At 48.6% G+C, this 69,384-nt stretch overlaps 3 protein-coding genes and 1 long non-coding RNA gene across 11 annotated transcripts; 3 read left to right on the top strand and 1 right to left on the bottom strand.

Annotated features, from left to right (window-relative positions):
- The first annotated feature begins 5,350 nt into the window (after nucleotides 1-5,350).
- TRIB3 (tribbles pseudokinase 3) lies at nucleotides 5,351-16,774 on the top strand. 2 transcript variants are annotated; one of them, XM_030830985.2, is made up of 4 exons: nucleotides 5,351-5,611; nucleotides 8,993-9,277; nucleotides 12,367-12,659; nucleotides 15,465-16,774. In XM_030830985.2, exons 2-4 carry the CDS (start codon nucleotides 8,993-8,995, stop codon nucleotides 15,952-15,954), a joined length of 1,068 nt encoding a protein of 355 aa, XP_030686845.2. In that variant the 5' UTR covers nucleotides 5,351-5,611; the 3' UTR covers nucleotides 15,955-16,774. The 2 variants fall into 2 exon arrangements, with proteins under 2 accessions (XP_030686845.2, XP_060140636.1); XM_060284653.1 differs by lacking the exon at nucleotides 5,351-5,611 and adding an exon at nucleotides 6,163-7,164.
- A 7,367-nt stretch (nucleotides 16,775-24,141) lies between these two features.
- RBCK1 (RANBP2-type and C3HC4-type zinc finger containing 1) lies at nucleotides 24,142-43,179 on the top strand. 6 transcript variants are annotated; one of them, XM_030830986.3, is made up of 13 exons: nucleotides 24,142-24,188; nucleotides 24,785-24,877; nucleotides 25,947-26,091; nucleotides 32,595-32,688; nucleotides 32,800-32,998; nucleotides 34,191-34,312; nucleotides 34,392-34,565; nucleotides 35,764-36,044; nucleotides 36,995-37,106; nucleotides 39,753-39,932; nucleotides 40,665-40,763; nucleotides 41,108-41,251; nucleotides 42,256-42,983. In XM_030830986.3, exons 2-13 carry the CDS (start codon nucleotides 24,856-24,858, stop codon nucleotides 42,334-42,336), a joined length of 1,653 nt encoding a protein of 550 aa, XP_030686846.1. In that variant the 5' UTR covers nucleotides 24,142-24,188; nucleotides 24,785-24,855; the 3' UTR covers nucleotides 42,337-42,983. The 6 variants fall into 6 exon arrangements, with proteins under 6 accessions (XP_030686846.1, XP_030686848.1, XP_060141018.1 ...); XM_030830988.3 differs by lacking the exon at nucleotides 24,142-24,188 and having other exon boundaries at nucleotides 24,207-24,877; nucleotides 35,764-35,924; nucleotides 42,256-42,979; XM_060285035.2 differs by lacking the exons at nucleotides 24,142-24,188; nucleotides 24,785-24,877; nucleotides 25,947-26,091; nucleotides 32,595-32,688 and having other exon boundaries at nucleotides 32,861-32,998; nucleotides 35,199-36,044; nucleotides 41,147-41,251; nucleotides 42,256-43,179.
- A 4,052-nt stretch (nucleotides 43,180-47,231) lies between these two features.
- Nucleotides 47,232-64,894, bottom strand: TBC1D20 (TBC1 domain family member 20). Of its 2 annotated transcripts, none has more exons than XM_030830989.3 (8): nucleotides 64,691-64,894; nucleotides 58,114-58,299; nucleotides 54,670-54,750; nucleotides 52,174-52,360; nucleotides 51,892-51,993; nucleotides 50,810-50,951; nucleotides 49,793-49,980; nucleotides 47,232-49,530 (listed from the first exon to the last, which is right to left on the bottom strand). In XM_030830989.3, the coding sequence occupies exons 1-8, from the start codon at nucleotides 64,758-64,760 to the stop codon at nucleotides 49,275-49,277; spliced, it is 1,212 nt and encodes a 403-aa protein (XP_030686849.1). In that variant the 5' UTR covers nucleotides 64,761-64,894; the 3' UTR covers nucleotides 47,232-49,274. The 2 variants fall into 2 exon arrangements, with proteins under 2 accessions (XP_030686849.1, XP_060141063.1); XM_060285080.2 differs by lacking the exon at nucleotides 64,691-64,894 and adding an exon at nucleotides 64,500-64,614.
- On the top strand, nucleotides 64,714-66,480 carry LOC115839373 (uncharacterized). The gene is made up of 3 exons (XR_004034040.2): nucleotides 64,714-64,856; nucleotides 65,291-65,401; nucleotides 66,219-66,480. It is a non-coding gene; the product is annotated as an uncharacterized lncRNA (long non-coding RNA).
- The last annotated feature ends 2,904 nt before the right edge of the window (nucleotides 66,481-69,384 follow it).

Here is a 69,384-nt window from a genome sequence, read left to right as displayed (position 1 = left end):
AGAACAAGAAACCAGCTTTTGTCCTGGGTTTCCAGCTCCTCCCACCACAATTGGGGGTTAGGACCCCTCACACTTGAGGAGGGCATGGGACTTCCCCAGGAACTTGCAATCATTCTCGTTGAGACTCCTGAATTAGTGGACCAACGTGGGCTTTGGAGCCATACAGACCTGGGTTCAACACCCCTGTCTTACTGTGTGATCCTGGGCAGGCTACTTCCCCTCTCTGACACCTGGTTTCCTCACTTGTAAAATGGGCATAAATTCACTCTTAGCTCACAGGGTTGTGGCCAGGATTACATGAGAAAGCAGATGGAGGGCACAGCCTAGGCGTGCCACGTGGGGGGTGCTCAGCTCTCAAGGGGTGTGTGCTTGGGGGTGGAGGTAGAAGCCCGGGCCCCATGGAAATAATGTTAATCACTTATCATCAAGTGCTTACCGTGTGCCAGGAACTCTTCTAAGCTCTTTACTTGTAATTAACTCATATAACTCTCCATTTAGTCCAATAATAGTTCCCCATAACACTAAGCAGTTCAGTAACCCTATCAGGAGGAATCTATCCTCAATTCCATTGGTAGATGAGGGCTCTGCGTCTCAGAGTAGCTAAGTGACTTGCTCAGTGTCATGCAGCTAGGACAGGCCAAGGAGGCGGTGTACCCGAAGACCACCCAGGGTTTCAGCCAGACCTGGCGCGAAATCCCACTGCCTACCCGCCTCCTTAGGCAGTGATTTCACCTCTCTGAGCCCCAGTTTCCTCATCTGCCTCCAGGGATGAAAACAGCAACTTGGTAGGGAAGTTTGTGGAGGCATCAGATGATGTAAGGGAGGCACCCACACAGGGCCATGCTGGATCCGTGGGCACAAGAATCACATTCTTCATGAAGAAAACCCAGGCCCACGGGCCAGAGCTGGATCACCCAACACAGCCGTGCCTGCAACAGGACCACCACCGGGCTGGTGCTGTGCCCAAACACTGGCCTTCCTGCCTTTTCTGCGGCCCAGCCTGAACCAGATTCGGATGTTGAGGGACCTCTGCCAAGCCCCTGGAAAACCCCAGAGATGGGGGAGGTGCCCGGTCTCCTAATAAATGCTCCCCAAGAGGAGTACAGGTCCAGAGCTGCAACTCTTGAATCACCCACTGTTTTTCCCAAATTGATTGGCCCAAATCCATTTACCCACCTGTATTATGAGTTCCGTAGTGTTTTTCTTTCAATCAGCTCATTTTTTAAAACTTAGGTAAATTCATCTAAAAGCGAAAAAAATTTAAATCACTGACCACTATCATTTACCATAAAGAGGAAGTAACTGTAAAATTAAATACGAGGAAAACAAAATTCTTTTTTTTTTTACATCTTTATTGGAGTATAATTGCTTTACAATGGTGTGTTAGTTTCTGCTTTATAACAAAGTGAATCAGTTATACATATACATATGTTCCCATATCTCTTCCCTCTGCGTCTCCCTCCCACCCTCCCTATCCCACCCCTCTAGGTGGTCACAAACCACCCAGCTGATCTCCTTGTGCTATTTGGCTGCTTCCCACTAGCTATCTATTTTACGTTTGGTAGTGTATATATGTCCATGCCACTCTCTCACTTAAAACAAAATTCTTAAATCCTGTTTGTAGCTGAGCTCTGCTCTCCCTTCCTTAACATTGAGGTGTTAAGAACACAGACACTGTTAAATGAAACTTTCTCCCCCAGTAATTGCAGGAACTGGAAGAAAATCAAAACGAAATACGTGTATCACAATATGATTCAATGTTATTTAATAGAGTCCTGAGACCCTAAAACCACCTGGCATCCTACTACTGCTGTATGCAACATATTTGGGAAAACCCTGACCTAATCCAACTCTCCTCCTAGTTTACACATACGAAAATTAAGGCTCCCAAAGAGGAGAAGACTTGCCCACAATCTCACAGGGTGAGTGGCTTCAGCCAGATCTGGAATGCAACCAGAACTCTTTTTAAGCCATCGTTTCACTTTTGTGGGGGAAAACCTAAAGATGAAAGTTTTGAGGACACCAGTGGTGGAATTTCCGGCATACAGCAGGCACCAGCAACACCTGGGTGGAGAGGAAGTTAAGCTCAGCAGTCCCCAGACCTCACCTCCTCTCCTCCTTCTGAGTTCCTCCCGGCATTGCTGAGGGTCCTCAGAACTACAGCAAATAGAAATGCAGCCTGCTTGGCTCAGGGACCTGGGCAGAGGGATGTTCTGAGCCTGGAGAGAAGGAAATTCATGAAAGCTGAACTCTCTCTTCAGGGAAGTGCACATTTTTGCATTTAATTTGAGGGGGGAGTGTTGGTCTCCTTTTATTTTCTCACTTTTAAACAAATGCTTATATAGCATTTATTTTATTTGTTTTTTTAAAAGAATAAATGTATTCATTTTTGGCTGCGTTGGGTCTTCGTTGCAGTGCATGTGCTTCTCACTGCGGTGGCTTCTCTTGTTGCGGAGCACGGGCTCTAGGTGCGCGGGCTTCAGTAGTTGTGGCTCGCGGGCTCTAGAGCACAGGTTCAGTAGTTGTGGCGCACGGACTTAGCTGCTCTGCGGCATGTGGGATCTTCCTGGACCAGGGCTTGAACCCGTGTCCCCTGCATTGGCAGGCGTATTCTTAACCACTGCACCATCACGGAAGTCCCATTATATAGCATTTATATTCCAGGCACTTCACAAACATTGTCATTTAATCCTCATGACAAACCAATGAAGTAGATACTATTAAAATCTCCATTTTACAGATGAGGAAACTGAGGCACAGAGAGCTTAAGTAAATTACCCAAAATCTCCCTACTCGGCAGTGGTAAGATTTGAACCCAGGAAATGTGGTTTGACTATGACATAAGGATGTTTCAGTACATTTAATCATTTAATCCTGAAGACTACAATGCAAGGAAGGTATAATTAATCCCATTTTATAGATGCAGAAGCTGAGGCTCAAGGCTATTTGGCAGCTTTGTTGTAGACCCAACAGGCTCTTCACTTCTTTGCTATACTTGCTGGACCCTGTGCCGGAGATTCTTGGTCTAGGGTGGTGCTACTCCGTATGGTAGCCATTTGCCGCAGGTAGCTATTGACCATTTAAAAGTGTGTCTAGGGTGACTGAGGAACTGAATTTTTCATTTTTTTTAATTTTAATTTTAAAACAGGTAAAACATTTTCTCCATTAAACAAACCTTAATTGTTTTGATACTTTAACATTCTTTACCCACTGACAATTTTACTTTAACCACTGACAATTTCGCTTCCATGCTGATTTGTGTCCAAACTAAGCATAAAATATATGCCAGATTTTGAAGATATTAGTATGAAAAAAATTTAGGTTATCTCATTAACAATTTTTTACTATCTGTTGAAATTATAATATGCTATATATATTGGATTAAATAAACTATATTATTAAAATTAATTTCACCTGTTTCCTTTTATGCTTCTTTAATGCATAACTAGAAAATCTGAAACTACATATTTGGTTTTGTTATGTTCTATTGAAAAGTGCTGGTCTAGAGAATTGGGATTTGATACCCCTAACAGTGATAAGGTCCCCAAACCTGGGGTCCATGCCCAAGGTACAGTTCCAGTGACCATACCCACAAGTCTTGGAGGAGGCTTCTGGGTTGCAAAGATTGTGAAATGTCCCTGGACATTGTGGGCACTGGAGTCAGCTGCCCCAGTTTCAAATCTCAAATCTGCTTCATATACTAAGCTGGGTGGTCGTGGGTAAGCCCCTCACCTTGACTCATCTATAGAATAGAAGTGACATTGCCCTTTTCACAGTTCCTTAAGTGTCCCAGGGCCTTTGCACTTACTCTTTCCTCCGTCTTCTCTCACATCTTTGCACTCCTCACCCCTTCTCTTCCTTAAGATCTTAGTTTAAACATCAACTTCCTGATGAGCCTTACTGAAAATAGCCAGCCCTCAGTCATATCTGATAGAGAATAAATTTATGCTATTCAAGAAAATACATGACACATGACCTATTTTAAATGATCTTGGTTTATTGATTTTATTTTCCTGAGAATGGTCTGTCTCCCCACTGATTTATAAGATCCGTGAGGGCAGGGATTAGTCAGTCTTGTTACTGCTGAGTTCCCAGCACTTAGAACAGGGTCTGACACAGCATGAAACAAAGTTAGGAATGTATAAGCAAACGCAGCCACAGTCTGGCTTCAGAGAGGTGCTGGGAAAACAACATCCCAGCCTTTCCTTGTCCCCTACAGCTGTGGGAGGGTCCAGCTGAGTCTAGGTCCTGGTGTAGAAAATGAGTTCATTCATCCCTCCCAGGCATGGGAGTCTCCAGGGTTAAATGAGATCCCAGAACCCCTTGCTGTGCCCTGAAGGCTCTGAGACACAGGTGAGCTGGTCCCTGGAGTTCTGCAACCAAGGAAACAAAGGTGACTCCACCTGCCTCCCATCAACCTCTGCCTGGAGGAGTTATTTTTCGACACTGGTGAATTCAGACATCAAGGCCTTAAAGGGATTGGACCCACGGGGCTGCAGAGGGATGCTTCACCAAACAGTGAGTGGCACCTGGGCTTCCCACACCTGGGGTGCAAGTCCTGTTACGGGTGCCGTCCCTCTCTGAGCCTCCACTGTCTCCACTCTGTTTACTGAGCATCTACCATGTGCCACGCATTCTAAGCATTTAACATTTGTTAACTTATTTAATCCATTTCCTGAGGTAGCACAGTGGGTCTGGGCACAGTGGGTCTGGGCACACTTAGGCAGACCGGTTCCAGGGGACTTGCTCTTAACTACCAGGCTGCACTGCCTCTATTAAATGAGTGCTGTGAAGCCCACCAGAGCCCAGGCCTCCCCAGGGCACCACAGTGGTTCTGTTGAGCCCAGAGTCAGCTCCTAAGTCCGCGGTCTTTGCAAAGCTCCTGGGTTGCTTTCCCATAGCTGGGCCTCAGGCTGCCCCTTAGCAGAATGCGGGAGAATGGAGTTTCCTGCCTGCCCAGGGTTCTCCTAAACGCTTAATAAAGCAATGGTGGGCAAGTGCTTTATTACCGCGGGGGGGGGGGGGCACCCAGAAAACTGTCACGGTTTGCTCTTTTTCTCCTCCGCCCCGTCCTGAGAAAGAAGGATGTTCTTCTATTTCACAGATGGGAAAACTGAGACTCAGAAAAGCAAAATGCTTTTTCCAAGGTGATAGGGAGAGCCAGCCACCGGCATCGCTTTGAATCTTCGAATACGGGGCGGGAGGGGTAGGCAGGAGGCGGGGGTGGAAACAAGACACCCCTAGAGGGCCGGGAGGGGTTCCGGGACCGCAAGCGGACCGCACGGAAGGGGTGGGGCGGGGCGCCCGCGGAGGTGACCCCGGGGGGCGGGGCTCAGGGGATGGTGCAATCCCGGGCCTGAGGGCATCAGGCAGTGGCTGATTAGCTCAGGTTTACATCACCCGCGTCGGAGCTGTAGCCCGGCGCTCGGCGTCCCCGAGATATTCGCAGCGGAAGCGGCGGCGGCTCCGCACGCGTCCGGCTGCTGGGGACCGAAGCCAGAGCCCGACCCGGAGCCGAGCTCAGCCACGACGGAGCAGCGCGGGCCACCCGCGGGTGCCTGGGGACTCTGAGCTTGGCCGGCACCAGGACTTCGTCGCGCGCGAGGGCAGGGTACCCAGCGGGGGCGTGAGGCTGCGGCCGGAGGGGCTGAGGGGCGGCCGGGAGCCTCGGGGCGGCTGGGGTTGTCGCGTGTCACACGTACACACACACACATACACACAACTTTTAAGGAAACCCACGGTCCGGGGAGCGACCTGGGCTGAGTGTTCCCGCCGGGCCCAGGTGACGCGGCCCCACAGGGCGTGGGGTCGCCGAGCGTGGCCGATCAGGCTGGCGGGAGGATGCGTACCCACCGGGCGTGGCAGCGTGTCCCGGGGGCGGAGGGTGTGTAGTGTCCGCATTTGTGTGAGTGTGGGGCGGGCAGGGGAGTTGTGTGGCTGGGTGCGGGGAGGTCTGTGGGGGTCACTGGGGGAGCCTGTCTACCTGTGGAATGTGTCCTTGCGGATCTGCTGGGGTCCGCGTAGGCCAGTGGGGTCCGGGTGGGGCTGTGTCTCCGGGGACCTTGCGAGCTATGCGGAGGGCTGAGTACCGGGCGGCAGGTGCGGGCCGTGCGGGGACGGCGGTGCCCGTGGTGGGCGGGGGGGGGGGGGGCGGCGCAGGGTCAAAGGCAGCCAGGACGTGGCGTGAGGGCATGGACCACGGGTGTGACGGGCCTGACGGCTACCGGTTTGCGAGCTGTAGGATGCGCGCGTATTCTGTTGTTGCCGACTGTGTGTGTTGTACCTGTTGATTCTGGGGTGTGGGGGCGAGGCCTCTTATCTCAGCCCAGGGGCCCAGCCTCCTTGCCTTTGCCCGCCCCTCCCAGGCCCCTCGCCGGCCCTCGGTTTCCGCTGAACCTTCTGCTCCGGGACCCCCGCCCCTCCGCCGCTTCCTCTCCCACGGCTTCCGATCCCGGCTGCCGAGGACGGGGCGAGGCCGCCCACTGCCTTCGCTGTGGGGGCGTGGGGGCGGGGTGGGCGTGGGGTCAGACTGAGCGTGTGGCCTTGTTGGTATCCGTCCTGCAGTCGTGAGTATGATAGTTGGGAGAGCTCTGTGCGTGTGCGTGCAAGCTTGCCGGTGGAGGGCGAGGTGTGTGTCTCTTAATAATGTGGGTGCCCCTCTCTGCCTTGTATGTGTGCCTTGGCTGGCTGGCTTGGACAGAGTGTGTTTTGAGGGGGCGTGTGTACACCCGTCTGCCCTGGGTTGTGTGAGTGTGTGTGTTTGGTATGACCCGCCCTTATTCCCCTGGGAGTGTCAGGGAACAGCAAGAGGTAGAAATTAGGGGCTGCCTCCATCCTACTGCAGAGATTTTAGTCTTGCCCTGTGGCATGCAAATTCCCTTGTTCACCTATAGACTCAGTTACCCCATCTGTCCAATGGAGCTCATCCCAGGCCCTACCAGGCTCTGAGCCCTGGATAGGGCAAAAGCAGCCTGGGGTGCCGATGTGGCCACGGGAAAGCCACTCCAGGGAGTCTCAGGCTTTGCAGGGCACGAAGCATCTACACAGACAGGGATCATCTTGCTCTACTCTCTGAATAGCCAGTGCAGTAAGGAGTGTCATCCTAACCTCATCCCTGCAGAAGTTTCTGAGACTCCCAAGGGTAGCACTTCAGCATCTTCAGCTGTGAGTAATAATGATAATAATAATAACAAACCAACAGTAGTGACCATTTCCTGACACCTACCCTGCAACAGGGCCATGTTAATTTATTTGTATTTTCATTTCATCATTACAAACATCTTATGGGGTTTGCATCCACTTTACAGATGAGGGAATGGAGGCTCAGGAATTTTGAAGAACTTGCCTAGGGCTCGCCAGCCAGGAAGGGTCTGAGCCAGGATGACATCCAGGGAATATCTGATTACGGTCACCCCCTAATGCATTCTTACCAAGATGGGATTATGGTCTTTCATTCGAGATGGGGGCTCCCTCCCTCCCAAGGCAGCCCATGCATTTGGGAGCCCATGCATTTGGCATGATTGGAGAGATGGGCTTCAGTCAGAGAACTGACTGAGTGATGTTTCCCCCTAATCCTGCCTAGGACTGTTGGGAAGGTCTTCACATGGCTGAAGTCTATCTCCCTCTCACACCTCATACCTGGGCCTCCTTGTTCCTCATCTGGAGCCTGGATGGGTGGGCAGACGGGTCCTGGAGAGAACCTTTCCTCCCTGACATGCCTTTGCACTCTCCTCCACCCACCACACACACGGTGACACAGCTGTACCCGGGGTGGGGGTGCGGGGTGCTTCCTCTGAAGTTGAATGAGTGAATCTTGGGGCTTTGAGAGACCTCCCCTCCCTGCCTCATTCTCACCTGATGGTAAAACTGAGCTGGCTGGTGGACTAACTCTGCATGTAAACAAAGTTCACATTTTAAAAAAGAAATACACCTCATCTGTTTTGAAATACTCAAGCACTAAGTGAATGTGGAATCTTTATTTTAAATTATTGAAATTGAAAATTCCCTTGCGTCCCTACCAAATCCCTTCCTCTTCTGGAGTCTCTCAGGAGGCCAGAAGCTACTGAATTTAGTCTGGGTCCTTCCAGACCTTTTCCTGTGCATTTACACACCTATATATACAAATATGCAGATACATCATATTACATGCTGGTGGGTTTTTTTACATAAATGAGATCATCTTGGGTACACTGTTCAGCAGCTAGCTTTGTTCACTTGACAATAAGTATATTCATTCCAGAACATCCATTCATATGTAAATTCAGTATACACTTCATTGATTCATCATCCTTCATCATCCCTACTCCCCCTCCCCCTCCTTGCATCCCTCCCTACCTTTCAGAGGTAATAGCTGCCTATACTACAGCACTCAACAGATACAGTGCAAAGTCTCTCTTCCTCCCTCTCACCAACCATCAAATCTACCTCTCCACTGTGCTTTTTTTTCACTTAACATTTCACTCTGGAGATCTTTCCAATTAGCACACAAAGAATTTCCTCAGTCTTTTATATGGCTACAACTGTTCCACATATAGAGAAATATAATGTATTTAACCAGTCTCCTAATGATGGGCATTTAATTGTTTCTATCACATGGGCTGTAGGGATAACCTTGTACTTGCATCATTGCATCAGTATGTAGAGAGTTCCTGGTCTTTTTCAGAGCTGTATAGTATTCCACTGTGTGGCTGTACCGTGATGTTTTAACCAGTCTTCTACTGCTGGACATCTGGGGGAATTTCCTGCTTTTTGCTGGTAGACGCAAGGCTCTGATTAGCAGCCTTTCACATATTTAATTTTTTGGTAGGCATTTAAATTGGAGGATAAATTCCCAGAAGTGGGACACCCAGCCAAGGGTATATGCATTTGTCCATTTAATGCATACCGCCAAGTCACCCTTCATAAAGCCTGTGCCAGTGTATCCTCCACCAGCAGACGAAAAGAGGGGACACCGAGCAGCCTCATTTTAGTGCTTTTCTCCCCTTCTTTCTAGATGCAAGCCACCTCTCTGGCTGTTCCTGAGGGTGCCCCCTCCAGGAAGAAGCGGTTGGAGTTGGATGATGACCTAGACACTGAGTGTCCCACCCAGAAACATGCTCGATGTGGGCCCGAGCCGCCCTCCTGCCAACTGCCCCTGAGCCCACCCCCTGCTCCAGTTCACACCCCTGCTGTGACCACTGCCTCCAGGCTTGGACCCTATGTTCTCCTGGAGCCTGAGGAGGGCAGCCGGACCTACCGCACCCTGCACTGCCCCACAGGCACGGAGTACATCTGCAAGGTACATGCCCCAGGGACCACTGTCCCCAAGCATCACAGGGGGCTGGGAAAGGATTGCCAGGGCTGAGGGACCCTTATATTAATTTAGTTCTGTTTTTGTTGGGGAAGCAACCAGTGAATCCCCAGCTCTCTGTCAAGCTCCAGGCTGGGCTGAAACCGAGAGGTAAACCAGATGGTCCCAGCCCTGGGGGAGTTCACAGCTTAGGCCCCATAGTATGATAAATGTTGCTGGGGTGGAGCTTAGGGGCCATGAGAGCACAGAGAAGCCTCTAGTGTATTCAAAGGCAGAGTCAGAAAAGGCTGAGTAGGAGTCAGCCAGGGAAAAGTGGGAGAAGGGAGTTCCAGGCAGGGGAAACAGAGGCCTACAGGATTGAGGGCAAGGCACTTCAGAGAATTAAAAGGACTTCATTGTGGCCGGAGTGGAGAGGGGGTGCAGACAGGGCCAGCAGATGAGAGCTTGCAGCCACTGGTTGTGAAAGCATTAGGAAGAAGCCCCCACTAGGCTGTGGGGAGCCATTTAAAGTATTTGCACAGGGTAAGATGAGATATGGTAGACATCAGAACTCCTGGGAACCTGGAGGTCATTGGGCCTACCAGTGGCCATTTTACAGATGGAAAGACTGAGGTCAAGAGGAGAAGGGCCATGCATGAAGCCACATGGCATCAAGCCTGGATCCTAGGGCACAGTCCAGGGTTCCTGACAGAAATCAGAGTTCTTGGCAGAATTCAGGCAACAGGCAGGGCCAAGTGACCCATACAGGACACTGCCAGGTCTCAGCTCACAAGGACAGAGATGAGAAAGCATAATCGTAGGTGTTTACTGTGCACCAGGTACTATGTTGATTGTCTAGTCTGCATCACTCCTCTAATCTTCACATAGTCTATGAGGTAGCTACTATTATTGGGCCCATTCTAGAGATAGAGGACAGGCTCTGAGGTTCAGAAAGCTGTGGTTACCTGCCACCTCACAAAGCCAAGAGGTGTCAGAGCTGAGATTGGGCCCAAGCAGGTTAAGCCCAGAGCCGTGGGCCTCATGCTAGGACAGGTGGTTCAGATACAGGCAGGGCAGGTTTGCTCTGGTGGGCAGGGGTAAGGAGGATAGGGAGACCCAGGTACACAGGGAGGGGTAGAAGGGGGCTGGGTCCCCTTGGGAAGGCACAGAGAGGCAGAGGGACTGAAGCCTCCATCCAACTGGGAGGAGCAGCAACGGTGGCTCCAGCTCCTGTTGATGGGGGTGCAGCGGGCAGGGCCAGATCTGGACATCACACTGGGCTCTGGGCTGCCTGATGCTGGTCCCCAGGGCTACCCCAGGTGCTCTAAGGAACCCCTGAACTCTGGGTCCCCTTCCTGCAGCACCACAGGTTTTTTTCTGTTCCCCTGGGGAGGGAGGTCCATGCTGAGAGGAACGACCATGGCAAGCTGGAGCCAGAAGCACCGTGCTTTCACATGGCCCTGGACATTTAGGAACATGTAAAGAAATCTTCTGGGATGTGCCTGTTCCTATGTCCAGCGTGAGCTGTGGGGGCCGACCTGCCGTTTCCACATTGCCTAGGCTTTTCTGGTCGGTGTGTAGAAAGATCTACATCCTGTCTTCCTAGATTATTGCCTTATTCATTAATTCAGCAAACTCTCAGTGAGCACTTGTACGTGCCGTGCACCATGCACCATGTACCATGCTGTGGCTCAAAAGTAGACCAAGCTCTGCCCCCACAGTTCGCGCTGGGGGTGAATGAGTAAAATATACATCAGGTGATCTTAACTGCTATGGAGAAAAACTAGGAGATGGGAGAGAAGGGAGTGGGGAGGGGAGGGGGTGAAGGTGATCTTAGCTGGGAAGTCCAGAAAGACCTCTTTGAGGAGGTGACTTTGAGCAGTGACTAGTGCACTGGGGGAGCCAGCCCTGTGGGTATCTAGAGGAGAACATTCAGGTGGCAGGAAAAGCAGGTGCAAATGCTCAGAGGCAGGGATGCGCTTGCCCTGACTTTTAAAAACGTCTCCGTTTTTGGATTATTGCCTCCAAGCCACCCCAACTGTTTTGTTTTAACACATCTACTTACATTTTTTCATGGATTAAATATGTATATGCTTTAGTTATTTATTTTTACTTTCTGTGTGTCACAGACAAAATAACAAGCAAAGGGTTTAAAGGCAGATAAACCAAAGTGAGTAGACTGCTCTACCACTGATTAGCTGTGTGGCTTCCAAGTCACCTTCCTCTGAACATCCTTTCAGGAATATGGCAAGGTTTCCATCTAATGTCCATAAAGCCCCTAGCATCTTTCCCCACAACCTCCCCACTCTCACCACGGGCCCCACCCTCCTCCCCCACCCCATTCTAGCCATACTGATCTTTGGCTGGGTTTCTAGAGCAGCTCAGGTTCTTTCCTGCCTCAGGGCCTTTGCACTTCCTGTGCCTCCCACCTAGAAAGCTTATCCCTTGGGCACCTCAGTCATTCAGGTCACTTCCTCAGAGTCCCTTCCAGACTACACTTTCTAAAATAGGTGCCTCCTGCCAGAATGCTCTTTATTCCAGCATTCCTTTGCAATTCTTATCAGAATTTGTAAGCATTTAGTTTTTTTGGCCTGTTTACTGTCTCATGTATTGGACTATGGGCACCAGGAGGGCGGGGACCATGGCTGTCAGTCAAGTTAGCGCCCCAGTGGCTGGTACAGGTAGGCATTCAATGCCTGCTTGTGGAATAAAGGAAAGGGTGGGTGGGCAGTGAATCCTAGAGAATGGTAGCCATATTGATGATGAGGGGAAGGATGAGTTACTTCTGCATGATCTCCTCTTTTGGATGCCCTCTGTTTGCGGGGGTTATTTTTGTTCAGGTTACCTGTTATTTTAAATTATCTGAGGTTTAAGGCCATATGAGCTCGCAGCTAAGAGCCCGGATGATGGAGAACAGGGATTCAGTCTCAGCTCTGTCCCTTGCTGGCCGTGTGGCCCTCCGCTTGGTCAGGATTGAGTGACCTGCTGCTGAAGTGCTGGGGCACAAGGCCCAGCACACAGTAGTTGGCTGTGACTGGCTGCAAGGCCGACCTGGGCCCCACGGGGTCCCCACCCGTGTTCACACCATGCTCCCACAGGTGTACCCGGCCTGTGAGGCCCTGGCGGTGCTGGAGCCATACTTGCGGCTGCCCCACCACTGCCATGTGGCCCGGCCGGTGGAGGTCCTGACAGGCACGCGGCACCTCTACGCCTTCTTCCCACGGCCGCATGGGGACATGCACAGCCTGGTGCGTCGCCGGCGGCGCCTCCTGGAGCCCGAGGCCGCAGCTCTCTTCCGCCAGATGGCCACCATCCTGGCACACTGCCACCAGCACGGGCTGGTCCTGCGCGACCTCAAGCTGCAGCGCTTCATCTTTACTGACCCGGAGAGGTGAGCGTGGCCACGGATAAGGCCTTGACTGATGTTCTGGTCACAGTTAGATTGAGGTTATGCATTTTTGGCAAGAATACCACAGAAGCCATAGGGTCTTCTCAGCCCATCCTATCAGGAGATATGGGCTGCTGATACGGATTGCTGTGATGTTAACCTCAATCTTTGGTTAAGGTGGCTTCTACCAAGTTTCTCCACTGGAAGTTTCCTAATTTACCATTTATAATTAATAAATACCTTGGGGGCTTCCCTGGTGGCGCAGTGGTTGAGAGTCCGCCTGCCAATGCAGGGGACACTGGTTCGTGCCCCAGTCCGGGAAGATCCCACATGCCGCTGAGCGGCTGGGCCCGTGAGCCATGGCCACTGAGCCTGCACGTCCGGAGACTGTGCTCCACAACGGGAGAGGTCACAACAGTGAGAGGCCCGCGTACCGCCAAAAAAAAATTAAAATTAAAAAAAATAATAATAAATACCTTGGGCAATACCTTGTAATTAATCTGTACTATGAGGTTCTTTAGGGCTCTGCATGTAAATATCCTGTTTCTCCTTAAACTTTCACCCACTAATTTCAGCCACCATCCATTCTGCCTGTAGCAGTTATTCCTAGGATGTTTGCCTAAGGGTGGTTTTCTAATTCCTTTTACATTCTATACTAAAATGAACATGCTTTTAGTAAGAAGTAGAATGTAAATTTTATAATGATTTTTAAGCTAATACACAGCTTCAAATAATTTTGAGCTTAGGGTAAGTACAACACCCCCAGACCACCCAGAAGTGAGAAAAGTACTTTCTTCCCTTTTCAAGGCAATAGTTTGAGAAGCACCATCAGAAGAGAGATGGTGGAATCAAAGAAACCTGGGTTCAAATTCTGGTTCTACTTTTTAACTTGCAATTTGTCCTTGAGCAATGGCTTCACCTGACTGAAGCTTGACTTCTTTTTTTTTTTTTTTTTTTTTGCGGTACGCGGGCCTCTCACTGTTGTGGTCTCTCCCGTTGCGGAGCACAGGCTCCAGACGCGCAGGCTCAGCGGCCAGGCTCATGGGCCCAGTTGCTCCGCGGCATGTGGGATCTTCCTGGACCGGGGCACGAACCCGTGTCCCCTGCATCGGCAGGCGGACTCTCAATCACTGCGCCACCAGGGAAGCCCCGAACCTTGACTTCTTTATCTGAAAAATGGGCCAATAGTGCTAACACCTCAGCCCACCCCCTGTGCAGTGATTCACAGGACTAGTCAGCATTTTCAGACAGGCACCCAGGAAGTGGTGTCATGGGAACAAGATTAAAGCAGTGGTAATAGTATGCTTCCTATTAAAGTAGTCTAGAGTGCTCGGTGGGAGTTATTTATTTATTTATAATTAATTAATTTATTTATTTATGGCTGTGTTGGGTCTTCATTGCTGCACACGGGCTTTCTCTAGTTGTGGCTAGCGGGGGCTACTATTTGTTGCGGTGCGCGGGCTCCTCATTGTGGTGGCTTCTCTTGTTGCCAAGCACAGGCTCTAGGCACGTGGGCTTCAGTAGTTGTGGCACGCAGTCTCAGTAGTTATGGCACACGGGCTTAGTTGCTCTTCAGCATGTGGGATCGTCCCAGACCAGGGCTCGAACCCATGTCCCCTGCAGTGGCAGGCAGATTCTTAACCACGGTGCCACCAGGGAAGCGCCGTGGGAGTTATTTAAAGCAGAAGTTGCAAATGGGGGTCTACACACTCTTTTTTTTTGCCCCACATTCCTGTTCGTTTGTGTTTTTAATTAAAATTGGTTGCGGGAATCCGCGGGTGGTCCAGTGGTTGGGACTCTAGGCTTCCACTGCGGGGGCTCCAAGTTTGATCCCTGGTCAGGGAACTGGAATCCCACAGGCCACGCGGCATGGCCAAAAAATTTTAAAAAAAAAGGGACTTTCCTGGTGGTCCAATGGTTATCCACGCTCCCAATGCAGGGGCCCCCCGTTCGATCCCTGGTCAGGGAACTAAGATCCTACATACCTCAACTAAGCCCGCGTGCCGCAACTACTGAGCCTGCACCACAACTAGAGAGCCCGTGCACCACAATAAAGACCCAGTGCAGCCAAAATTAATTAATTAAAAAAATAAATAAAATTGGTTGCTAACTTTTTAAAAGCTGGGATTTTTTTCATTAAACTATGATCTCTGACTTCTCTTGTGGAAAAGGGGACCATGGAGCCACCTGGGAACTACATAAGCAGCTCATAGCGCTGGCTCTGGGCCGGAGAGAGCTTCAGTCCCAGCCCTGCTTCCCGTGGCTGCAAAATGGCCTCTTCCTCATCGGTTGTATGAGGGTGAAATGACATACACCAGGTAGAAGCTCAGCCCAGGGTCAGGTTCGCAGTGGACACTCCAAATACTGACTGTAATGTTGTTAGTGGTGCCCTTTTTAGGCAGGGTTTGTGCTGAGATAGTTGGCACAGTCCCCACTTCCTACTTCTAATTTTGTTACCTGCCTAGACCCTAAGTTTGCATCTAGCTTAATAGAGGCTTAATGCCCTCAGCCACCTCACGCACCTCCCCACACCGGGCCCCCGCCCCACAGACTGTTGGGAAATGTGTTCCTCCTAGAGTCCTAGTTCAAATTTAATTGCTCTGTGACCTTAAGACATGACTTAATCTCTCTGAGCCTAGACTTCCTCATGTGTAATACGGCATTAATCAATCATCCAGCCTCACAGGACTGGCTCATGTCTGGCAAATGCCAGCAGGCACTTGGGAAATGGATGCCATTAAGTGTGACAGTGTGGGGTGGTGGCGTGGGGGTCCCACTATCTGACCCCCTGTCTCTCCCCCTGCACAGGACAAAGCTGGTGCTGGAGAACCTGGAGGACGCCTGTGTGCTGACCGGGCCTGACGACTCCTTGTGGGACAAGCACGCGTGCCCAGCCTATGTGGGCCCCGAGATCCTCAGTTCCCAGCCATCCTACTCCGGCAAGGCGGCAGACGTCTGGAGCCTGGGCGTGGCCCTCTTCACCATGCTGGCTGGCCATTACCCCTTCCAGGACTCAGAGCCTGCTCTGCTCTTCGGCAAGATCCGCCGTGGGGCCTTCGCCCTGCCCGAGGGCCTCTCGGCCCCGGCCCGCTGCCTGGTCCGCTGCCTCCTCCGAAGGGAGCCAGCTGAGCGGCTCACGGCCTCAGGCATCCTGCTGCACCCTTGGCTGCGGGAGAATGTGGTCCCTACACACCCCTCGCGATCCAGCGTCTGCGAGGCTGACCAGGTGGTCCCAGAAGGGCTGGGGCTGGAGGAGGCGGAGGAGGAGGGAGAGAGAGATGTGTGTCTCTACGGCTAACGCGACCCTACTGGACTCTCAGCCCCAGAGCCAGTTGAGGCTGGGGTATCTCTAAGCTCTCTCCTGCCTCTTTGAACTGAGCCGAACCTTAAGTGCCTTCTGGGAGGGAGAGAGGAGGAGGTGTGTGTGGAGCGTGCTGGACGCACACACCTGTGCACATGAGCTCGTGCCTCACCGAGTCCTCGGGAGCTCACTGTGCCAAGTGCCACTCCCAGTGCTGGGAACACAGCAGTGAACGACAGAGACAAAACTCCTGCTCACAGAGTTGACAACACTTTCCAGGCCCACTGGGCAGTGTCTACACTGAGCACCCACAGTGCAGGTATCGGCATCCACTCATGCTGATGCCCAGGTACCTCTGACATGGGACAGTCCCTTACACAAACAACCGAGCTGCCTTTGTATCTTGCACCTTTTCAGAGAAAGGGAAGCATCCCTGTGCCAAAGGCTCCAGGCCCCTCCCCTGTAACTCAGGACTCTAGAGCCCAGACCATGCTGGGAATTGTGCCCCCAGCAGCTCTGTCCTCTTGGTCAAGGGCTTCTCCATCCAGGCCTGAGCCAAGGATTTGGGCTGGAAGATCAAGAGTGCAAATGGTGAGGCTGGTCTTCATCTAACTCAAAGAGTAGTTTGGAGTGAAGGGCCAGGCCTGTCCACCTCAGTGGCCCCTGACCTGAGCACCAGAGTTGGGGGCCGGGATCAGGCAGGTTCTGTCCCCTGACCTCCTGAAAAGTCCCAAGCTCTGTTCTGGGGACACTTGGGGTCCAGGACCCTATGTCAACACTGTGGGATTTGGATGCCATGAGTATATGTTTTTATCTTGTGCCTAATAAAGGAATTATGAAGTACTGTCATTTCTCCTGGTTATTTCATCCATCTTCTCCTCCCCATCTCTTATGAGTTTTGTCTGCCTCCAAACCAGCCCCAGGGTGAAAGGCCAGAGGCCTTGTGTGTCAATCTCAGCTTGAGTGGTTCATGAGAACAGAAGACCCAGTAGGTCTTCCCTCATTCCCTCTGTTCCTTCTGGATGTCTTGGTGTCTCAGGATACTTTTTGGCTGCATGTAACTGAAACCGTGAGTTAAAGTGGCTTTGAAAAGAAGAAAACGTATTTCACACAAAGCAAGAGGTCGACAGGCGGGGAATGGGCTTCACGCTGGTTGATTCGGCTCTCAGAGCTGTTAGCAAGGACCTGGCTCCCTAGGCTCATTCTGTCTCTTTGCTCTGTTGTCCCAGGTAACTGCTCGTACAATGGCTATGGCAGCCCCAGGTGTCACATAAGAGAGACCCATGACCAGAGGAAGAAGGAGGGTGGCGTGGTAGTACTTGAGAACTCAGTACTCTGGAGTCAGGTTACCTGGAATTAAATCCTGGCCCCAACACTCACTAGCTGTTTGACCCTCAGCAAGTTTCTGAATCACTCTATACCTCAGATTCTTAATCTGTAAAATGAGGGATAATAATACCTAACTCAGGAGAATCAAATGGGTTATTTTAGCTAAAACACTTCGAATAAACAGTGGCTGGCATAACAAGTCCTCAGTCAGAGTTAGTTGTTCTCTCTCTAGCTTTTCCATGGGATGGGGAAGTCTTTCCCAGGAGCACTCCTAACAGACGTTTTGGCCAGAACTGGGCCACTGTGACCTCCTGGCCAATCACCAGCAAGGGAAATGCAGTTATGTTAATTAATCATGCCAGTTCTCCAGCTGTAGGTGGGAGCAGCCTCCCTGAGGCTCACGCTATGTGTGGGGGGTTGGGAGGGTGGGGTAGTGATAAATGAACAAAATCAAATTCTGAGAAGGAGGAGGTAGCGGGAGAAAGCACGAGGAAGAGAACTGTGGTAGCTCAGCCAATAGCCTGCTAACCGCAGACAGGTGAAGGAAGCTATCCTAGATCCTCCAGCCACCAGTTGACCCCCCAGCTGACTACAAATGCAGAGTTCAGTCAGGCTGACCCAGACCAGAAGAATTCCCCAACTGACCCACAGGATCATGGGCTAAATAAAATGATCATCGTTTTAAGCCATTAAGTTTTAGGATGTTTTGTTACACAGCAAATGCTAACTAATATAGACAGGGACAAGTCAGCCTCCTCTCTGTGCACCCAGCATCACCCAGAACAGGGCCTAGCTCTGTCTAGGGTCTCATGGAGCAGTCCCCAACTTTCACCCTTCCCCCAAGCCCTCCCATAGATCCTGCCCCAGCTCCCTCACAAGCTGTGTTCTCCCTGGTGCCTGTGGAACAAGGGCAAGGGGGGACAGCTTATAGAAAACGGGGGCTGCCAAGTGGCAGGTCTTTATCTACATTACACGGAGAGACTCATCCAAGCCTCACGACAACTCTATGAGGCAGATGCTCTTGTCATTTCACAGATAAGAAAAATGAGGTTTACTATTTATTTATTTTGGCCACACCACGTGGCTTGCGGGGTCTTAGTTCCCCGACCAGGGATTGAACCCAGGCCCATGGCAGTGAAAGCATGGAGTCCTGACCACTGGACAGCCACTGAAAAATGAGGTTTAGAGAGAGCAAAAGATTCATCCAAAACCACACAACAGAGAGAACAACTCACCTGGTTTTGCCTTGAAGCAGGAACTCTTGCCAAGGCCACGCTGAGGCAGCCACGAGAAAACTGTCACATAAAAATGCAAATCAAAATAAAAAATACACATCCACTCTCACCAAGCAATACAATGCGCATAACCACACCCCCGACTGCAATTAGTGGGGACTTTCATGTTCTCTTTGTATTCACTGAATGATCACTGTATAAGAGTTTTACAATATCAAAGGTAATACATATATATTACTTTATATATTACAGGGAGAGAGGGACTGTTAGAAATTTAACTGGGGATTTTACATGCAATTGGGAGCTCAACACAAAATATCACACTGTGGCCTGCCCGATTATTCATTCACCTAGCAATTCAACAACTATTCCTAATGCCAACCAACGGTAGAGCAGGTCCCGTGCAAGACGGATGCAACGTGGTCCCTGCCCTCATGGACTTCAGTCTAACAGAGGAGACAGATGTTAAACAGATAACCACACAAATGAAGAAATTAATTATACCTGGTATGTTCTTTGTGGCAAAGACAAGCGTCACCAATAAGTCCCATGCTCCCCTACGTGCCCTAGCCTCCCTTACAGTCACAGGACTAGTTCTGACCAATGGTATGTGTGTAGAAGTGACATGGGGTGGTCACTTCTGGGCTAAAGCAACTGAAAGCTGATGGGCCTCAACTCCCTGTCTTTCCCTTCCACAACTACTTGAGGCCATGCGTTCCCTTAGCTACAAGATAGAGGAGGACCACCAGATCCACGCTAGATTTTACTGAGCAAGAAATGAAGCTTCCTATGTTAAGTCTTTGCAATTTGCAGTTTGTCTGTTGGGCAGTTAGTGTTAATTACCATGACTAAGAAAAACTTGCCACAAGAGAAGGAAGGAAAATTCTCTTCCCCAGTAACTAGGCTGTATCAGTCTTTGCTGCATTACAAACCCCCAAACATAGTGGTTCGTGACTGTCTGTGTCAGCAGTTTGGGCTGGGCTCAGCTGGTCACTCATGCGGCTGCAGGCAAAGGGTGGCTCACCAGGACAGCTCAGCTTCACTCACTTGTCTGCCGATTGGCAGGCTCCAGGGAGCCTCGGCTAGGATGGGTCATCTCGGCTCTACGTGGTCTCAGCCTCCAACAGACTCAGCGCTGGCTCCTTCCTGTGGTGGTCTTGGGGTTTCAAAAAGCAACAAGAACAAATCCCAGTGCCCCAGCTGTGCTTCTGTCACATCGGCATGTCCCACAGACAGATCCAGGAGGTGGGGAAATTAATTCTCCCTCTCAGTGGGAGGACCTGAATATAATATGTGGCCTTTTTTTCTTTCTTCGATATACTACACGAGGTATACTTGATCAAGTGAGTTGACTACAGTGCACCTAAAACTGAACCTTGCAGGTACTAGATCCCTGGGCCAACTGCTTGGTGTCTCTGGGCCTCAGACTGTTCCCTTCCTTTTGTGTAGTTAAGCCCTGCCCTTCCCTTGAGGCTGGACCTAGAGACTCTTCAGAGTGGGCATGCCCTCCCCTACATGCTGAAGCCCGAAGAACAGGGTTCTCGGAGGTGGTCAGTCAGTCCCCTAGGGTGCTTGTTTAAAATGCAGATCCCTGGACACTGCGCAGACCTAGTGAGTTAGAACACTCGGGGTTCTGCATCTTAACAACCACCCTGGGTTGGAGAACCTCTGTGTTTGGAGAAATCCTGCCTCCTTGGGGACTCAGAGAGCTCATGTTAGCGCCTCCCTGGTTTGTTTGCAAATGGGTGTAAAGAGGGCATAAATTCTACCTGCCTGTAATGCTAGGATGGGCTCACAGATGTTGGGGGGGCTTTATCAGGTCAAAATCTCAGCCACCACCTAAGTTGTACCAGCATCCTGGGGAGAGACATGTAGCCCTCTTTCCCTCCTTGTTCTCTCTCCCCTCACCTGGCCTTGTGGCTCTGCACAGCACTTAGCACCACCTGGCAGGACATTCTCTATCATTTGTTTGCGGGAGTTTCATAAGTCCAAGGATATGCTCTGTTTACAACTGTCTCCCTGGCTCCAAGAACAGTGCCTGGCACACAGAGCTGCTCAATAAGTGTTTGTAAATTAAAGTGGTTGCTGTGTAGACCCTACATGCCTAGAGCAGAGCCAGGACACTTATTAGGGATGGTTAATGTTTACGGGCACATACTACATGCCAGGCATGCTTCTAAGTGCTTTATATCCACTATCTCATTTGATACATGACAGCCAGATGGCCCTCGATGATCTGCAACACCTGGTATCCATGCCCTTGTATACATTCCCTCCTACCCTGAGCTGGGCTGACAGTGTAACTAATAGGAAACTGTGAAAATAAACGAGTATGACTTTAAGTACAGGCCATAAAATATATTTTGGCTTCTGCCTTATTCTTCTGGATCATCTGTTCTGGGAAAAGCCAGCTGCCATGTTGCTAGGACACTCAAGTACCCTAGGGAGACATACATGTGGTAAGGAACTTACACATTCTGCAAATAACCAGCACCAACCAGGCCTATGAGTGGGCTTTCTTGTACATCAATCCTCCAGCCTCAGTCAGGCCTTCAGATAACTGAAGCTCCAGCCAACATCTTAACTACAACCTCTGAGAGACTTTGAGCCAAAAACTACCTAAGAAACTGTTCCTGAATTCCTAACCCATAGAAACTCTGTGAGATCTACATGTTTATATCGTTTTAAGATGCTAAGTTTTGGGGTAATTTGCTATGTATCAATAACCAATAACTGATACAGATCCTAAAAACAGCCCTATGAGGGAGGGACAATGATGATCACCATTGTACAGAGGGAGAAACTGAGGCCCAGAGAGGGGAAATCTTTTGTCCAGGGCCACACAGATAGTGTAACTATGGGACTGAACCCAGGTTTGAATGACTACAGAGTCTACCCACTGGAATGAAAAATGTCCAAAGTGAATGCCAGCTCTGCGCTTGAAGGACGAAGGCTAAGACCAGAACACTGAAAGAACGTATCTGCCTCCAGTACAAATTTGTGCTGGTGAATTCAGGGCTCAGGTGAACGTGACCATTATAAAACTGCAGGCTCAGAAGAAGAAAACAAGGCAATAGGAGTGAAAACCAGCAGAAACAGACACTCACAGTTCAGACAGCAATACTATCAGATAGACATTATAAAACAGAAACGTTTAATGTGCTTAAATAAATATATAACAAGTTTGAAACTATGGCCAAAGTATAGGAAACTATATCAAGTAACAAAGTGGATTTGAAAACGTAAAAGAACTTCTAAAATGAAAAATACAATAAACAAAATAAAAAATTCAACAGATGGGTTAAACCACAGTTTAGATGTGGCTAAAGAGGGAACTAGTGAGATAGAAAGCTGACATTAATCACAGAGGCAAGAGACTCCATAAATTTTTACACTCAGACACATCATAGTGAAAATGTGAAAAGACAAAGAAAAAAATCTTAAAAGCATTCAGAGGGAAAAAAACCAGAGAGATTACTTTCAAGAGAACAGCAGTACAACATGGATGAACCTCAAAAGCATTATGCTAAATGGAAGAAATCAATCACAAAGAACCACATATTGTAAGACTAAATTTATATAAAGTGTCCAGAATAGGAAAATCTATAGAGACCAAAAGTAGACTAGTGCAGAGGGGGTTAGAGAGTAGGAGATAGTGTCTGCTATGGGTACAGGGTTTCTTTGGGGGGTGGTAAAAATGTTCTAAAATTAGGGACTTCCCTGGTGGTCCCGTGGTTAAGAATCTGCTTTCCAATGCAGGGGAAGTGGGTTCAACCCCTGTTCGGGGAATTAAGATCCCACATGCCGCAGGGCAACTAAGCTCACACGCTCTAGAGCCCGTGCGCCACAACTAGAAAGCCCATGTGCCGAAACTACTAAGCCTGCATGCCAAAACTAGAGAGCCCACGTGCCGCAACGAAAGATCCCGCATGCTGCAACAAAGATCCCGCATGCCGCAACTAAGACTCGACGCAGCCAAATAAATATTTTTTAAAAATGTTCTAAAATTAGATCATGGTGATAGTTGCACAACTCTGTACTAAAAACTATTAAATTGTACACTTTAAATGGGTGGATCTTATAGTATATAAATTATTTCTCAATAAAGCTATTTAAAGAAAGAACAGCAGTTAGATTGACAGGTGAAGATGTTTTAACAGCAACAATGGAAGCCAGAAGACAATGGAATGCTGTCTTTAAGGTGCTGAAATGCCAGCTAGAATTCTATACCCAGCAAGAACGTCTCTCAAGAGTGAGGTCTAAATAAAGATTTTTCAAACAAAAACCAAGAAAGTTTGTCACGAGAAGACTCACCCTTACAGGGACTTCTAATACAACAGTTCTCAAACTTGGCTTCTCATTACACTCACCAAAGAGTTTAAAAACTCCTGATACCTGTACCCACCCCAGATATTCCGAATCAATTGATCTGAGATGTGACCTGGGCATAGGATTTTTAAAAGTTCCCCAGGTGATTCAAACATACAGCTCAGGCTGAGAACCTCTGCCTTATGGGATATATTTCAGGCAAAAAGAAATTGATCCCAGATGAAAGTCTGAGATTCCTTCATTCATTTAACGTAATCCATGGGCAACTATTATGTGTTCGAAACTGTTCTAGACACCAGGAACACAGCAATGAGCAAAACACACAAAAGTCCCCATCCTCTGGAAGAGGGAAACAGCCAAAAGATAACCAAGATAAAGAAGTAAAATATGCTGTTAGATAGTAATACATGCTTTGGGAAAAAATGAAGCCAGGAAGGAGAATATAAAATGCTAGATTTAGGTGCATGTGTGTGAAATTTCAGATAGAGTGGACAGGGAAGACTTTTGGCTAAAGCCCAAAATAAAGGGCAAGAGCAATCCATGAAGATATTTGGGCTATGGCAAGTGCAAAGGCCCTGAGGTGGGAGTGTGTCTGCCTTGTTCCAGGATCTGGAGGCCAATGGGTCTTGAGTGGAGTGAGCCAAGAGGATAGTACTCAGAGAAGGAGCGGCGGCAGTTGCAGGCCTTGGGGGGACCTCAGCTTTTACTTTGAGTGAGATGGGAGCTATTGGGAGTGTTTTGAGGAGTGGCATGGCTTGATTCTAACAGGGCCCTCTGGCAGCTGGGTGGAAAATGGATTGTACTGACCAAAAGGGGAAGCCAGGAGCCCAATGAGGAGGCTGGTGCAGTACGCCGGAGGAGAAAGGATGGAGGTGGATTGGGATGGGGTGTGGAGGAGGTGAGAGGTGACAGATTCTGGAACTGTCGTGCAGGCCGAGCCCATAGGATCTGTTGATCTATGGGATGAGGGGTGGGAGAAAAGTTCAGGGGTGGGAAGACTGGAGGATGCAAAGAGCTTCCAGCCTGTGCCCGGAGAAAATAAACTTCATTAGTGGCCCAATCAAAAGGTGGAGAGTGACCGCCGAGAGGCAGCGTCCGGCTGGCTACGGGTGGGTTCCTGAGGCCGTCCGGCCTGGATTTAAATCCGGCTGCGTGGCCTCGGACAGATCAGAAACAAACAGAGCCTCTATTTTTTCTGCAAAAGGAGCAAGGACCGGCCTGCCCGCCGCAGACCTGGCAGCTGGACCGAGCAGGGGCGGTCTCCACGTCGCTCCCCGCCCCTCCCGGCCCCGCCCACTCCCCCACCCCTCCCGCGGCGCTGCTGGCTAAGCTGCTCCGGTGAGTGAGGGTCTAGGAGTCCGGGTCCGGCCGGGGGAGGGGTGGGAACGCCTCGGACTGCGGGACAGAGGGCCCCGGACCGCGGAGATCCGGGGTACGGACCGCCGCCGGGTCGCCGGAACGGCGGGGAGACCCGGATCCCGCGAGACTCTTCCGCCCCACTTCCGGGGCCGCCACTTTCACTTTCTTTTCCGTGGAGGCTGCTCCCCTCCGTCTCCTGACTGACAGGGGCCGCTGCGCCTTGGAGGGAGTTGGGCTGAAATCCCGCGCCCCGGAGGGCGCTTTTCCCCAGCAGGGAAAAGGGGAGGCCCTCCTCGGGGACTCCCAGCGCCGCGGCTGTGCGTCGTCCCTCCCCGCAGCCAGGCCTGTCCCGTTTCCTCTGTTGCCCTTTGCGGGCTTGCCTTGGTGCCCCCTTTCACCTCCCACGCGGGGTCCCGGCCCGTTCCCTACCCCAGGCCCCATCCCCGGTCCTCGGGTAGTGTGATGCTACCCGACTGCCACCGGGGACACCGGGGACACCGAGGCACAAAGAAGGCTTGGGCCGCACCAGAGGTCACCGGCCTGGACTGAGTTGCTCGTGGTCGCCCGTCCTCTAGCGAGTGACCGGGAGGTGGCATTTCCCCGGAGCTGCAGCCCCTGCCTGGGGGGATGGGCACAACCACGCCAGATGGACGAGAAGATCAAGAAAGGTGGGCACAGCCTGGACTGTGAAACTTCGGGAGGGGGGAGGGGCATTAACCCTGTCGTCCCTCTACCCACCTGCCCCTCAGTTTCCTCCCTTGGGGCCTGGTTCGTTCCAGGGGCCTCTTGTCATTCATTTATTTGATGCCCCTGAGGCCTCAGTGGGCCAGCTCTGCTGGGAAGGGTGTAGGGAGCTCCCAGAGGATACAGGAGACCACCCAGGCTGGTGAGGGAGCAGACCTCAAGGGTCATTGCCTTCCCCCTGGCCCCTTCCACCTAGCGTGGGAGAACTTAAGTTAGGTCATGTCACCAACCTGCTCACATACCCTCCTGTGCTCCTTGTTCTTAGAACAAAGCCCAGAGCAGTTGGGTAGCCCACAGGCCTGCTGGCTTCGCTGACTTCTGCCTTACCCCATTGGGCCCCTTGGTCATTCTGCTTGGAGCCCCACAGGTTTCTGTTCTAATCCAGCCATTTCTTGCCCAAGGCCTTTCCCCTTCCCTTTCTCTGTACCTGGAACACTTTTGCCCAACCAGGTCTTGACATACCCAACTTCTCCTCCTTCACTTCTCAGCTTCAATGTCACCTCCTCCTAGAGGCTTTCCTGATTTCCTTACCCTGTTCATTTCCTTGGCAGCGTGGATCACAATCTGAATCTTTTCCTTTTGTTAAATTTGTTAATTGTCTTCTTACTGGGCTGGGAGGTCCATGAGAAGAGGGACCCTGTTTATCTTATTCACTGTTGAAGACCAGTTTCTGAGACAGTGATTGGCACACAGTAAGAATTCAGTAAATGTTTGTTGTATAAATGAGCGGAAGTATGGGGGGACCTGGGAGTATGAAGGGAAAACAGAACCAAATGAGCAGGGAGGGGGAGTGGGGAGTGGGAATGGGGAGTGACAAAGAAGGCCTCCCAGAGAAAAGGAACTTTTCAGCTGGGTGCTGAAAGATATGTAGGAGTTCACCAGGAAGACAGAGAGGAAGCAGCATGTACAAAGGATCACCTCCTTCCTCACCCCCTTAACCCCAGCTCCTGAAAAATAAACCCTGTGCTAACCTGCTTCCACTGTGGATTTCAGCTGAGGAGGTGGCCCAGAGACTCACCCGAGCAGTGGCTGGCGGGGATGAACAGGTGGCTATGCAGTGTGCCATATGGCTGGCAGAGCAACGGGTGCCCCTGAACGTGCAACTGAAGCCTGAGGTCTCCCTGACACAGGATATCAGGTGAGGAGTACGTAGCTGACCAGGGACTTAGGGCTTCCTGAACCCCAGTGGGCTGTGATATAGCCCGTTAAGTTATTCTTAATGGCAGGTTCTGGTGTCAGGAGACCTAGCTTCAAACCCCAGCTCTTTTACAAATCAACTCTGAGATCTAGGGCAGGTCACTTCACCTCTCAGAGTTTGTTTTTTTCATTTAAAAAATGGGGCAGGGCTTCCCTGGTGGCGCAGTGGTTGAGAGTCCGCCTGCCGATGCAGGGGACACGGGTTCGTGCCCCGGTCCTGGAAGATCCCACATGCCGCGGAGCGGCTGGGCCCGTGAGCCATGGCCGCTGAGCCTGTGCATCTGGAGCCTGTGCTCCACAACGGGAGAGGCCACAAAACAACAGTGAGAGGCCCGCATACCGCAAAAAAATAAATAAATAAATAAAAATAAAAAATGGGGCAATATCAGTAGCTGTTCTTAGAATTGTTAGGAGGTGTATTAGGGTGTTGGGTCTCATATAACAGAAAGAGACATATTAACAGTGGTATCAACAAGTTTGATGGTACACAGTCCAGATGTGGAGGCTCTGCTTCCTGCAGTCCTCAGAGACTCGTGCTTTTGTCTTGTTATGCCATTCATGGCCTCCATTCTGAGGTTCACCTTATGGTCCAAAATGGCTGTTCCAGTTCCAGCCATTGCATCAGCATTCTTGTCAGCAGGAAGGAAGAAGGGAAGAAGGGCACCCCCTCCCACTCTCCTCTTAAGAACAGAGCTCAGAAACTTGTGCACACTTCTTCCACTTAACTCCCAAGGCCAGAACTTATTCTCACAGCCACACGCAGCTTGAAGGGAGGCTGTGAAATACAGCCAGGTGTTGCACTAGAATTCAAGGCAAGGGTTAATGGATACTGTTAGGCTGCCCCAGGAGGCTTAAACTTGATACTGAAATGCTTAGCGCAGTGCCTGGCACATGTTAATCACTCATTAAACATTGTTTTTTTCCTGCTTTTTTCTGCTGTGTAGTAAGACAATAGTTTCACAGTTTCTAATTTTCAATGGTGGATCCCATTTGATTTTGTTTTATTGAGATATAATTGACAGACCATATTCAACAATTTAAACAGTTCACCAATTTAAAGTTTATAGTTCAAGGCTTTTAGTATATTCACAGTTGTGCAACCATCACTGTAACCAATTCTAGAACATTTTTTAAGAAACCCTGTAACCGTACTTTTTTTTTTTTTTTTTTTAATTTTTTTGGCTGCTCTGTGCCCTTTGAACCCATGCCCCTTGCAGTGGAAGCTTGGAGTCTCAACCACTGGCCGCCAGGGAAGTCCCAAAACCCCATACCTGCTAATAGTCACTCCTTATCTCCCTACCTTTTTTTCCCCAATCCCCCCAACCTTAGGCAAACACTAATTTACTTTCTATCTCTAGCAATTTGCCTATTCTGGAAATTTCATATAAGTGGAGTCATACACTATATAACCTTTTGTGTCTGGCTTCTTTCACTTAGCATCATGTTTTCTAGATTCATCCATGTTGTAGCACGTATCAAAACTTCATTCCTCTTTATGACTGAATAATAATCCGTTGTACGGATATACCATATTTTCTTTATTAATCAGTTGATGGACATCTGGGTTGTTTCTACTTTTTCGGCTAACATGTACAACGCTGCTATGAACATTTGTGTCCAAGTTTTTATATGGACATATTTTTTCCCCAGTTTTTTATGGCTGTGTTGGGTCTTCGTTGCTGTACCTGGGCTTCTCATTGCGGTGGCTTCTTGTGTTGCGGAGCATGGGCTCTAGGCGCGCGGACTTCAGTAGTTGTGGCTCGAAGGCTGTAGAGCTCAGGCTCAGTAGTTGTGGCGCACGGGCTTAGTTGCTCTGCGGCATGTGGGATCTTTCCGGACCAGGGCTCGAACCCGTGTCCCTTGCGTTGGCAGGCGGCTTCTTAACCACTGCGTCACCAGGGAAGCCCTCCCCAGTTTTACTGAGATATAATTGACATATATAGTTAGTTTAAGGTATTGTGACTTTTATAATAAGAAATATATATTTGTCTTCTTCCTGTTCTTGGTACAGAACTCCTAAAACACTTGGAATTTCTTAAGTGATGAGAATGATAAAGGTGCCTTTTGTTATGTTAGTGAGGTGACTCTTGGACTGCCCCTAGATCACCTAAGGATGGGGGCTGGTCATCAGAGGAACCAATCCTGTGATTAGAGGATTGAAACCTTCAGTCCCATCACCCTGATCTCGGGGGAGAGGAAAAGGGCTGGAGGTTGAATCGATCATCAGTGGCCAATGGATTAATCAATCATGCCCATGTAATGAAGCCTCCATAAACACTCAAAAAGGGTTTGAAGAGCTTCCAGGTTGGAGATTTGGAGAGAATTGCACCCCTTCTCACATACCTTGCCTATGCGTCTCTTCTATCTGGCTGTTATAGGCTTTTATAATAAACCAGTAATATAGAAAGTAAATATTTCTCTGAGTTCTGTGAGCTGCTCTAGCAAAATAATCAAACCCAAGGAGGAGGTCGTTGGAATCCCTAACCTATAACCAGTCAGTCAGAGAACAGGTGACAACTTGGGCTTTCAATTGGTGTGTGAAGTGGTGGGGCAGTCTTGTAGGACTGAGCCCTCAACCTGTGGAAGCTGACGCTGTCTCTGGGTAGAGAGTGCCAGAATTGAGGCCTGCTGCTGTCTGAAAATTGCTTAGTGGTGTGTGGGAAGCCTTCCCCCTCCTCCCCTTTCCACAGGTTGGAAATTGAGCCTCAGAACCATTTTAGGTGTATGACATAATGATTTAATATATGTATGTATTGTGGAATGATTACCACAGTAAGTTTAGTTAACATCCATTGCCTCACATAGTGATAAATTATTTTTTCTTGTGATGACAACTTTTAAGATTTACTCTCTTAGCAATTTTCAAATGTATGATACAATATTGTTAACTATGGTCACCATGCTGTACATCACTTCCCCAGAACTTATTTATCTTAAAACAGGAAGTTGTACCTTTTGACCACCTTCACCCCCCTCCCTGCCAACCAGTCTATTCTTTTTCTCTGACATCGGTTTTTTTTAAATCCACATATAAGTGAGATCATACAGTATTTGTCTTTCTCTGTCTGACTTATTTCACTTAGCATAATGGCCTCAAGGCCCATGTTGTTGCAAAGGGAAGGATTTCCTTCTTTTTATGGCTGAATAATATTCCATTGTGTATATATACTGTACATGGAAACAACCTAAGTAACCATGAATGAATAAAGAAAATGTGGTGTATATGTATACAATGGACACATATTTTCATTTCCCATTCTGTGGGTTGTCTTTTCACTGTATCGATAGTGTCCTTTGAAGCACAAGTTTTTAATTTTGACGAAGGACTGTTTATCTGTTTTCTTTTGTTGTTTGCGCTTTTGACGTCATCTAAGAAACCACTGCCTCATACATGGTCATAAAGGTGTATCCCTATTTATTTTTTTAAGATGTTTATAGTTATAGCTCTTACATTTAAGTCTTTGATCCCTTTTGAGTTAATTTTAGTATATGGTGTGAGGTCCAACCAACTTCATTTTTTTTTTTTTTTTTTTTTTAAATCATGTTTTTTTTTTTTTTTTTTTTTCCTCTTTTTTTTTTGCGGCACGCGGGCCTCCCACTGCTGTGGCCTCTCCCGCTGCGGAGCACAGGGTCCGGACGCGCAGGCTCAGCGGCCATGGCTCACGGGCCCAGCCACTCCGCGGCATGTGGGATCCCCCCGGACCGGGGCACGAACCCGTGTCCCCTGCATCGGCAGGCGGACTCCCAACCACTGCGCCACCAGGGAAGCCCCAACCAACTTCATTTTTTTGCTTGTGAATATCTAGTTATCACAGCATTATTTTTTTTAATTAATTAATTTATTTATTTATTTTTGGTTGCATTGGGTCTTCGTTGCTGCACACAGGCTTTCTCCAGTTGCGGTGAGCGGGGGCTGCTCTTCGTTGCAGTGCATGGGCTTAATTGCGGTGCGCGGGCTTCTCTTTGTGGTACGCAGGCTTCTCATTGCGGTGGCTTCTCTTGTTGCGGAGCACGGGCTCTAGGCTCTAGGCACTTGGGCTTCAGTAGTTGCGGCTCAGTAGTTGTGGCTTGTGGGCTCTAGAGCACAGGCTTAGTAGCTGTGGCACACGAGCGTGTGCTCCGCAACGGGAGAGGCCACAACAGTGAAAGACGCCCGCGTACCACACACACAAAACAACAATAACAAAAAAAACCCATACCACTACACACAGCTTGTTTCCATCAGTTATACTTGTTACTGCCACAGCATAATTTAATTAGCTGTTACATCAATCAATAAAACATGAGTGCTAAAAGAGAATTGTGTCTATGAAAACTAAGTTGATTGCTTTAGAAAGACAAGATAGAGATGAGGCACCAAAAAAAACTGTTATCATTTTAGGGTGGGACAGTTGTAAAAAAATATGGTAAAAATCCAGAAGAGCTCTGTACTCAGATGCTTTGAGAGTGTAAGTTTTTGCTCCACTTTAAAGAAGCTGATACTGGAAGTCATAGACCATGTATAAGGCGTGTGGTTCATACAAAAAGAAACAATCATGGGGAACTCCAGTAGCAGATTTGTACTCAAGAAAAGCCATTGACCTTTTACCTAGAGATTGGCCATTGAATGTGCATTTGTATCCTGTAAGGTAAAATTGTTAAAGTCTGCAGCTGTTTTTGCAGTTCTCTGCTTTAACGATTTTTCTGACTAACTGATCACCACTGATCCTGATGACATTAGATATAAGGGTTCCAACTGTATTTTTCTGTTATTGGTGTTAAGGTTATAGCTTTTAGATTTTGTTTCCTAAGTAAAATTCAGGCTTCTATGCTTTGCCACTAGGTTGATTCTAAAAATGTAAACCCACTAAAATAGCATTTATAGTATTTTGATTATGGAAATATTACTCAGTATAGAATAAGTAGTGCAGTTGAAACTTTATGCACTTTCATGTTTCAAAACCCCTGTTGCTTGAAGAAGAATGTCTTGAAGGTTAACATCTCGTCCTTCTTTAAATTTCCTTTTACTTTTCTTCCATTCTCCTGCATCAGCCTCAGCTATTCTTTTTTTTTTTTTCTTGTATTTCAAAAACTTTTCACGTGGAGAGGTGGATGGTAAACTTTTGGTGTCTATACATGTCTAAAAATTTCTTATTTCCCTGTTAGTTGGCTGGGTGTTGAAAATCATTATCCTGAGGAATTTTGAGGTATTTTCTGGAGTATTTTTAAAGCAAGTCTCAGATTTTAGTTCATTCATAAGTAATTTGATATGTCTTTAAAAAATGACTTAAAAAAAACCCCTCAATACCATTATTACACCTAAAAAATTAACAATAATTACTTAAAATTCCCTAATACTGTATTTATATTCAACTTCCCTTGATTATCTTGTTAGTGTTTTTTTGGGGTTTTTTTTTGGCCATACCACATGGCTTGCAGGATCTAGTTCCCCAACCAGGGATTAAACCTGGGTCCCCAGAGTCCTGACCACTTGTAACTCCCTCGTTAGTGTTTGTTATAGTTGGTTTGTTCCAGTCAGGAGCCAAACGATATCAAATAGCATTTCTTAATGTTGTCTGAGTCTCTTTTATTCACTTTCTCTATTTTTAGTGCCATTAATTTTTTTGAAGAAACCTGGTCTTTGACCTCCAGAATTCTCCCACATTCTGAGTTTATGAATTGCCTCCTCATGGTGTAATTTAATATCTCTCATTTTCCTTGGGAACTTGTAGTTTGACCTGAAGGTTAGGATAGTAAGGAGTCACTGTTACATTCACAGGAATTCTTCCTCATTTTCTGATTGTTTCTTGCTGTTCTTGCTTTAAGGATGCGGCGTTTTCCCAAATCACTCTGGAGGTTCTAAGTGGGCTTTCCTGTTATTGTTCTGCACCCTAATTTTTCTGTGTCTTGGGATCAGTTCTGTTTTTTTTTTGTCTTAGCCCTCCCTTTTCATGCTTTTGGTCTTCCAAAAAAGTTTGAGCATCTTTGAGAAGGTTGGTGTTTAAAACCGCTTTCTGTGGAATAATACTGTTTGGGTTGAAATCCTGCCTCTAACAGTTATTAATTGTTTACTTGGCAGAGCCACTGTAACCTATCTGTGCCTCCTGTTTTCATCTCTAAAATAGGGGTGACAACAGTACCTGCCTCATGTGTTCACTGAGAGGATTACATGAGTTAATACATGTTAAGTGTTTTGAAGAGTCTTGGCATACAGTTAATAACTGTTGTGGTTTGGCTAAGGAGCCAATAATAGCCAATAATAGAAGAGGTTGGAGAGCTTGGGAGGGGCCAGAGCATGGAGGCCCTTGCCATGCCACAGTGAGTTTGGATTTTATTCTGAGAGCCATGTGGAGCCATTGCAGGGGCCTAAGCAGCGAGTTCTGACACAGGAATCACAGGGGAGTGGGAATCCAGGAGCTGGCTGGCGGCTGAGGTTGGACCTGCGGCCCCTTGCCCTCCCCGCAGGCTGTGGGTGAGCGTGGAGGATGCGCAGTTGCACACGGTCACTATCTGGCTCACGGTGCGGCCTGACATGACGGTGGCCTCCCTCAAGGACATGGTGAGTGAGGGGGCACAAGGAAGACGCGTCAGGGCGGAGGTCCCCCTTTTGTCCTGCCTCTCTCTACTCTGCGCCTCCCTCCCCACACTCCCTCTGCATCCTCCCTGCCAGGTGTTCCTGGACTATGGCTTTCCGCCAACCCTGCAGCAGTGGGTGATTGGGCAGCGCTTGGCCCGGGACCAGGAGACCCTGCACTCCCACGGGGTGCGGCGGAACGGGGCCAGTGCCTACCTCTATCTGCTGTCAGCCTGCAACACCTCACTCAACCCTCAGGAGCTGCAGCGGGAGCGGCAGCTGCGGATGCTGGAGGGTGAGGCTCTGCTCCAGAGCGGCATGCACTCTCCTGAGGTTGTAGGGGAGAGGGAGCAGGGAGCAGAGCCCAGGGGCTTTCGTCAGGAACGTGCCTGGAAGACCTTATCCGTAGTGGGGAAGAGAGGACAAAGGACACCCCAGGAAGGAGCCATTTGGGGAACCATGTAGAGAACAGCTGGTCTAGGGGAGAGGGGCTGAGTTCAGTCCCTGCCCTGGCATTTATCAGCTGTGTGACCTCAGGCAAGTCTCTTCTCATCTCTGCTCTTCAGTTTTCTAAATCTGTAAATTGGATATGATAATAGCTAGTTTTTATTCTAAATTTTTTACTTCTTATTCTGAAATATTTCAGACCTACAGAAAAGTTGCAAAATTGTATAAAGAATTGTATAACGAATTCCCATGTGCTTTTCATGTGGATTCCCCAGATATTAACATTAGACTATATTTGTTTTGCTTTATCATTCTCTCAGTATTTATTTATGCATAAGTAATTTTTTGGAACTGTTATGAGAGTAAGTTGCAGACACGTTGTCCCTTTCCCCCAAATACTTGTGTGTATTTCCTTTAAAAAAAAAAAAAAAGGCTCATTTTCTCACTACATACACCTATCAAACTTAGGAAATTAACATTGATACGGACCATTGATCTAATGGACAGATCTTGCTCAAATTTTACCAGTTGTCTCACTAATGTCGTTTATAGTGAAAGACCTGGCCCTTGGCCTCCGTGTCTCACAGTCTTTTTCAATCTTTGGTCTCCTGTCTTCCCTTGGCTCTCCTGTTGTTTGAAGAGTCCAGGCCAGTTTTGTTTTTTGTTTTTCTGTCCCATGTGCCCTCATGAATGGATTCAGATTCAGTATTTTGGCAGGACTACCTCAGAAGTGGTGTTCGACCCTCTAGGTGCTACACTTAGGAGCACAGGAGATCAGTTTTCAAACAGGGTTTTTAAGCTGGGAGGCCCCAGGAGCAGTCGTGGGTGGAGGAGGGGCTCTGACCCCTGGGAGCCAGGACACTCGGCCAGGTCTGGACCCACCCGGCAGGACCACCGAGCTGGAGACTCCTCCGGAAGGAGGGAGATAGAAGGGGGCGGGGTAGGGGGGTGGTCAGTGCAGAGCCCGGGGTTCCTGGCTGGCCCAGGGTGTGGATGAAATGGGCTGCAGGGATCCGCCACCCCTGAACCCTCCTCCCCAGATCTGGGCTTCAAGGACCTCACGCTGCAGCCACGGGGCCCCCTGGAACCAGTCCCCCTGAAGCCCGGGGGCCCCCAGGAGCCGGGGCGGGGGCAGAATGACGCCGCGCCAGAGCCCCCGCCGGTAAGCTGCCCAGTGCGCGCCCCTGCGCCCCTGACCTGCCCGTCTCGTCTCCCTGCGCTCACCGCCCCTCTGCCCCCAGGTGGGCTGGCAGTGCCCTGGCTGCACTTTCATCAACAAGCCCACGCGGCCCGGCTGCGAGATGTGCTGCCGGGCGCGGCCCGAGGCCTACCAGGTCCCTGCCTCGTACCAGCCGGACGAGGAGGAGCGAGCGCGTCTGGCCGGTGAGGAGGAGGCGCTGCGCCAGTACCAGCAGGTGGGCGCGGACCCCGGACAGACACCTGCAGACTGGACGGGGGAGGCGTAGGCCAGGAAGGGAGGCACCTCCACATTGCCGCTCCTCCCCCTGTTGCTGCCCCCTCCTGATCACACCACTGGTGGTGACCCTGCACTTGACTGTGACCGGCCTCTCCCTGAGCTCATCCTGTCGCTAGGACCCTGCTCCCCGGCTGTGATGCACATCCAAGCTTATCTGACACCCCCCCCCCACAGTGGGCTGTGGCGCTGCCCCTGGCTTTGACTTACACTCTCACTGTGCACACGAGAGTACCGGGCTCTGACCCCAACATCCTAGCTGAGACCCTGACCACTCCCCCATCCGCCGCCCCTTTGTCCGCCTGTGACCTCGCTCTTGCTCCACTCAGCCCTGACCTCATTCTGAATCCTACTATTCCTGACCTCCCCTTCCTCCCTGGCTGTGGCCCACCCAGACTTCCTAGGATCTTGGACCTAGCCCTTCACCGCTCCCTGGGAGGTTGACCCAGCCCTCCGTCCTGCTCCTCCCACAGTCCCACCCCCATCATGTTACGCACGCATTGATTACACAGATACCTAACCCTGAGCATTCGCCCATTCTGATCGGATGCTCCCATCCCCCACTTGGACCCAGTCTGCCCTTGTCCCATCCCGGCCATGACCTCACTGCTGGTCCCATCTACAGCTTTGGCCCGGACCCTGTTCTCTCTCCCACCTTGCTCAGCTCCCTCGCTTTATCACCACCTCCCATACCCCTGACCTATTCTGTGGCCTCGACCCGGCTCTGCCTTCACCCCCCTGGCCCTAGCCCTGCCCTGCTTCTTGGCAGAGATGGGAGCCCTGCTACTCCTGACTCCCTGCTCAGACCCTGGCCCCTTCCTTTCCAAACGCCATCGCTCCCTGGCTTGACACTTGGTTGCAGCCTTAACCTGCCAGTGCCTGGCCCGCCTCCTGCCCCACCCCCACCCCACCCCCCTGTTTCCTCGCCTCCCGCCCCGCCCTGCTCCCGGCCCCTCGCTTCCCAGCATCGCCTGCGCCTAACCTCAGCCTGCCCAGTCCCACCCCCACCGCAGGATTCTGCTTCGCCCCCCCCCCCCTCCCCGCCAGCCGGCAGGTTTGACCCATCCCCTGGTCCTGCGCCCTTCTGGCCCGCCCCTGAGACCCTGACCCGCCCCGCGGCCCCACCCCCGTGTGCCCAGCGGAAGCAGCAGCAGCAGGAGGGGAACTACCTGCAGCACGTGCAACTGGATCAGCGGAGCCTGGTGCTGAACACCGAGCCTACCGAGTGTCCCGTATGCTACTCGGTGCTGGCGCCCGGCGAGGCCGTGGTGCTGCGTGAGTGTCTGCACACCTTCTGCAGGTGCGGCCCTGACCCCACCCCCAGCGATGTAGTTGCTCACGGCTGCGCAGTACCCATGGCTGAAAGGGGGTGGGGCGCAGTGCTCTTACAGCTCCTTGGACGCCCACAGAAACCTGCGAGGTAGGCACTCTCTCCCCTTTTTGCAGAGGAGGAATGTGAGGTACAGAGAGGCCAGCAACTTGCTCAAGGCCACACAGCTCAGGCATTCTGTCGCCAGAGCATGCGACCTTCCACACAACCGCCAGGCCCATGTAAGGCCTGGGTTCTGGCCTGGCAGCCCGTGCCAACCCCGCACTGACCCTCGCTGGTGGACAGTCTGCCCTCTGAGGCTCCACACCTGGCCCTGGGCTGTGGAGAACGTGTCCTTCTTCACAGCACACATTTGATGAGCTTTCCTGGGTGCCAGGGACTGGGCTAGGCCTGGGGATCCAGGAGTGAACAAAAAAGCTCATTTTCCGCCTCCTGAAGCTTACATTCCTGTGGGCAGGCCGATGTTAATCAAATAATCACTGATATAATTGTAAATTGTGCCAAATGCTAAGTACCAGTGGATTATGGTAAAAGTAACAGAGGCCCTGCCCTACAAGAGGTCTGGGAAGCCCCTAGGGAGGCTGCACTTGAGCAGACCAGGGGGTCCAAAGTGGGTATGTGCCTGGCCTGCCTGTGGCAGCAAGGGGTCAGTGTAGCTGGAGCAGAGGGATGGAGGGGGTTAGGGGATGGGGACAGAGAGGTATTAGGGAGGGTGAGTCACCGGGGCTCTCAGGTTTGCTCTGGGTGGGATGGGATGGGAGGCTGCGGGGAGGGACATGGTAGACCCAGGGAGCCCAGTGAGGAGGCTCCTGCAGTCCTGCAGGTGAGGTGATGGGACCTGGGCCGGAGTGATAAGGGTGGCAGTGGGGGGGACAGAAGTGATGGGTTGGTGGAAGGGATCGGAAGGAAGGGAGGTATTGAGAAGAAGCCCGCCTGGGGTCAGGCCTCACCATGTGAGGGCTGGAGTTCTGGGGGCTGGAGTCCTGGGGGATGGGGTTCAGATGACCCCTAACCTCCCCACCCTTTCATACCTCTCCCAGGGAGTGTCTACAGGGCACCATCCGCAACAGCCAGGAGGCTGAGGTTGCCTGCCCCTTCATTGACAACACCTACTCATGCTCGGGCAAGCTGCTGGAGAGGGAGATCCGGGCGGTAAGACCTGGGGGAGGAAGGGGCACACCCCCTGTCCCAGGGAACTGGGCCCTGAGCTGGCAGGTGGGAACTGGTTTGAGAGTCCCAGTCTCAGGCACCAGTCATTTATCAAGAGCTTTTTCCATGTGGGATGCTGGAAGCCCAAGGGATGGGCAGGACAGGAACTAGGGGAAATACCTAGTAAAGAAAACACCCTTATGAAGAAAAGACAGCAGAGCAGTTAGCAGGGGGGAATTCTGGGGCCAGATGGCCTGGTGACCTCAGGTCAGATACGCAGCCTCTCTGTGCCTCGGTTTTCTCATCTTGGTTGGGGTCAGAGACTTAGTTTCTATTTCAAGGGTTGTGAAGATTATAGTGGAAGACACGTGTAAAGAATTTGGAGTAGTGCTTGATACGTGGTATCAGTTAGCCCTTGTATCAGTTAGCTTCTGCTGTGTAACAGATTACTCCAGACTCAAGACAACCGCCATTTATTTAGCTTATGAATCTGCAGGTTAGCAATTTGGGTTGGGCTTAGCTGGACTGGTGTGATGGTCTTTTCTGTGATGGCTGGGATGACAGGGCCTCTTTCCACTTTGGTCTCATCCACCCCAGGCTGGCCAGGGCCTGCTCATGTGCTGGTGTCTCAAGGATCCAAGAGCAGCCAGTGCAGGGGCGCTTTCCAAGGCTGCTCACTTGCTCCTGTCCCTTTGGCCAAAGCAGGTCACATGCTTAAGCCCAGAGTTTGTGTGGGAGGGAACCACCCAAGGGTGTGGAGTTGGGGAAACATGAACAAATAGGGGCCACTCCTCCAGCAACCTTTCACAGGGCTGTATGTGTCTGCATGTGTGTGTTTTCTGTTATTATTAATGTTATTATTATCGAGTTATGCCCCTGACTGCTGGTCATCTTGAACAAGTGCTCTCCCTTCTCTGCGCCTCCATTTACCCATCTGTAAAGTGGACTGTTGGACTTGATCATTGGTTTTTAAACTGCTGGGGAATGGCCTTCCCAGAATTGGGCGTCTTGGAATTCCCAGGCCAACATGGAGGCAGGGCCAAAGGTGGCTGAGGTCCAAATGAGAGACCCCCATCACCGCATATACAAGACCCCGTTTCTCCACATCACTTCTGCCTATTTCCCACGATGCTGCTTCTCCGAACCCCCTAAACTTTACCGAGTATTTCCTGGCACCTAAGGGGTTCTGCCTCAGGGGAAAGAGGGCAGACAGAAGGCGTGGACCTTTGGGAACTCCCAGCCTTTACACTAAGAGAAGCCCCATTTTTAACTGTTGTTTGTGGGGCAGCTGAGAAGGGCAGCTCTGGCTTCCTTACTCTTGCCTGGAGAGGCCCCAAGACATAGATCATTCCATATGTCCTGGCACCCACAGTCGCTGCCCAGAGGCTTTCCCTATAAAACCCACCTCTTCCAAGGGGCATTGTGATGGGGCCAGAGTTCATGCCAAGGAGCTGCAGGGCTCATGCTTCCCTGGAGCCCCTGGACGTTGACCGAAGCCTCGGAGAACAGTCAAGTGTGGCAGAGAAAGAGGAAGGGGCAGGGATCAGCAGAGTAATGCAGTGGAGGTTGTTTTACAAAAAACATGCCTAAACCACAAGAACCAGAACAGAAATCAAAGAGGAAAATCACGCACCGACTCTGCCATCCCAGAGAATCTCTGATGGCATTTTCTCCTGTTTCCTTTGGTGTCTCTGGATAGACATGTTTTTTTTTCTTTTTAAATTAACTATTAAGGTATACCTTGCACACAATAAAATTTGTCCGTTGTAAGGATGCAGTTAGATGAGTTTTGACAAATGTAACTCTTAAGACTATCACTCAGTGAAGATATAGAACATAGGCATGATTTTTACCTCATTGTAACCAGTGTAGGGACAACAGCTTTTGCTATTTTGCTACAAAACCTTCCTAAAGATTATTATAAATCTCTATGGCATACATCCTGTTTAGTTCTCCTCTCTTAATAATTCCAGTTTCTGGAATTATTAATAATTAATATCAATAATTATTAATATTAATTATTATTAATAGTTCCTTCCAGTTTGTAAGGAATGCTTCAGGGAACATTTTGCATGGTGTCTCTTCCTTCTTATGTATTATTTTCTTAGGATAAACTTGTAGAAGTAGAATAAGCCTCAAAGGGTCAGAAAAGTTTGGGATGGTTGAAACATTATTGCCACGTGGCTTTCTCAGAGTGCTGTGTACCAGGATGCTAGTTTAACCACATCTTCCTGGAATTGCTTGTTATTGTCCACTTTTTTCCCTTTTTAAAAGATTGTGGTAAAATATGTATAACATTTACCATTTAACCATTTTTTAAGTGTACAGTTCTGTGGCATTGGGTGTAGCCACATTGCTGTGCAATCATCCATCTCCAGGACTTTTAACCTACTTTTTTTTTTCCTTTTTTTTTTTTTGGCTGAGCCATTCGGCTTGCGGAATCGAACCCATGCCCCATGCAGTGGAAGCACAGAGTCCTAACCACTGGACTGCCAGGGAATTCCCTTAACCCACTTTTTGAATGGAGTTTTTAACACTGCTATGTTGGACTTTATGGGTTGGGGGCTTCCTGAGGGATATTTGGTGGCCAGGAGGGCACATTGTCAGGTGTTCTGAACCCAGAGCACCAAGGTTGTGGTCTGCTGGCAGCTCCTGAGCCCTGAGGATTACCAGCGATTTCTGGACCTGGGCATCTCCATTGCAGAAAACCGCAGTGCCTTCAGCTACCACTGCAAGACCCCGGACTGCAAAGGATGGTGCTTCTTTGAGGATGACGTCAACGAGTTCACCTGCCCTGTGTGTTTCCACATCAACTGCCTGCTTTGCAAGGTGGGGACAGGGACCCACACTGCCCAGTCACTCTGGTCCTGCCAGGAGCTCACTGCCATTCCGAGTTTGTTCTCCTGGGAAGGCAGCTGGGATACTGACCTGGTTGCAATGACTTAGAGCTGTGTGTCAGTGGCCAGGCTTGGCTTGGGCCCTGATCTGAGCCTAAGCCTTAGACTGAGCCCTGAATCTGGACTGAGCCTCTGAATAATCCTGGCCCCAGACTGAGCCCCGATCCTGGCCTCTGATGAACCCCGATCCCTCACAGACCAACCCCAGCCCTAGCCCCAGACCGAGTGTCAACTCCTGTCCTGAACTGAGCCCTGCCTGACCCTCACCTCAGGCCGTCCCTGCCCTCATCCTCTCAGCAGGTGACCACAGTAGAGACTGGTCTTGGGCGAGTAGGCAGGGCTGAGCCTGCTCGCAGCCCTGCAAGCTCACTCTCAGAGCATTAGGCCTACAGCCAGGGCAGAGCACAGCCGGCGACGAGGGGCTGCGGTTTAGGGATTTCTGTGCCTGTCAGGACTTAAAATAAATAGGTATATATGATTATTATCATATGTGCTGACCCTGGCTTCACCTCCCTGGCCTCAGGGTGTGTGTGGTTTACAAAGGAAGGCTCTGTCACTGACACCACGTAGAAGCATTAAGTGCTTATGTGGATGCCTGCTCCGGCCCTCACCTCTCTAACTCCCTGGGGAACTTTCTCACCTCGAGCCCCTCATCCTGCTGCAGGCCATCCACGAGCAGATGAACTGCAAGGAGTACCAAGACGACCTGGCCCTGCGGGCTCAGAACGATGTGGCTGCCTGGCAGACGACGGAGATGCTGAAGGTGAGGCTGGGTCAAGGCTGAGGGCCGGGGATCTGAGTTTTGGGGAGGGATGGGGGACTTCTCTGAAAGGACTGTGGTTCATCCAGCCCTGGAGGCTTGAGCTCCTGCCGGCATCACTCCCATCCAGAGATGGAACTCAGGACAAGTGGCGAGCAGCAGGGAGTGTCCGGGTGGAGAGAGGAGACTGCAGACGCATGGGAGAGGAGGCTGCATGCAGCCGGGCCTGGGTGGAGCAGCATGGGAGAGTGATTCTGCGACTCAGGGGGGTGGCCGGTTTCTCTCTGCAGTGGGGCGGGCGCCAGGGAGCGGGGCTGGGCCTAAGGTCAGCACCTGCTCTGCTGCAGACCATGCTGCAGCAGGGCGAGGCCATGCACTGCCCACAGTGCCAGATCGTGGTGCAGAAGAAGGATGGCTGTGACTGGATCCGCTGCACTGTCTGCCACACCGAGATCTGCTGGGTCACCAAGGGTCCTCGCTGGGGCCCCGGGGTGAGTCCCCAGGGAGCAGAGGTCTCGGGGTGCTGTGGGAGAGTGCCTGAGAGTAGAGATTGGACAGGTCAGCCCATGGGCCAGTTCTAACCCCACTGCCTGCATTTGTGTAGCTCGTGAACTAAGAACGTTTTTTACATCTTTTAAAGTGGTTGAACATATCAAAAGAAGAATATTTCATGACATGTAAAAATTATATGAAAGCCGAATTTTAGTGTCCATAAGTAAAGTTTTGTGGGAGCGCCGCTCATTCGTTTGCATACTGTCTGTGGCTGCTTTGGCACTACAAAGGCAGAGACCGACTGGCCGGCAAAAACTCAGGGAACTGTCTTGCCCTTTACAGAAATGTTGGCCCAGCCCAGCCCTAGAGGACAGCGACCAAGGGTGCGGGTGGGAGTCGGAGGTAGAGGGGTGGGTCCCTGGCTCTGGCACACACTGACCACGTGGTTAGGCTGTTACTCCCTTCTCTGAGTCACAGCTTCTTCGTCTGTGAAGTGGAGATGATAGCTGGGCCTCAGGTTTATTGTCAGAATCAAATGAAAAAATGCAAGAGCAGTGCTTAGCACGGGGCATCTGTCACATGGTGAGCACGCGCATGGTGGCTCATGGTGGCTGTCGTTGGGAGGAGTGTGCCTGGAATTGGGGCTCGGCGTTATCCGTACAGGCAGACAGTGAGACAGGTGGAGGCTGAAGGAACACACACTCATACCGCCAGTGTGCTGACCCACCCCGAATATGCAAAAATCCATCAAGTCCTCTCTGTCTCCAGACCACAGAATTGAGGCTGCTACGGGAGCCCAGAAAGGCCGCCCAGAAAGGCCTTAACGGCTGCCTCCATCCGGTAGCTGGGGCTGAGAGGGTCATCTTAGCAGGGGGGTGTGCCCGACCCAAGGCCCAGGGTGGGAGTCTGTGCTTTGGGGGTGTGATGGAGTGCATGGTGGAGGGGGAGGGGCCCGCTGTCTTCACTGTCCTGACCTTTTCTCCTCTCCCCGCTCATCCTCTAGGGCCCGGGAGACACCAGCGGGGGCTGCCGCTGCCGGGTGAATGGGTCTCCTTGCCACCCCAGCTGTCAGAACTGCCACTGAGCTGAGGATGGCCTGGTCCGCATGCTGACCCAGTCCCACATCTGCAAGCTGCTGTGGGACAGGGCTGGTGCTTTGGCTCTGATTTCTGGCCTGGGAGATGCCTTTGCGCTTGGCTGAGACAGGGGCCCTGAAGAGGCCAAGGCCTCAGAGCTGTGTGGATGGACTTGTTTGCTGTGGGCATTGCAGAGGCCCTGCCTGAGCTGGCCATTGTCCGCGGCTGTATCTGCCCCAGTGCCTTTGCCCTTCCTCTGGGGCTTGCCAGCCAGACCTTTCATCTCCTCTCTGTGGCTCCCATCTCTGCCTAACCCAGCTTTAAACACAGCCCTGGCCGGAGGCCTTGCTGGATGGAGCCTCAGAGCCCCGTGTGAGTCCACACTTCCCTCATCCACCTCCCTCGTCTGCAGGACGCTGAGCACTCACAGCCTCCCACCTCCCCTGTTGGCTTTCTGGGGGTGACTTTTCTCTGGCTTTGCTGTTGGAGGCCTGGGGCTTCTTAGAATTGCTGCTAATTCTGCTCAGAGCCAAGAGGGAGACCTGGCAGTTTCTAAAGACAGCCCAGCCGGCCCAGCTTCCGTATCTCCCTCTTTGCCGCCTGTGTAAACTAATTAAAATGGTTTCCCAGGAAGGGATGAGTGTGATGTCGTGCGAGGGAGCAAAAGGGTCATGGGCTGTGACTCTACACGGAGACAGGCAGGATCCAAGCTCTCTGGGAATTGCAGCCAAAAGTTGATGTGTTGGCCCCTGTCGGTGTAGAACGAAGGTGCGGCTGAGCACTGGGATACCTGCACTGGACTGAGCACCCCTGCGCCCACTCGAGGGGCAGGATGCTCTGGGTCAACGTTGGCCTGGACAGGCAGCTTGCAGTGTTGAGAGTCCACAAGGCGGGGTCTGCAGGTCAGCGTGGGCTTCAGGGGGAGGGAGGGAGGGGCCGAGGCAGCAGCTGCAGGCTGGCAGGAAATTCTTGCTGCAAACTTCTGACCTCTCAGTGGGCACCCAGTGTTGGAGAAGAGATATTTCAGGAAGAGGTGAACCTGCAGTTGCGGGTGAGATTGTGATCCTAATTTTTAACATCTCAGACAAGATGGCACAGTATTGGTCCAGTGCTGTTTACTATGCCCACTCCGCTGGTCAGAGATTAAAAAAACACGGTTCTGGGCATCCATTCTGTTTTTACCTCATCCTCTGACCCCTCCAACACCCCTCCCACCCCCCACTTTGAAGGCCAGCACACTGTCTGAGCCGGGATGTGGACCATCATTACAACAGGCGGAGGGCGTCTCTGCGACTCAAGGTGTGGACTCCAGGTTCCAGGAGTTGGGGCATGTCATTGGGGCGGGGCGGAAAGGGCTTATTCTAGACCCTGGAAAGGCACCCTGTCGTTGGGTGCCAAGGCTCAAGAGTTGACCCCAGGCTCTGTGAGCAGAGTGGTGAGAGAACGTGAGTGCCTGCCTGCTCTGCATTGGCTGATGAGGGGCACCCCCGCCCCGGGAGCAGGAAAGTCAGGCAGAGCCACGACTGGAGGAAACGGCAAGCTGAGCAGAGCTGCCAGAGCTGTGATGCAGGAGAGCGCGGGGCCCAGGTCAGGGCTAACCGCTTGCTCTCACCGGCTCCTCCCTCCTCCCTCTCCTGCCAGGGCCTGTAGGGGAAGAAAGCAGACCATTCTTTTGGTGCACAGGTATAAACCAGCAAGCCACAGTATTGTTTTAGAAATTTGAATTGGTTGTATTTTTAAATTGGAGATGCTACATTAAAATCTAGATGCCCAAGTTCTCTTGCAAAAGTCGAAGCTTGGTAATCCTGGCTTCTCATTTCCACATGGCAGGTCCAGGGTCACGTGATGTTCCTGATCTAGTTCACCACAGTCCTCGTCACCCCCAGCTCTCCTCACACGGCCTTTCCTGTGCCCTTGCACCATTCTTTCTCCCATGAGTACTAAGAAGTGTTGAGACATTTCTTTACCCATGGCTGTATCAACTGAGGCTGGCAGAGGGGGGGGACCACATGGGCTGCGTGTGTCTTTCACTTGGCCCACTCCATCCTACACCAAGGCGGGCATCGAGTTTATGTCTGCTGCAGCCAAATGGGTCAGGAGGGCAAATGGAGGGGTGCAGGGCTGTCCCGGGGTTCTAACCTTCAGCGCCATACTTCACATGCCAGTGGGTGAAGGATCTAAGATGGGCAGGCTCACAAGTGCTCCCTACTGCAGGGTCAAGTGGAGGTGCCTCCCCCTCCCAAGGGGTCACCCCAAACTGGGCCCCAGCACCAACTCTCCAGGGCGGACTTGAAACCAAACCCCACAGGCTCTGGACTCAGACCATCTACCTGAGGAAGCAGCCGGAGGTCCCAAATGTGCTTGTGTGACACAATCTTTTTCTCCAGGGATGGGGAAGGCAAGGGGAAGCACGTTGCTCAGATAAAGAGCAGCTGCTAATGTGGGCAGGAAGCGGTGGATGGGCCCCACAGCCCATGCCAGAGTAACATGTGTCTTCTAGTGTCCGGGGCTGCCGTGAAAGCCACTCACTTAAAAAGCAGGAAGCTGGAGGCAAGCCCACAGCCTTGCCAGCTCACAAAAGCTGCTCGGCAGGGCTTCCCTGGTGGCGCAGTGCTTGAGAGTCCGCCTGCCGATGCAGGGGACACGGGTTTGTGCCCCGGTCCGGGAGGATCCCACATGCCGCAGAGCGGCTGGGCCCGTGAGCCATGGCCGCTGAGCCTGCGCGTCCGGAGCCTGTGCTCCGCAGCAAGAGAGGCCACAACAGTGAGAGGCCCGCGTACCGCAAAAAAAAAAAAAAAAAAAAAAAGCTGCTTGGCAAATTCCAACCAAATGTAAATCTGCAGAAAAGACAACTAGCAAGTAAAGGGCCTTTGTGAGGAAAAGGCAGCAGGGAGTCACCAGCAGCAAAAGGAAGAAAGCAAGCAGGCTGAGCCTCAGGCCCCATCATCCTTTAGTTGGATTTGGCAAAAGCCTCTGGCCTATTCTTCCTTTCAGTCACCACTTAATCCGGGGATGAGCTCCCCGGGCCCAAGTGCAGGGCTGGCTTAAGGCATTTATTGATCCATTAATGTTCACTGAAATGGAATCAAAACACTTGCACAACTTCAGTTTGTAAAGCATTTTCACAAACATCAGTTCATTAAAGCGTCCATGTGGGATGGGACCATCCCTATTTTACTGTCATTGACAGTGAGTTCTAGAGATGTAGTGACTTGAAGAAGCTCATATAACCAGGAAGGAACACACTTGCCATCATGTCACCAGGAACTCTCTCCAAACCCAGTTTTGGTCATGGCCCATCCTCATCCCCCAAATTGCCTACAGAGAGTCCCAACTCCCTTCCACAGAGCTCAAAGCTCTCCCTGGCCTGACCCCCAAGTACCCTTCCATTGCCATTGCCCACTCCATCTTTCTACAAAACACCCACACTTGTTATTCAGCTTTTTTTTTTTTTTTTTTTTTTTTGAGGTACGCGGGCCTCTCACTGTTGTGGCCTCTTCCGTTGCGGAGCACAGGCTCTGGACGTGCAGGCTCAGCGGCCATGGCTCATGGGCCCAGCCGCTCTGCAGCACACGGGATCCTCCCAGACCGGGGCACGAACCCGTGTCCCCTGCATCAGCAGGCAGACCCCCAACCACCGCGCCACCAGGGAAGCCCTTCAGCTATTATTTTTACACTAATTTCCCCTCAGCCTTGCGTGTTGTGCAGTATTTTCTGACACCACTTCTCTGATTTCCAACACCAACTGAGTGTCCAACAATTCAATTCAGTTCTGACACTAACTACCTGGAATTAGCATCTGATGCCACAAGTTAAAGGGCTCAGTCTCACAAGACTGTCCCACTTCAGACCCAGCTGCAAATGCGGTGCCCAGACTACTCACACTTCTGCCTGGCCAACTACAAGTTCAGTGGTTTCTACAAAACCCTCTCAGTTTCAGTAATTTGCTATAAGTACTGACAGAACTCAAGAGAACACTTTACTTACATGTACTGATTTATTATAAAGGACACAACTCAGGAACAGCCAAATAAAAGAGATGAATAGGGCAAGGAACGGGGGGGAAGAGGGTGCAGTGTTCCCAAGCCCTCTCGGGCCATGCCACCCTCCCAGCACCTTGATGTGTGTGCCAACCCAGCGGCTCTCCCGATCTCTGAATCAAGAGTTTTTGCAGTGCTCTATGTCCAGCCTCCCCTCCCCTCCCAGGAGGTCAGTGGTGGGGCTCAAAGTTCTCACGCTCTAATCACTTGGTCTTTCCGGTGACCTGTGCCATCCAGGGGTCCCACCTTAAGTCACTTCATTAGCATAAACTCAGGTGGGATCAAAAGGAAATCATTATGAACAAAAGACAATCCTATCACTCAGAAAATTCTAAGGGTTTCAGGGGAAGGGAAGTGGGGACAAAACCCAAATATTTATTTCACCACACATACCCTTCCTTCAGTTTTCTATTTATCAAAATTCTCTTTACATTCAATCAACTATGAAACTGCCACTGAAAACCAATTGCTCCTTCAATGCAGTTCTCTGGTGAGGTCCCAGAGGCAGGGCGGTGTCCTGGCCAGCCCTGTGTCCTCCACAAGTCAAATCAAAGGACAGCATGGGCAGCTGGCCTACGGTGATGGGACACGGTCGGGGAGCTGAGTGATGCCTGCTCAGCCTTCAGCCCCCTTACGTCTCCCCTCTGGGCCAAGGAAACAGTGGACCCAGGCAACGTGGGTTCTTGCCTCGGGAAAAACAGAAACAGGACTGCAGGTACTGTCCAAGCTCTCTGGGCAAGTCAAGGCCAACCAGGAGTCCACAGATACAGCACATCTCCAGGTCAGGGGTGGAAGGGAGGGAGCATCAAGGCCAGATGTCTAAAGCTAAAGCCACTCCAACAAGGAAAGAATGACAGAAGCGATTAGTAGCCACATATGGCTATTTATTTCATACAGGGCTCTGTACAAAATATTTACACATATTCCTTACAGAATAGTAAACCACTTGAAGGTAAAAAGACAATGCTTTCTTCTCATTGGCAGGGGATAATCCTGATGTCAGAAAAGCTATAAAACAAATGAACTTCCTCCTTCCTAGGCCACAACAAAAGTCAATGCCACCTGCTTCCTGGGATCCAAAAAGCCATGGCCTTGGGACCCTGATCACATGCACCTCCCTTCCTCTTCCCCATCAATTCCTTCAGTATTTACAGACACGCCCAAGGGCCTGTGGCAGGAGGGGCCGATGCTGCCCATTTGGAAAGATGACAAGAGGACAAATTTGTTGCGGGAGAAGGCTGGGAACTTCTGTCACGTCATCTGGATCCTGGAAGAATTTCCTTTGTCTTGATAAATCTACCACTTTCTAGACTCATCCATCCACATCACGCTAACCCCAGGTGGGACTCCTGCTATGGAGAATGACCTGCCACTTTGAGCTTGTTTTGGTTGTAAAGTGCTTAGTGTAACTCGGTGTGGACAGATGCCTCTCCTAACCACTCTGCACACCGTGGGCATATGGGGAGGACGTGGAGGTCTGGGTGTGGTGGGGTGGAGTGCTTCTGGCATGTTTACTTTAAGAAAACACCTGCCAAGAGAGAACAGTGCCTGCAACAGACCAGGAAAATAAAAATACATGGCTGCTTCACACTATACACCCCAGTTCTTCAGAGCAGCAAAAGGCACTTTTTTTCAAGCCACAGTTAATCTAAAACAAACCTGGCTTCGCTTATAGGAAAAGCTGTACCAGAGGAAGTGAATATCCATCTTGTCCTTAAGACCTGGAGAGTCCTTAGGAAGCCTCGGTCTGGCTGTCCCAGGCTCCCGCCACACGCTTCAGGATGCGGTTTGTCCCCTTCTGGGTGCGGACGAGTTCCCAGTGACATTTCCTACCAGGAAGGAGAGACCAGCAGCTGAGGAGATAAGTTAAACCCACAAAACAAAGCCAAGGTTGTGAGTGGATGCCTATTTGGGAGTAGAAGGGTGACTGGAGGAAAACAGGAGGGAAGGAAGGGAAGCTGGAGAAGAAGAGGGCACGATGGAAGTGTGGGGCTGCTTACAAACAGCAACTCTGACTAAAGTGAAACGTTAAATATCTAGTGGAAAGGAAACTTCAGGGTTTTAGAAGCTCATCCTTCTGACGAGAACGATTTTTTTTTCCATGAAGGAACTATTACTTTAAAAGTGCGGGTACTTTACATGTTGGGTGTGTGTAATTCTAAAAATAGTAGTAAAAGTGTCTTTTATATGCATTGTCATGTGGCTTGTGGAAGAGAATAAGGAGAAAAAAAAAAAAAAGGCAGGCAAAAACCAGCCTATGTCTGCGCCCTAAAACGTAACATTCCTTCCTGTTTGACTGGAAATGCCCAAGTGATTTCTAGCCTGAAAATAGGTAGGATTTACCTAGTAACCTAGTTCACATGTGTCTCTTAGATTTCTGACCAGCTAATGGAGCTGTTCTTAAAAGGGGGCCAATCTTGCTCCCAGGCTGGCCTTCTCTGCCCCTTCGCCTTCATTCCAAGGTCTGACTTCTTTAGCAGCAGCTCCGTCCTTCTTTGTCTGGCTGAAGCAGTCAGAACGGGAGGAGCTGCCAGGAGGGCATTCAGTGGTCCAGCTTACTACGAGCAGCCAAGATGCTCCCCAGTGACCAGGCCCAGCGGGTTCCTAAGGCAGCCGGGAGCTGCAGAAACCCACTTCCCTCAACACAAGAGGAGGCAGCAGAGAGCCCACTCAGAAGCCCACTGTGAGGCAGAAAGAGTTCTGTGCTCAGGACCCGAGTGCCCAGCGTCACGCAGGCTCTGCTACTGGCCTCTGAGGCAAAGGCATCCACGGACGGGGGGAAGGGTGCAGAAATAGAAAACCCTCGACAGAAACCCTTTTAATAAAGGAAATTCCACTCCCTCCCAATCTGTCCATGGAAGGGTGAGACCTTGATGTCATGTAAGAGGAAGTGTTTTCTCAGGCATTTAGGGAAACAGCTGCAGCTGAAACTTTGGGGCCCACTCCAGGGCACTTTTCACCACAGCCAGAGCGGCTGCTCCAAGTGCCACCGTCAGTCCCATCACTGCCAGCTTCACAAAGCGGTTGGTCCTTGGTTTGGTCAGGACATCTTTTGTTCGCTCCTCAGGCCGCAGAAGTCCCCGAAACCGCTGCCGCAGTACCATGTCAGGCCTCTGCTGGGCTGATGCCAGCTCAAAGTCTTTGAAGGTAGAGGCTGCCGTTCTGCAGAGGAGAAGGAGACAGAAGGGAATGGGATGAGAGAAGGAGGGAAAAAACTAGATTAAATAGGCTGAGGGCAGAGACATCCATTGCTCAGAAAACTCTTCTTATAAAGACCCATGAAGTCTCAAGTGGGGATTCCACTAGCATAAGCATAGGTCTCTGGAAACACCACTCCCAGCCCCGTCCCCACCAGACACAGTCTTCCATCATTTCTGCTCACTAATGAACACCCCTGTTCAACCGGTGCCGTGGCCCCACTCACTTCTCAGCTTGCTGTTGGGCAGCTGCCTCCCGAGCAAGTTCGGACGGGGGGAACTGAACAAAGAGGTCTCCTGCTCTACTGATCAGTGTCTCATAGGGCAGGTCCTGAGGGATCTGGGACAACAGGTGGTGGACTGAGGCCATGTCGCAGTCACAATCCAGGACTTCCTGCTCTCGATACAACACGATCTGTGGGGAGCAAGGCCTTGCATCAGAGACCAGAACATACAGGGCCTTGGCCACTTCATTTCATTCTCCTTAGAGGTGAATTTCAATTGGTACCAAACAGGGCTCACCCCAAAGGTTCAGCAAATTCTTGTATTCATCTAGGAAATAATGATGTACACATCTGAGCACTTTTCCCACTGGGAAAACCCTTCCTGCTGAGGCAAACTTCCACCCCATAACGTGAAAGGCTGACCAATTAAATGAAGGAGGTTCTTTTAGGAGGAAGGAAAGAAGAAGGATTACTGGAGATTCCTAGCTCCAGCACAGAAGAAATGGTTCAAAACAGCAGAAAGAATGGTCTTGCTCTCTTTAAAGGACAATGAAGAGTGCTGTGAGTGCCCACCTCCACCCTCACGCCGGATGGTTCAGGCCCCTCTGATAACCAGGGCCCCTCAACCCCGACTAAAAGCCATCTCAACTATCTATCATAATGCCACACTTCTGCTTTTCTTAAACCCGGAGTTGGGGTTGTACGAGCTCCAGGAGTTGTCAACAGAAACCCTGATAATTCACAATGCACACGAGCATTTTAAAGGTTCAGAAGAATCAAGCAGTAAACAAATCTAACAATTCTGTTTAACTAGCAGTTCCCAAACTTACTGTTACACAGAACATTTTTTTCTCCCATGACTCTCCCATTAACACTCCACAGAACAGTGTCCAGAGACGCCAGCCTGGGGAAGTGCTGTCTTTGGCATCTTTCCATAATCACCAGGTTTCCCTTTAGGGAACACGATCACGCTGGATTTGAGGATGCACACCAAGCTGCTGGCTCATGGTCTATACCTACCACAGCTGCAAAGTAAATGGGCATCAGTGGGTGGCAGGCCAGGAAGAAGTCGTATAACCGCACGACGTGCCTGAAGTCAGACAGGACGTGCCCAAACCAGGTGATGAGCCAGCTGAGCGCAAAGATGGTCCCCACCTCGGCACTAGGAGCAAGGAAGTCCAGATGTTAGGTTCCCTGCTGAGTCATCCCTTCCCCCTCCCTGGGCCTTCTTTGTCCTCAGTGCTGTGTGAAGAAAGCATTTGAGAAACATGCTTTTTGGAAAATTCAGCCACCTACAAATTCAGCATCTTCTCCTCACAACACAGAAAGTCCTTACAATATACCCAACATCATGACACTAATACCACAATAGGGTCCTGGTGGCCTTATCTCCCTGGGTGCTCTCCTAATGGCCAACAAACGTCAACTAAAGCAACAAGAATTAGCTGTTTTCAGAGAACTACACCACCATTTTCCTTCTGAGAAAGTCCATGCTTTGGGGGGGCACAGGCACATATTCTCAGGCTTGAAAACACAACTGTATTAATTTTACAGTTAACATGAGGTGACTGAAACACCTTAAGACACAGCCTTTTTTTTTTTCTTTTTTAAAGAGAGGCAGGCATTGGCCAAGGACACATTTCCAACTAAACGGAAGAGAAAAATCATATGAGGACTGCAAAGCGTATTTCTTCCCCTTGGCATGTGGTGAATAAAACAACCCACAGACGGCCTTGTCTTTCTCACCTCTGGATCCTACAGAACTCTGAACTTCTGTTGCAGCAGTAACCTCAAAGTCTACCTTGGCGTACTTACCTTGTCCACCTGCCTCCACTAGAGGTAAGCTCCTCAAGGGCATGGGCTGTGACCTCTCTTATATCCCCCAAGAAGCACAGCACCCAAAGAGTGTTCCAAGACTGTGCACAGAACTGAATTATCCAGACTGCTGATGACTGGAAAGGACAACTCGGAAGAACGTAACACTACTCGACATAAGATGATGATGCAACTGAGCTACACTTGTGAAGAATAGACAAAGGCTAGGAGAAAGCCGAAGAGGGGTGTGTGTGTACGTACACACATAAATGTAGACACATATATACCTCTGCATGAAGTCATGGAGGTCTGGATTCACCTGGTCAATGATGGGCATCAGATAGTTTAATATATGCTTGGTGTTGTCCATTGTTGGATCCATGAAATCCCTAGAAGGAGATAATTCAATGAGCTTGGTCAGACCAAATACTGGGATCAGGGTTTGGGGGCAGTAAGGTGGAGTGGGGTTCAAACCACTGAAAACACTGACTAGGAAATGGGCTGAGGAGTTATCCCCAGGGGGACTTGAGGAGTGATACCCATCCTCTTATGCTGCTTTGTGCTGGTACCTGAGGTGATGGGTAGACAATTTTTCTACCAGGGATGTTGCCAGCTTCTCGCCTACCACCAGCAAAAATGTGACCACGATGTCGTGGTAGCCCTGGTAGTAGTGCAGCTGAGGGTTGCGCTCCAAGATGAGGAGGATGATGTCGATCAGTTCTTCCTGGAGCCCTTCTCTCTGTTCTTGTGGCATGCCTGGGGAGGGGAGGGCAGGGGAGATGCGCTTGAACATGGCAAGCAGTCTAGTAACACAGAGGTTAGGAAGACGGTCAGCAGTGGATTAGCAGAGAAAGTGTTTAATAAAAGAAAATTAATTACAACAATCTGGCAACACATTCAAGATACACACACTGTTGATACTGCCTGACATGTAGGAAAGAGCCACAGACTGGCTACCTTACAGTGGGGGAACCCAACCAACACCATCTTAAAACCCGGGTCACCACAGGTCATGCTACCAACAGTGTGAGTAGTGGACAGCACGTGCCTCCCGATGTGCTGCAGGGAAAACTCAGCACCACTTTGGTGGAATTCCTATCAAGAGTTCATCACCTGAACCTTAAAAGGAGGAAACACCAGATAAACCGAAACTGAGAGAGATTTTATAAAATAACTGGCCTGTCATAAAATACAAAGGGACTATTCCAGAATAAAGGAAGCTAAAGAGATATGAAGACTGAATGGAAAATGCATGAATTTGTATCTCCTTTTCCTATAAAGAACATTATTGGAATAAATGGTGAAATCTGAATAAAATCTGTATTAGCAGTAAATACTGTCAATGTGATACTGATTTTAAGTGTGATTATGTAATAAGAGCCGTGTTTTAAAAAAATATACCCTGAAATATTTAGGGATAAAGGGGCACCATGTGTGTAATTTATTCTTAATAGTTCAGAAAAAAATTTGCGTGTGTGTACCACAAAGGAGAGAGAGAAAGCAATACTAAGGTAAATATAGTAAAAGGTTGACATATAAGAAAATCTGTGTAAAAGCCACCTGGGGAATTCCTTGTCCTACTTTTGCAACTTTTCTGTAGGTATGAAATTATATAAAAACAAAAAATGTAAGAGATGCATGTTGCCCTCAGAAACAAACTAAATATCACAGGAAGTACTGATGTCCTTGATCCAAAGACGCAGCTGGAAACAGAAAAGGCTGTCTCGGGAGACCTTCTGGCGCGCGCGCCTAGTTCTGGCAGCGGTCAGTGTGGCTCCTCGGCTCATCTGGCTTTTAGTATAAAAATGCCAACCCTTGGCCTCATGACCTGTTTTAGAAGAACGGCACACAGCACAGCTTTCCTACACCATTAGGTTTTCCAGTCAAAAACAGATCTTACGAGAGAAAACAGCTAATACAAGAGCCCAGACTAAACCGAACAAAGGTTTTTAGGTGAGAGTGAAGCTCATCTCTTGCCCGTTTCTACCTACCCCTTCTCAAAAAGGCACACTCTAAAAGATAAAAAAGAACATGGAGTAAACCAACTACTATGGATAGGTAAAGTAATGAAAGTAGCGAGAGAAAAAAAGTAAACCTTATTTGAATTTTCAGTATAAAAGAGGTCAGCTAAGCTCAGAAGAACGTGAATGTAAAAAAATATGAAACCACATGGAAAGTTCAGCCTACAAGAATAATATCATAGACTGATGTCACATAAGTGGAAGAGGAATAAAGGGCTCAGAGGAAAAACAGGTTACCTAGGGAAAAATATGGAATGCATCTGTCTATGTGGTCTCCTCAAGACCAGCAGGATAGGAAAAGAGCCTTTCCAGGAACCAAGGGTGCAAGCAGGAAAGAGGCCCTTTAACAGACAAAATCCAATGCCAGAGCATGGGTTCTGAAGAGTGAGAAAATGGGTTTAGAGGTTCTTGTTCCCTCCAGCAATTCTCCTCTCTTCATGGACCTAAGGTGGAGTTGCCAAAGGAAGAGAAATAGATGAGGTTTGCTGGCCAGTTTCCTTCATTGTGAAACTGGAGACAATGGTTATTCTTCTCATTATTCCTGGGAATGGGGAGACAATTTTAGGAACAGACTCTTTAAACATGTAGTGATTGGCCTTCCTTCCAGTCCAAGGGCCCCAATATACGTATATGCAAGATACCGCTATGTATAAATGAAGATATTAATAGTTCTTGTTATAGTGACCACTTCCAAACCAATCGGCTCTTTAAAGCCAGACCGATGGCTCTAGCAATCCCTATAAAGTCTCCTCTAAGGCTCTGAAGGGGGAAAAACCCTCTTCTCTCATCTACCACCTCTAGGCCAAAAGACATTATTTTAGGCTCAGGCCTTCACAGTGCGGTTCTGAACTGACTGAGACAGTGAAAGAATGACGCGGCAGGTGAGGAGCACAATGGGTCCCTGAGGAGGTAGGGTCCTGCATGTGGTCACGCTCTGTGCTGGGATGGAAGCTTCCTGGGACAAGCAAGCACCAACACAAGAAAGTAAGTGCAACTGGGACAGAAGCCACCCCGCCACCCCCGACCCAGGAGAGCGCGTCTCACCAGGAGGGAACCTCCGTAAAGACCGCCTGACATCCAGGAGCACTTGTTGGTAGTCCTTGCTCATCTGTCGTAGGTCGTTCCCTATTGAAGGAAAAAGAACATGTTATTGCAAGAACGTCTGGGAAGCCACATCAGGAGCAAAACATCCTGGCATGACATAAAAGGCCTGAAAGACATACTCGGGCTTTTCTTGAAGGGGACATGACTCAAGATACAACATTTGGAGAGGAATCCCTGGTTTAGTTCCAAACACGCTGTTTCACGCAAGTCATGATGACCATAAGAGGAGGGAACACAGATTATCCAGGAGGCTACAGGGTGCAAAGAGCAGCAGAGGAGAAGTCAGGAGGCCAGGAGTTGCATGCAGGCTGCTACTGTGTGTCACCGGGAGTTGCTCTGAATTTCAAAGCCCACATCTGTACAATGGGGATTACTCCCTTCCGTGTGTACCTCTCAGATTACTGTAAGGATCAAATAAGATCATGAATGTGGAAACCACAGACCACTGGAAAAACTCTAACATCTGTAAAGTCTAGGGAACACTGAGCTGTTCAGAAAGGAGTATTAAGATAAACTCACATAAAAAAGAACCTAACCTCTCTTGACCCTGCAATTCTAAAACTAAGACACTGCAAGCAGGAGACAGTACTTGTGTTCAGTTGTTAAGCCCAACTGAAAGTAAGGAGGCAGTCTCTAGCTGTTATATATATAAAAGTGTACATTTCCTTCATAACCGAAATCAAAACTTACTAGAGGAGCCTGTACAATACTTCCGCATACACAGACTTCATCTTATAAAGATATGGGAAATCTGGAATCTGATGGAACACCATCTCAGGATTTAGAGTGTGAATACAGCAATGCCTTTTCCTTCCAACAAAAAGATCACTGCTCTGAGGCGGCCCGGTTCCAAAGATAATAACAAGGGGCAACTTAAAACATCTACTCAGGAGGCTTCCCTGGTGGCGCAGTGGTTGAGAGTCCGCCTGCCGATGCAGGGGACACGGGTTCGTGCCCTGGTCCAGGAGGATCCCACATGCCGCGGAGCAGCTGGGCCCGTGAGCCATGGCCACTGAGCCTGCGTGTCTGGAGCCTGTGCTCCAAAACGGGAGAGACCACAACAGTGAGAGGCCCGCATACCGCAAAAACAAAACAAAACAAAACAAAAAAACATCTACTCAGGGACTTCCCTGATGGTCCAGTGTTAAAGAATCCGCCTTCCAGTGCAGGGGATGTGGGTTTGATCCCTGGTCGGGGAACTAAGATCCCACATGCTGTGGGGCAACTAAGCCCACACGCTACAACTACCAAGCCCGCGTGCCTCAACTAGGGAGCCTGAGTGCCGCAAACTAGAGCCCTCACCCTCTGGAGCCCACGTACCACAACCAGAATGAGAAAACCTGTACGCCACAACTAGAGAGAAGGCTGCATGCTGAAACAGAGCCTGTGTGATGCAATGAAGAAGAAACCAGCGCTGCAACAAAAGATCCTGCGTGCTGCAACTAAGACTCGACGCAGCCATAAATAAATAAATTAATTTAAAAAACCCATAAAATAAATAGGTATACTAAAAAATAAAACAAAAATACCATCTACTCGGCTGTACCACAACACTGTGAACTTTTTTCAGCAGAGGCTGTTTTAATCATCTCTAGTACCTGGCTCACATTAGGAGCACAAATAGTACTTGCCAAATGAATAAAAGAATCCCCAGCACCTGGACTTTTGCCAAACATAGCAGGAAAGCAATAAATTTTTGTGGAGTGAATAAATGACAAAGTGGATTCACTGTTTTGCTGTACTTTCTTTTGTATTCTGCGGAAGTTTTTTTTTTTTTACTACACGGGCCTTGCAAATAAGTACAGTTGCCCCTCAGTATTCAAGGCGGATTGGTTCCAGGACCCCCAAGGATACCAAAATCCACAGATGCTCAAGTCCCATGTATTAAGTGGTCTAATATTTGCATATAACCCATGCACATCCTCCCATATACTTTTTAATTAATTTTTTTTTTTTTATTGGGGTATAGTTGTTTTACAACTCCCGTATATTTTAAATCAGCTCTAGATTACTTATAAAACCTAATACAGGACTTCCCTGGTGGCACAGTGGTTAAGAATCCGCCTACCAATGCAGGGGACATGGGTTTGATCCCTGGTCCAGGAAGATCCCACATGCCATGGAGCAACTAAGCCCGTGTGCCACAACTACTGAGCCTGTGCTCTAGAGCCCGCGAGCCACAACTACTGAGCCCATGCACCACAACTACTGAAGCCCACATGCCTAGAGCCCATTCTCCGCAACAAGAGAAGCCACTGCAATGAGAAGCATGCACACCATAGCAGAGTAGTCCCTGCTAGCAGCAACTAGAGAAAGCCCGTGCGGAGCAACAAAGAACCAACGTGGCCAAAAATAAATAAATTAAATATAAATAAATTAAAAAAAAAAACCTAATACAATGTAAATGCTATGTAAATAGTTGGAGAGCACAGCAAATTCAAGTTTTGCTTTTGGAAATTTCTGGAGGTTTTTTTTTTTTTTTTTTACAGAATATATTTGATCCATGGTTGGTTGAATCCTTGGACTTGGAGGGGCCAACTGTAACAGTTTTTCATAGAATTACAGAATTTTAGAATTCAAAATGGTCTTAGTATTTCCTCATAAAAAGTTTTTTTGTTTTTATAAGGACCGTAGAGGTATTACCTCTTCCTATAGCCCCACGTTTCTCAAAATGCAGTCCATGTGTGTCAGAATTAGGTGGGATTCTTGTTAAAATACATATTCCTACAACCCACTTCTAAGTGAATGTAAACTGGAATATACATTTTTGTTTGTTTGTTTCTTGGCCATGCCATGCAGCTTGTGGGATCTTAGTTCTCTGACCAGGGATCGAACCCGGGCCCTCGGCAGTGAAAGCATGGAGTCCTAACCACTGGACCACCAGGGAATTCCCAGAATATACATTTTTTTTTTTTTTTTTTTTTGCTGTATGCAGGCCTCTCACTGTTGTGGCCTCTTCCGTTGCAGAGCACAGGCTCCTGACGCGCGGGCTCAGTGGCCATGGCTCACGGGCCCAGCCGCTCCGCTGCATGTGGGATCTTCCCGGACCGGGGCCCGAACCCGTGTCCCCTGCATCGGCAGGCGGACTCTCAACCACTGTGCCACCAGGGAAGCCCCAGAATATACATTTTTAATAAACTCCCCTAACTAGCCAGTAATAGCTAGCTACCTACCTACCTAATAAAAACTCATTCCATTTTTTATTAAAATTCTACTTACCTGTTTGGTCTTATTTTCAGAGTAGGCTCAAGCATATCCTAAAATGCTTTAGGTGTTTACTCATCTACTCTTGGTTTGAAATGAGCATAAAAATCAAAGACCCTGGCATTCTTTTTCCCTGCCTCCTAGACAAGCTCCCCTTCACAGCACCTCACCCCTAATTACCTGATATAGGAGGTGGATCATTGGTGTTGACATTGAGGAGCTTGGGCCACACTTTCCGCCTGATCTCATCAGTCAGGAGCCCTCCTTCACTGATAGCCATACGTCTAAGGGCAGCCACATCAGTGGGATCACTGTTCAGAGCCTGGTAGATCTCTGCCACTTTCTTTTTCCTTTTGGCATTAAAGTCTGCAAAACAGAAGGGAAAAGGGCATTAGGCACATATTCAGCATTTGTACATTTTCTCTTCAGGGCTCAATCTCCTTGCTTGGTTTGAGGTAAGGTAGGTATATTTGAAGTCAATCTACCGATATTTCACTAGCACATAGTGTACAAAACACTAAGGAGATATGCCATATAAGTAACAAAAAAGGACATACAATTATAATAAATGCCCAGTACATTCAGATATATCTAACAGTTTTTCCTAATAGAATGACTGTGCTTTCTTAATGCTAAACTTCACAGAGCATACATCTCTCTCTCTCTTTTTAAAATAAATTTATTTATTTATTTTTGGCTGCGTTGGATCTTCGTTGCTGCCCACAGGTTTTCTCTAGTTGTGGAGAACGGGGGCTACTCTTCATTGCGGTGTGTGGGCTTCTCATTGCAGTGGCTTCTCTTGTTGCAGAGAATGGGCTCTGGCACGTGGGCTTCAGTAGTTGTGGCACATGGGCTCAGTAGTTGTGGCATACGGGCTTAGTTGCTCCACAGCATGCGGGATCTTCCCAGACCAGGGCTCGAACCCATGTCCCCTGCATTGGCAGGGGAATTCTTAACCACTGCGCTACCAGGGAAGTCCTCAATTTTACTTTTTTAAACAAAACCACACGTGGAAAAAGTCTCCGGTTACACACTAATACAACTGGTAAAACATCAGAATCACATGGAGATATTTTCAAAAGTAGAATGTCAAAGGGTATACTTGGGTCTCCAGTGTGGCTAGTGGTAACAGAGGCATGATACTGCATACAAAGCAACGGTTTCTCAAGAACCATATTAATTACTGATGATCAGGAAGTACTGTTTTAAGGATCTTATATCCTTATGTGGTAGTCTCTTATTTATACACAGGCATTTTGCTGTGTTTAAATTACTTTTTTAGGAGACTGGTCGAGAGTTTGTGGTTAATGTGCATCAAATTATAATGTTTCTATCTAAAATAATGGGGTAATAATAGGCTGTCAGAGTTTTCACCAGAATGGCTGAGTTTAGGAACAGCAAACACAAGAAAAGTTAAACTAGACAACACCAAAGAGATGTCACAAAGCAGTGCACTATAATTGCCCAAAAAAGGTATGTGCAGACACCAAGAGTTCAGACAGCTGTGGGTCAGGCTAATCTGAGAATGCATTACTGAAGAGTGCAATTTAAAAAGAAAGGGGAGGATTCTGAGAGGCTGGGAGGAGAGCTGAAGAAAGGCGTGGAGACAGAAGCACAGGCCCTTTCATTTAACAGTAAATGAACGCATTAAAAAATATTTATGGGGACTTCCCTGGTGGTCCAGTGGATAAGGCTCCATGCTCCCAATGCAGGGGGATGGGGTTCAATCCCTGGTCGGGGAACTAGATCCTGCACGCATGCTGCAACTAAGAGTCCTCACGCCACAACTAAGAAGCCCACATGATACAACTAAAAGAGCCCGCATGCCTCAACTAAAGATCCCGCATGCTGCAATGAAGATCCCGTGTGCTGTAACTAAGACCCAGAGCAGCCAAAATAAATAAACAAATAATTTTTAAAATAAAAATAATAAGTATTTATGTAGCATATACTAGGTACAGGGCACTGGAGTTAATGTAAAGTGGAAGATAACACTGGAAGGTAGGTTAGGCTTTAGAGAGGAATAACAGTGGAAGTAGGTTAGGCTTTAGAAGGGACTAACATCAGAAGGTAGATGTCTGTTTTAGAACAGACACTAAGCGGCTTTCCTCAGTACCGTTCTATTCTGAGGCAACAGTCTACAAATTGTTTCCATGATAACAAAACAAAAAACAAACAAACAAACAAACTGTTTCCATGATACAGCTGCACATTATTAACGCAAATGAAAGTTGGTACTAATGGCCCTGGTTACCTATCTATGAGAACTGTGACATAAACCATATAAACAGAGGCACCAACTGGTTTGGAGTTAACGTGCAATTGGAGGTGCAGACAGGACCAGGTGCTTTTTCACCCCGGCAAACCTGTTCTCCTGGCTAGACTGTTATTTTCCTTGGTGACCTAGTAGGGGACCATCTGTTCCAGTTTGTCTGAGAGATTTCTGGTTTACACCTATAGTCCTGGCATAACTGTTCATAGCAAACTCTTCTTCCCATCCACACTCTCAAAAATGTCCCAGGTTGGATGCTAAATTAAATGGTTACTCTACCTAGAAATCATGAAAAATCAAGTCTCAATTTCCTGTCAGCACAGCACCTAACTAGTCAAATGTTTATTTACAAAGTGCTTCAAGTTCTTGGCTTGGGCGTGTCTTACCATCCATCCATCTGTCCATTGATCTATCCATTCATCAGTCGATCATTTAATGAGCAACTACTTGTAGTAAGCACCATACTGGGATAAAAACATGAATATGACTCTCTCCCAGCCCTTGAGAGGCTCACAGTAGGGAGCGACATAATTATTACACAAGATATAACAGAACCATGAAGAATCATGAAAACCCAGAGGAAAGAATAACTACTTCTGAGGCAATCAGGAAAGGCTTCACCAAGAATATATTGTGGTACCTCCTTAAAGAAAAGTTTGCACATGGAAGAGTGTGCTGAAGGGAGAGCATTCCAGAGAGTATGTGCAAAGACCTTGTCACATGAAAGAAACATCATGCCCTGAAAACAAAAATTCCAAGAGGCTGAAGTGTTAGGTAAAGGAAGAGAGGCTGGAAGGACTGCAGTAAATGCAGCTAATAGAAGAGTCTGGACTGGATTTATCCTCCACTGAAGGGGAAGACAGGGAGGGATTTTACTTTGGGTCAAAGGGCCATCCTTTGGAAGAGAAGGCTCTATGTTCCCAAAGAGGGATCACTGAGACACAGAAAACAGAAAAGACTTTATATAACAACATAGGCTGAGACAAAATATGTGCAGGAATTGAATTAATTTCCAACAAAGAAAAAAATCAGATATTAAAAAATTTTTTTAATTTAGAGTGCTCTTGTACTTTCCACACATCATAAATTAAGAACACTTAAATGGTAATACTAAATATTTACCGAGGCAGCTGACATTCAGAAACCTTGTTAACCTATTTTCTAAGAGTATGGAAAATTTTCCTCAAATTTTCAAGACATATATCCACCCTACCCCTCTTTCCACTTAAGCTATTCAGCGATCTGGGGGAAAAGGAAAATCACTGTTTATATCTTGGAGGAAATAAAACTGTTTGCAATCAGCTGGATTTCCAGTAGGTTTTGGTAAATAATATGCCAAAATTTTAACTAATTCTGAACCCAAACCACAGCTCCAATACTTATTTCTCTAAAAACTCTGTTTGGATTCTACTTAAATCCTGCATTTCAAAATTTACTGCTATCATCTTGATTCTGATGCTCTGTGGGAACTCAACACATACGCGCGGAACAGAACAAATAATTTAGCTTAGCTATTGTTCCTCTGGAAAAATTGGCCTATAGTAAATGGCATTATTTTCCCCATATTACTGTTAAGAATATCCACACCAGAAAACTCTACATAGATTTGTAGGCACTTTGACCTTTTTCTAAAGCTATTGGTGATTCCCAGAGTAGAATGCTGCTCAATTGTGGATTTTAGTAGCTGTCTGTTCAGACCCCAATATCGCCTTTCTCAATCCCATATTCTAGCAATTAAATGTTAGTGGCAGATGAAGAAGGCACTCCTACGTGTGCTACACCCACAAATATTTCATTGCACCTAACGTACATACAGGCTTTGACTGTGACATAAAAAGGGAGGAGAAAACAGCAAACTCAAGTGAGCTAGAGATGTATAAATTACATAGTGATGAATTCAACTGCTAGACTACACAATGAGGGAGAAGAGGTTCTGCAGAGTCTCAAATGCACAACTAATTTACACGTCATATCCTCTTCACCTCAGAAAGAGGAAAGTCAGAGCTATTCTTGGGATGCTTGGAAAAAGGTTAAATTAATGTCTAACTATTTTAAGATAAATTTTACATATGGATTTTGGGGTAGGACACATTGCTGGACTTGAGAATGCGATATTTGGGCTTGGGATAAAAGCCCACATTTTCAAATCCCCTTGAATCCTTTCTTCTCCAATTTTTTAATTGCTCCCCTTATAAGGGAGATGTATTATATATTCCAAAGCTGATATCTTCCAAATTTCTTTATAATAAAGGTCTTGGCTTTCGTAACCATGACAGAATGAAATGACTATTCTAGAGCCGGCTGCAAAATATAAGACGCTGCTATAAATAAATCCCTGCTGCCTGAAAAGTAATTCATTCAACAAAGGAAAAAGGAATGACATTGGTACTACTTGGCCTGCTCTCTATTAAAACGATCATTTAAATAAGGAGCACTGAAACAGTAGTTCTTAACAACTCAGATAAAGATGGCTGAGTCTGTTATTGTCTCAAACCTCTCCCTACTCTGGCTACGGAACTCAGGTAGAGATTTCTGCTTCCTTAGAGCAACAGGTATCTTCAAAAGCATCTGGCTTGGGGAACTTAATACACAGGAAAGGGCAATGGCTAAAAATGAGCACTAGCTATGCTTCCTCTAAAAGTTTTTCCATATCAGCAAAATACACATCAGTGACTTAGATCAGGTAAATGATCTACACGCTTAATAAGTGAATCTTATGTGCAAGAATAAAATTCCATAATGATTATTTGGTTTAAGTTTGCATGTCAAGAAAGCTTTACAGACTTTAAACAGAAGTTAAACTTAAATAGGCAGAGCTAGCCTTAATCAAAACCATGAAAGAGCAAGTCAGAAAGAGATCCTCCCAGACACCCCCTGCTCCACCCTTGAACTCCTGATGTTGACATTGGAAATTAACTTAAAAATTTATGCTTGAAAAAAAAATTTATGCCTGAACTTCATATCTGTACCAGAGAAATACAGTGGGAGAGGAAAACCTTATCTTATTCTGAGTAAGGTTCCTATTAAAAACAAAGTAAAAGAAACTCTGTTTTTGGAGGTACTAATTAGTTTCAACAAACAGTACCCAAATTATCAGAGATTCATTAACTACCTGAAAAATTAAGACATGCACATATGAAGAAAGACTACCCCCAAAATGGAGAAAAATATTCTAGACAGTAAACCAATCTAATCGTAACCTCTACAAAAGAGAGTTAATAGTATTAGTAACTTTGTCAATTCTCCTATGATTAAAAACAAAACAAAAACAAACAAGAAAAACAGAAAAACAAACTCCTCTCATCTCTAAATTCCTCCCACTTATCCAAAGAAGCAAAATCAAGCAAACAAGGATAAAGTCTCGCAACCTAGGCACAGCTGCACTACATCATGTCACAAGACCCATACCACTTGAGGCAATGACTATTATGCCATGAAGACAGATGTTATATAAACATCAGCAAAGGGTTACAAGGCCAAAGGGCCTAGAGGAGTAATACGAGGAATGAGCTCCATTTCCATGCAGCATTAGAATAGGAGAAAAGGGCAATAACAAAATGAACCCAGAGAAACAAAATGTGAAGAACCAGGTGCTTCATCAAAACGTGGGTTGAATATGTGGTTGGTTCTATTATGGGCACCACCCACCAGAAGATGGAAAAGTGGGAAAGTTACCTTAGTCTTCTCCATTTATTAACTGTATGTAAAAGATATTTGAAAACAGCGCACAACGAAACCATGATTTCATGGAAATTAGTATAAGACAGTATAAAAAAATAGAGAGACTCGTTTTTTACACAATTAAACATTAAAATAGGTGGCACAGGATGAGACAGTAGATTGGTAGTTGCCAGGAGCTGTGGAGAATGGGGCCTGGGGAATGATGGCCTTTCTTTTTGGCATTAGAAATGCTCTGGAATTAAGACAGTGCGATGGTTGCCCCACCTTGTAAAAATGTACTAAGAACCACTGAACTGTACACTTTAAAGAGTGAATTTCGAGGTAATTAAAAGAAATATGTGGTCCACGGTCACCGCGTCACTCCAGACTGCGACCGATGAATGAAGTTTGGGAAACCGGCCTGACCACTACTAGGAAGGCGGCCCCCGGAGCCTGCGGACGTGGCCGGACAGTCTCGGTCGGGGGCGAGGCTTGGCCTCGGTTCTCAGGGAGACCCAATTCTCCTCTCCAGATGCGACGAGGTGGGACGCGGGGCCCCCGCCCACCCCGTCCTTCCCACTGGGGGTGCGGGTCTGCAGCCAGGGTTCCTCCGGTCCCCTCAGCATCCGCTAACCCCCAATTCCAGGATCTCTTCCACTTCAGACGTGACCCGGGTCTTCAGCCTTTTCCTCTCTCGCACCTCGCGCGGTCGTCCCGGGTCCCCCGGCCCCCTCCTCCGGCAGCTGTCCCCTGACCCTAAGGCCGCCCCTGTCCCTCAGGCCGTCCTCGCAGGCCGCTTCCCGGCGCCCCGGCCGGCTTCCGTACCTGCCTTCCCCGCGCCGCCGTCCCAGCGGCTGGAGGTGGGGCCATCATCCTGCGCACTCCGGACGGCCATGTCCCGGGGGCCCGGGCCCGGGCCCGAGCCCCGGCTGGCGGCGGAGCCGACAGAAGACGAGGCAGCGACCGCGGGATCCAGCGCCGGCTCCGCAGGGTAAGCTCGGCTTGGTCAGCCCGCGGCGCGCAGGCGTCCCCGCGCGGGCTCCGCCCCGTGCCAGCACGTGACCCCGCTACGCCGGGCGGGCGGCGGCGGCGGCGGCGGCGGCGGGGGCAGCCGGCGGTCACCCGGGCCCGCGCGCAGGCGCCCTAAGCGGGGAGAGGAAGAGCGCGGGGAGCGCGCCTCGGAGAGTTAGTTGCAACTGAATTTGCAGAGCGTGGCACTCTTGAAGAAATGTGTTCAGGAGCAGATTTTATCATTTCTTTTGTTTCTCTTATCTGTAAAATGATACTGATGATAATAAAACTACTGAACTCACAAGAGTTCTTGGGAAGTGCTCAGAACACTACCAAGCATATAGTAAGTACTCCATAATTGTTCACTCTGTTTTTGCTTACCAAGAATTTTACCTGCTGTCTCATTCCCCACAGGTACTCCTGTCATCGTACTTGGTGACTTCAGGGTTTAGCAGAACCATCGCATACGGTTATGCAGATTGTGCACCGCACAATGCCAAAGACGCTGTTCACATAGACGGTTATGTAAGCAGTATTCCCTTTGAGTTATACAAAACTGGCCATTCATCCAAAAGGAGCGTCTGTCTTATCAGGTCGTTGACCGCCTCGTCTCCAATGACAGTCCTTTCTCTTCAATAGGCCACTCATTCCCTTGGTCACACCCCTATCGTTGTGGCCAGAAACTGCCCCACCTCTTAAATCTCCAGTGCTAGGCCTCCCTCACTGAAACTCCCCGTGATTCTGGTTGCTGGATGACCCCTACCATGACAATTCTTTATTCTGAGGCGTCTAGCACATGGAACCCATTACTCCGGGCCCGTCTTGGTTTCATTCAGGTTGCATGGTCCACCATCACATTTTAAGTCTTCTTTTATGTCCTCTGGGTAGCATTCATGAGCAGAAATTACTCTGAAGTTCATTTGATTTTTAAAACTAATACTCAATGTATTAAATTTAGAAATCCCCAAACCTTGTTTTTCCTTCAACTGACAAATTTTACAATTCCATTCATAAATCTAGTAAATTTTAACAATCACTTTGGTACTGTAACTGAGCAGGACCCTATGGGGCCTTCCCAGGACAGACTCCCCCACCATCCCCAACCCACCAACCATGTCCTCTGCCTGCCCCTTGTCTGTAGAAAAACTTTAGCCTCCTAGGCCTTCCTCAAGTTCCAAAAAACAAATTTAATCTGAGAAGTGAGAAAAATACAGAAAGAAAGGAAAACAGTCAAACGAGGCAAAATAATAATAGTTTAGCCATTGAACAAAGTCAAGGCCCTTTAGTTCCTCCTCAAGGGCTGTAGATAATATTGAGCCATATCCTTTGAGTTGTTTTGCAGATACTGAAACCCCCACGAGGTGGAAGAAGTTAACTGTATGCTGTCCATAGACCAGTTGGAACTAAAAGGTTGATGATGTTGACTCCCGATCATCTCACCACCAACCAATCAGAAGAATGTCCATGAGCTGATCAAGCACTGCACAACCCCCCTCCCTCACCCTGTCTTTAAAAACCTTTCCCTGAAACCCATCAGGGCATTTGTCTTTTAAGCACCAGCTGCCTGGATTCCTTGCTTGGCACCCTGCAATAAATGCTATACTTTCTTTCACCACAACTTGGTGTCAGTAGATTGGCTTTACTGTGCACGGGCAAGCAGACCCAAGTTTGGGTTGGTAACAGTACCATTAATAAACTTAGTCAATTAAGTTCCTTTGAACATTTGTAGTCAATTGATGTAGGTCAGTTGATGTAGGGAAGAGCATTCTAGTCTGAGAAAATAGCACAGGCACCATCTTGAAGCTAACAGAAAGCAAATCATAGTCTAGAAACTACAAGTGGTTTAGTGTTCTTATAGCACAGCATGAAAGACAAAGTGAACTTTGACACTAGTGAGGGCAGAGAAGTGTGCAGGGACAAGTTAGACAGAACCTCTTAAACCATATTCAAAGAGTTTGGACTGGATGGAGTCAGCAGGGTGAATTAACGAATTTTTTAGCATTGAATGTGGTCTTTGATGTCATCTAGATTAATCCTTATCTCCAATAAGAATCACCTCCACTTATCCATACAATGTTTATGGCCCAAACCAGTGCTAGGCTATGAGGTGGGCCGTAGAGTGACAAATGTTGAGTTGCTCAACTTCTAAAGGGGAAGAGACAAGTAACCAGGCAATTGCAAAGCCAAGTGAAAAGAGGTCAGACAGAGGCAACCTAGAAATCTGGGAGAACATGGAAAATCCCAGAAACCAAGAGATTCATGATTGAGTACAGGGCACAGGGGCATCTTAGGTCACTCTGGCAGGCAGGATTCTAAGATGGTCCCTAAGATTCCCACCCCATGGTATACGTGCCTAATTAATTCCCTCCCCTTGAGTGTGGGCAGGTCTTGTGACTATCACAGGATCTCAGTCTCATGATTCCAGTGATGTTATACGGCAAAGATGAAAGGATTCTGCAGAGGTAATGAAGGTCTCAAATCAGTTGACCCTGTAGTCAAAAGAAAGATTGGCCTGGGTGGACCTAATCGATCAAGTCCTTTGAACAGGGGTCCCCAACCCTCGGGCCACGGACGGGTACTGGTCCATGGCCTGTTAGGAAGCGGGCCGCACAGCAGGAGGTGATCAGTGGGTGAGCGAGCGAAGCTTCATCTGTATTTACAGCTGCTCCCGATCGCTCACATTACCGCCTGAGCTCTGCCTCCTGTCAGCATTATGGTGAGTTGTATAATTATTTTATTATTTCTATTATTACACTGTAATATATAAAGCGCACAATAAATTTAATGTGCTTGAATCATCCCCAAACCATCCCTCCCCACTGGTCCGTGGAAAAATTGTCTTCCATGAAACCGGTCCCTGGTGCCAAAAAGGTTGGGGACCGCTGCTTTAAAAGAAGGTGCAGGCCTTACCTGGAGAAATTCAAAGCAGCAGATATTCTCCTGTAGGCCTTTAATCAATTTGTGGTATTTTGTTAAACAGCAAGTGACGGGAAATTTTACACCCCCCACCCCCCAAAAAAAGCACAGGCAAAAAGATTTACTGGCTCAAGTAACTGAAAAGTTCTTGCCCTTCTGCGTCCCCTCTCTCTCTCTCAGCTGCCCATTTCTTCATGTTGACTGCATTCTCCCACAGGCCCTGGGTTCATGACTCTGGCAGCCCCAGCTCTCACATACTTTCTGCATCTGACCCTGTGAAATATAGCTGAATCGTCTTTGTCTCAGAATTTCCAAGAAAAGTCCCCAGACCCTGGGACTGAGAGTAGGCAAGAGGTGGAGATTAATTTGTGATTGCCCTAGGGTTTACAATACACATTTTAAATTAACCAATTTGCCTTCAAATATCCTGCTTTCATGGATAGTATAAAGACCTTACAACTGTAGATTCCCATTTCCTCCCTTCTGTTCTCCATGCTGTTGTCACATGCTTTGCTTCAATTCTGAAATCCTTCCTTCTCTTCCCCTTCTACCCGGAACCCCGCCTCACCTCACACTTGCAGACAACCGCTTAACTACATTCTGTCACTAGTTAGTTTGCATTATCTAGAATATTATATGGATGGAATGTATGTAGTCTTTTTTGTCTGGTATTCACTCAGCATAATTATTTTAAGATTGACCCATGTTGTTGCACTTATCAAGTTAATTACTTTTTATTGTTTAGTATTTCATCATATGGATATATCAATTCATTTATTCACATTTAAAAAATTTAACGTACACTATAAATACACAATTCATTGCTAGTTTTTTTGCTTTAGACCTGGGGCCAGCAAAGGATGACCCACATGCATGCCAAAACCAGCTCACTGACTGCTTTTGTATGGCCCCTGAGCTAAGAATGGCTTTTACAATTTTAAATTATTGGCAAAAAAATCAAAGTAGAATAATTTGCGGCACATAAAAATTATATGAAATCCAAATCTGAGTCCATAGTTTTACTGAAACACAACCATGCTCACTTACCTATTGTCTAAGACTGCTTTCATGCCACTAACAGTAGATGGCTTGCAAGAGATCATATAACCTGCAAAACCTAAACTATTTATCTGTTCCTTTACAGAAAGTTTGATGACCTCCTACTTTAGACTTCAATTATTTTTTTAAGGCAGTTAAATTTTTTAAAAAAATTTACTTTCATTTATTCCATTTCCAGTACTCTTAATTTCACTGTGTAGATGCAAGTTTCTGTCTGGCATCATATTCCGTCTGTCTGAAGAACTTCCTCTAATATTTAATATTCCTTTAATATGTCTTCTGGCAATATATTCCCTCAGTTTTTCTTTGAGAAAAAGCTTTATTTCTTCTTCATTTTGAGAGATATTTTCAGTGGGTATAGGATTCTAAATTGACTTTTGTTTTTCTTTCAGCACTAAAGTCACTCCATTGTCTTCTAGCTTGCATGGTCTCTGATAATTCTTAGCTTCCTCTGTAGGCAATGTCATTTTTTCCTCTGAGCTGCCTTTAAGATTTTTGTCTTCTGTTTTAGCATTTTGAATATGATATGCCTA

The sequence above is a fragment of the Globicephala melas genome, chromosome 15 (assembly GCF_963455315.2).
Source record: "Globicephala melas chromosome 15, mGloMel1.2, whole genome shotgun sequence".
In the NCBI taxonomy this organism is placed as follows: domain Eukaryota; kingdom Metazoa; phylum Chordata; class Mammalia; order Artiodactyla; family Delphinidae; genus Globicephala; species Globicephala melas.
This window is presented reverse-complemented; position numbering and strand designations above follow the sequence as displayed.

Bases quoted from the DNA above. Each gene is read 5' to 3' on its own strand.
- TRIB3 (XM_030830985.2), top strand. From the start codon at position 8,993: ATGCAAGCCACCTCTCTGGCTGTTCCTGAGGGTGCCCCCTCCAGGAAG. The intron at 9,278-12,366 runs GTACATGCCCCA...ATGCTCCCACAG, and splicing joins GCACGGAGTACATCTGCAAG to GTGTACCCGGCCTGTGAGGC. The intron at 12,660-15,464 runs GTGAGCGTGGCC...CCCCCTGCACAG, and splicing joins ATCTTTACTGACCCGGAGAG to GACAAAGCTGGTGCTGGAGA.
- RBCK1 (XM_060285034.2), top strand. From the start codon at position 34,287: ATGACGCCGCGCCAGAGCCCCCGCCG. The intron at 34,313-34,391 runs GTAAGCTGCCCA...CTCTGCCCCCAG, and splicing joins CCGCGCCAGAGCCCCCGCCG to GTGGGCTGGCAGTGCCCTGG. The intron at 41,252-42,255 runs GTGAGTCCCCAG...CTCATCCTCTAG, and splicing joins GTCCTCGCTGGGGCCCCGGG to GGCCCGGGAGACACCAGCGG.
- TBC1D20 (XM_030830989.3), bottom strand. From the start codon at position 64,760: ATGGCCGTCCGGAGTGCGCAGGATGATGGCCCCACCTCCAGCCGCTGG. The intron at 52,361-54,669 runs GTGAGACGCGCT...TCCCCTCCCCAG, and splicing joins TTTACGGAGGTTCCCTCCTG to GCATGCCACAAGAACAGAGA. The intron at 51,994-52,173 runs GTACCAGCACAA...ATCTCCTTCTAG, and splicing joins TTGTCTACCCATCACCTCAG to GGATTTCATGGATCCAACAA.